The following is a 51,778-nucleotide window of genomic DNA, read 5'->3' on the forward strand; positions in this document are numbered from 1 at the left end:
AACAAATAAATAATCTTTAAAAAAATTAACACATAATATATTACTTGTTTGGGGGTACAAGTCTATGCATCATCAGTCTTACACAATTCGCAGCACTCACCATAGCACACACTCTCCCCAGTGTCCATCACCCGGCCACCCCTCCCTCCCACCCCCATCCACTCCAGCAACCCTCAGTTTCTTGAGATTGAGTCTTTTATGGTTTGTCTCCCTCTCTGATTTCATCTTGTTTCATTTTTCCCTCCCTTCCCCTATGATCCTGTCTTGTTTCTCAAATTCCTCGTATCAGAAAGATTATATGATAATTGTCTTTCTCTGATTGACTTATTTCACTTAGCATAATCTCTAGTTCCATCCACATCATTGCAAGTGGCAAGATTTTGGGGGGTTTTGATGGCTGCATAGTATTCCAAGTATATGTATACCACTTCTTTATCCAATAAATAAATATATGTATATATACGGAAAAGTACAGTATATATACAGAAAATAATTATAAAACAAGCACCACCCAAGAGACAGGACTACCAAGTCCTCAGAAGCCCTCCTGTTCCTTGTGGGCTTAAGGTCACCAAAATCCCCAGCTTTAACGGAAACAATCTTGCTTGTACAGTTCTACTACCTACTTACCTGTTCAGCTGTACGACCTATTTTACTTATTTTTGCCTGCTTTGGAATCGTGCTTGAAGGCATCTGAATTGGGGGAATTTTGCGTGACTTGCTGGTTTGAGTGATCGTGACATCTGTCATTTCTTCCTGCTGCTAGAAGCAACGGTAGTTCCATTTTCTTGTTCTAGGCATCGTTTCCTGAATGTATGACCACGTGTACACTGCCTGTGATTAGGACAGTGAAAGCCTGTGCTGTATGTGCAAGGATGCCGAGGAAGGGCTCTGGCTTGCATTGTTTTCTCAGCTGCTCAGGAGGAGTGTCTTCTCGTGCTTGGCAGTCCGGTAGATTTCCTCTTCTGTGAAGTGTTGAAAGGGCTTTTGCCAACTCTTGTGTTCTTTCCTTATTGATTTGTAAGGACTCTTTATATACTGTGATTAGTCCGTTTTGGTTCTGTGTCTTCCAAGTATCTTCTGTCCCACTGACTTCTCCCTTCTCTAGAGAAACAAGCAGACTTTAAAGTATCTAAAGACGCATCATGGATATAGTTTACACAAAAACACAACTATTTCAAGTTGGAACTTTGACAAATTCATGCAGCCACGTGACCACGAGTACGCTAGATCTGGAGTATGCTTCTCACCCCGAAACGCTCCCGAGGTCTTCTCCGATCCTGGGCCGCCAGGCCCTGCTTCCAGCCCCTAGCGTGACACTGCCTGGTGTGGGGCTTCATCTGCGGGGCACCAGGTATCTGCCACTTTTCTGCAGACAGTGTAGACGGCTTCACTGAGCAGTATTTTTGGTGTTAACATTCTGCTGAATGGTGTTCCCTTCTAGGAACTGTTTTACTCCTCACCTCTCGAGCATTTGGGTGGTTTCCACTTTTTGTCTGTTACTAAGGAAGCAACCGCAAAAGCTCACGGACGAGTCTTTCTTCCTCTTAGTGATCCTTTCTGAGAGGACCACAAAATTTTTGTTAGTGAACAATGAGCCAATTTAAAGCCTCTGTGCCTTCACCAGTTTCTGCCAAGACCCACTCTACTCCTCCCCACTCTACCACTCCAGCTTTGCGGCCTTCAGCCCTGGCCCCTACAGATGTCTGCGACGGACCGGAGCCACCAGTCATGCCGGATGGGACAGCAAGGGCAGCCTGCTGTGTCCACGAAGCTAACTTGCCGCCTGTCTCCTGACCCTCCCCTGGAGTGTGTGCTGACAGGGGGTGCGGGGGAACAGAACCTGTCCCCGTGACAGATTGGTTTCTATGATTAGGTCACTTGGGGTTAAACAGGAGTACCCGGGTGGCCTCACCCAATCCGCTGAGCCTCTGAAGGACCTGGCCCTTAAGTGGGCACCTGAGGCTGAGAGGGGCCCAAGGGGAATAACCCAGGAAGCTCCCAAGAGTGGAGGACAGCCTTGGCCCCCCAGCCAGAGGGCCTGAAACCCGTCAGCTTGAAGAGCTAGGGACACCGACTAGAAGGGGCCGTCACTTGCGAAGCCAGGAGTAACCAGCACGGCCTGCCCAGGCCGCAGAACAGCAGAGGGGGATGCAGGATGCACAAGCACACATGGAACGTGCTCTGTCACCCTGAGCGGGGCCCACACTTGTCACCTGGCTGTCCCAGGCAGGAACCCTGCCAAGCCACACGCCTACTTCAGGAAAGAACAAGGGCAAGTGTGACGGAGTGCAGGCCCGGCTCCCCAGCTCTCAGCAGGGATATGGGGCTCCCTCCTCCCCCGGCACGCCCCACGGCAGCCCTGCACACGCACTTCGAGGCCCGGGGGACCAGTGTGGCAGAGGCAGCGGTCCTGGGGTGTCTGAGGCAGAGCAGCTGCTTTTCCAACTTTATTTAGAAAAACAAATCCAGGTCCCAGTGCCCCATACCCTCCCCCACCCCAGCCATAATTTAAATAACTTAGAGACAGCGTTGGGGGTTGGGGTCTGGGGAGGGGGTAGAGCTGGGAGAAAAACCCACTACAGTCGCCGCAGGGCCCGTTTCTTGTCCGTCTTCTTCTTGGCCGCCAGCTTCCTATCCCGCTCACCAGCATGCTTCTTGGCCATGGGACCGTCGGCCCCTCCTGGGCCCCCGGGGGCCATGGGGTCAGTGGAGGGGGCGGCACCCCCACTGGCCAGTGCCCTGCCAGCCTCGGTGCTCCCGCTGCTGGGCCCACCGGCGCCTCCGTGGATCTCGGTGAGCAGGCGGGCGCGGGCGGCGTACTCCTCGTAGTTCTCCAAGAGCAGACGGCCTGCCTCCTCGTTGAGTGCAGACTCAGGGTTTGGGTGGATCAGCAGGCACTTGATGGTCTGTGGGGAGAGGGCCAAGGTCAGGGCTAGGCCACCCACGGGTCCCCAAGCCTCCAGAGTTGAGCCACTGGCTGGCTGTTCCCTGCTCTCAACACCATCCCCCCAAGCAGACTCTGGCCCTGCTCACGCCGGTGTCCTCACCTTTGCTCAGTGTCACCTGCACAGGCCCACGGGGCGACAGGTACTCGAGGAGCACCCAGAGGGAGGTCCAGGGTGGGAGCCAGTCCCAATACGCCTTCTTGAGCCCCTTTAACGTGGGGCTAGCTGAAGCCGAAAGTGCATGGACTCTGTGCAGGTGTGGCGGGCAGCCCTGCAGGCCTGAGTTGGGTCTGGCTGGACCAGCGGCGGCCCCCGCACCGTGGTGCCTGTCCTACCTCCACGTTCAGCCACAGTGACAGGGAGCCTGCGATGCCCAACACATGCCTGGCCTCCATCAGGCGACACGCTCTTTCTGGCCTGCAAACGGGGCCCGTAAGAGTGGCTCTCTGGCCGCTGAGACGCACAGCGCACCTGGTCTGGCACCCGTCACTGACGCTCATCAGGGACCCCTGACACTGCCGCTCCCGCACAGTTGGGCCCAGACCCCACACTGCAGCTCCTCAGGATCACTGGAGACACAGTCACTCTGTAAGCTCATCTCCAGGGTCCCTGGCAGCTGGGCTGAACACTCCTGGGAGAGGAATAGGATGTTTACCTTGGAACTCAATCCTCCCCGTGTCCCTGCAGGAAACTCCGTGTTTCCTCATCCCCTACCATCTGCCCCAGGGCTTGTCAGCAATTCCATTAAAAAAAAAATCCCCTTTTTTTTTTTTTTAAATAAGTTCTATGCCCAACACGGGGTTTGAACTCAGGCCCCAATATCAAGAGTCCCTGCTCTACTGGTGGAGCCGGCAGGGGACTGACTGCTTTAGCAGCCTGTGGGGATCACGGATGTGTCCTGCTGGCTCAGCCGACAGGGTGCTGTGGGGGCCATCAGGCAGCATCCCTGCTCTGCCCCACTAGATATGACAATGACAAACAAAAACACCCCCGCGGGGCACATCACTGCTGGTGGACAACGGACAGCTCATGAAAATACTCAAGAACCACAGTGGTGATGACAACTAACGGACTGCATACCTGAGAACGCTGGATTTGATGATACCGCAAACTCTACTCGGGAGGGAAACCAGCCCCCTAACCGCATGCTGACTTGTCCCATCAGGAAAGCATCTAGGACACAGGCCCACAGATGGCCCTACAGCAGACACGCCCCATGCACTACGCAGCCTGGACAGCCGCACTGAGTGTCCTGGCTCAAACACTGCCGATCCTTCCAGAATTTTCCAGCTGGACCTGGAGTTTTACACGGAAGCTCCCAACTCCCTCAGAGTTGATTTTCCAACAGACACCATGCACCATGGCTCAGACATCAGTGGGACGTCCGGGAGGGAGGCGCCTGGGCCACCCCAGAACTCACCAGCAGCACGTGCCGGATGCCCAGCTCAGCCGTCCAGTCCCTCTTGAGCACGTTGACACAGATCTCACCGTTGGCGCCCACGTTGGGGTGGAAAATCTTGGTCAGGAAGTAGCCCTTGGGTGGGGAGGCAGGAAAGTCCTTCCCCAGCAGGAGTTTCATACGGAACAGGCCTCCGGCGTAAGGGGTCCCCTCTGGAGTGAGAGAGACGGGGCTTGTTCGGGAAGCTCGGACTCTCTGGCACCGCCTAGTCTCCAGGGCTGGCTGGGAGGCCAGTGTCCTGCTGCCTCCCCCACCACACCGGGGCATCCCTGACAGCGGGATGAAGCCAGGTTCCCAGCAGACCCAATGGCCATCCTGGACGCCTGTCTCTCAAGTGTCTCAGTCATGCACCCTTCCCAAGAAGGGCAGACACTTCCTGGGAGCACTTGTCTTTCTGGAAAACCATCTACTTGGTAGGAAAGCCCGCACACAGATGAGGGGACTGTTCTGTCACCTCGGCAGTCTTCCCATCCGCCCACGCAGTGAATGGTTCTCATCCCCCAACTTGCTCGTGTCACAGAAAAAGGGGGAGTGGTTCTGGACCCATAGTTGTTCCTCATGCCCGGGTCACCAGATCCCTCTGTGGTAGCCTGGGCAGCTGATCTCCTGGTCCCCTCCTAAATTTGGCCCCACCTTCTAGTCCGGCCAAGCCACTTGACCTCTCACCCAACACCAGTAGTCCGTGGTCTCCTGGCCACCCCTTCCCCATCAGCTGAACACTGCAGCCCTCACATCTGCTTGAAACCCACCAATGGCTTCCTTTCCAAACTCTTTCCAGAAACCTACAAGGCCTAAAAGCTTCCTCGGTCTCTTCTTCCTGCTTCTACCAAGTATCCAGGGCACCTGCCTCAGGACTCGGCCTACCGGGGAGCACTGACACCCTCACCACTGTCCCACTCCCGACCAGCTGCTCCACCACACGCTTGTGGGACCTTATCAGCTTTGTAGAAACAGCTCACTCCATCACTGCACGTGTGCTCACTCGGTTATTACTGTTCCCTCCCGCGACACTGGCTCTGGCTCGTCCCGTCCTGGGAACCCCGGGCATAGCAGCAAGGCGTCGGTCTATGGTCATTGAGCCCACCGTCCAGAGAACCCCCATCTGATGAACCCGGTAAGGCACCCCTTAAATGCTCTCTCGGGGATCACTACCTGCTGGAAAAATATCCCCAATGATTTGTTTTTTGTGGAGTCCTGCCCTACAAACTGTGAGCCCCAAGAGGTGTCTCTGTGCAGTCCCTAGTACCTGGCAGAGCCCAAATCATAATGGGGGCTTCCTGTTCTTGTTCTAGTTCTGCTTTTTGGTGTTCGTTTGCATTTCTGACTCCACGTATAGTGAAATCCTATGCTGTTTGTCTTGTACTGAAGGAGTGAACGCTACAAGCGGACTCCGCCTCCTCTCAATCCCGCACTCACCAGGGCCCTCAATGGTGACCTGCAGGTCAGTGAGGTCTTCCTCATTGGGAAAGACCTTGATGCCATCAGGTGGGTCAGCAGTCAGCGTTGTCACCTCCTTATACACCAGGCGAATGATGTGGGGGGGCAGGTTCTCCACATTGGAGTTCTGGACACAGAGAGGAAAGCATGAGTAGCTGGCGGAGTCCGGGCCTCCTGCAGGATCTAAGGACGCAGTGGCCACCCTGGTGTTGACCTGCCGTCCCAGATACCCAACCCGGTATGCCTCAGATGGCCGTCCCAAGCTGACCTCCCACTAGACATGGGGGCGGTTTTCGAGGGGCTTGCGGATGGGTCCACCTTCGTCAGAAGCATCCAAAGCTCGTTCATAGACCAGCATGGTCCCCCATAGTTCCGGGTACGCCCGAGGCCTACCGTGGTCCCCCCATCCCTACCTAACCTTGATGAAACCCTCTTCGAAACCCCAGCTCTCGGCTGGAGACGGAGGCGGAGCGTCCTTGCTCCCGGAACACCCACGGGCGAGCCACAAAGCCCCTGAGCCCTCCCCGGGGCTCATGCGGCCTTCCCCTCCGAGGAACCTGGGGGCCGCCCAGGATCGGCTCCTGCCCCGCCTCCAGGAAGGCCCGTGAGCCCATTCCAGGCCCGGGACCCCAGGCGGGCCCCCCACTCCGCCGGGCAGTCCTCGAGAGGCTCCTGAGACCCCGCCTCCTCCTCCAGGAGGGCCCCTCGGCCGCCCCTCCCAGGCCTGGTCTCCGCGCTCACCATGACTGTGGCCGGCCGGGGGCGGGTCCCCCCGACCCCCTTCCTGCGCTCTCCGGGCCGCCGGCTGGGGCGGGGGGCCCAACTGCTGCCGCTGCGGCCCTGGAGAGGCCCCGGCGGCCCCGCTCCACTCCCCGCTGCCTCCGACGGCCGCCGCGCAGCGCGCCTAGAAGCCCTCCCGCCCCGAGTGCCCGGCAGCACTGAGCCGGTCGCGCGCGCACTGCCGCCCTTTTATAGCTACCCGTAGGCCACACCCCCCCCGCGGCTCCGGAGCGGCGCGCCTTGACCCGTGACGTCACCGCGCACAGTCCGCGGCGTCCGAGGCGCTCGCTCCCTTCCCGTAAGCTGCGGGAAGAAGCCGGAGAAGTTGGGTAGGGGGGCGCGCGGCAGATTGGCCAATGGGGACGGGCGGGGGTCGTAATGGGGTCCCTGGAGAATGGAGGCGCTGAGAAGGGAGGAGAGAGAGGAAAAGACGTTAGGGGTAACGCGACCGCTAATTGGCCCGTTTGAACGAGACGCCGCCTCTGCCCGGCGTACGCGCGCGTGCCCCGACGCCCAGGAACTCGCGCACGCGACTAACGGTCGGCCGCGGAGCCGGGGCAGGGCCAGGATGGGAGGGACTGGGGGGGGGGGGGGGGGGGGGGGGGGGGTTTAAACGGATGATGGAAGGATGACTGGCCAATAAGGGAGGCGCCATCGTAGATTGGCGTCACGAGGCTCGTCGGCGCCAACCCTTGGCAGAGAAGGCGGTGTCAGGGGGCGGGGACGAATGGAGTGGAACCAATAGGGGCTTGCCTAGTGCGGGCCTAGCCCCTCGCAGCCAACGAAATTTGTCGGTTTTGTATATGCAAACGACGTGTGCGCGGCCCCCGCGCCCGCTCCCCAGCCCGCTGTGGGGGTGGGCGCTGGGACTCTGCTGCATTTTTCTGTGAGGCGCCATTTTGTGCGGGCAGTGCCCCGTGACCCGTGTCGTGCGTCGCGGGGGGCGAAGGAGCAGGCCGCACGTCTTAAGGGCTTGGCCGCCTGTGGCCTGCCAGCCTGTCCCGGCGTCGGTCACGCTGTCGGGCTCCTGTCTCCCCACGTGGAAGGTGGACTCTGGGGTCCCTGGCGATGCGCGGGAGGGAGGTCGAGGCAGACGGGCCCCCCAGCCTCCTCCCTGCAGGCCTGCAGTTCGCGGGTGCGGGGGACTCTGCCCAGGGGAGTGCGCAGACACTGAAGGAAGGGAAGGGAGCTTGGCTGCCTCACGCAGCCCCCGCCCAGCCCCGACGCCCCGGCACACCGGCAAGGACAAGGCCGAGGGGGCAGGCCAGGCCCTGTGGCAAGAGCACGTGCCAATGACATCGCCGAGAATGGCGGCGCTCACCGTGTGGCGCACGCCCGAGGCCCGACTCCGCCCTCGGGGTGCCTGGTGGTGGTCGCTCCCGAGCTTGCAGCAGCCGCCTGTGAGGACCGCGGGGAGACTGGGCTCGGGACCGTGGCGCGGGGGCTGCGCACGCGGGCGCTTGCTGGCTAAGCAGAGCAGAAGGCGCGGAGGCCTGCGGCCCGCACTGCTAACCTGGGGCAGCCAGGCCAGACGGCAGGCTGCGGTCGACGGAAGAAGGGTGCCTTGGCCATGGGCGGAAGGGGGCGGTGGGGACCTTCAGCTGCGGGGAGAGCGTGCAGAGAGGGACAGCAGGTACCTCGTCTGGGCCAGGCTGGGTCAGTGAGCTTGGCGGTGGAGGGCGCCCGGGGGAGAGGCAGGGAGGTCCTAAGTCCAGGCCGCAGGAAGCAGGGTGTTCTTTCCTTCATTCCGGGCAGGAGCAGAGAGGTGACGGGGTGGGGTTTGCAGCCGAGTGGGGGAGACAGTGGCATGGCTGCAGCAGTTGTGTGCCCCTGGGGGTTGGGAGAGGGGATGGGCGTCGGTGCCAGACAGCGGGACCTGGTGTCCGGGAGCGGGAAGGGCCGCCTGTGCCCTGAACAGTCATCTTAAAATGGGGGTCATCGACCAACCCAGGACTCGGTGCTGCTGCAGCCCCAGGGCCTCGCCAGTGCACAAACCAAGGCCGGTGGCGTGTGCTGTGTTCCAGTACCGCTTGGTTTACAGAGACTGGTGGTGCCCAAGTGGCCCTCGGGTAGGTGGCTGTTCACTGACGCCTGGAGTTTCACTCCCGACAGGCACCGTACCTGCCAAAAACTTCGCCAGGGTCTTCTGCCCCCCACCCCCCCATGCTTTGACTAAACCCCAGGCCGTCCTAAGCCCACGGGCCCTGGGCCCCTGGGCTGCCTTTCTGTGGGTCCCCAGCACCAGCTGAGCTACACCATCCTGGCTGCTTAGGGTACCCCTTTGTCCTGCAGCGGGGACGGGCAGACGTAAAACAGTCCACAAATAAGTAAGACTTGGGGTGCATGGAAGGGAGCAAGAGCTGTGGAAGAAGAGGAACAGGCAGGGGCTCGGGGCACTAGACGATGCGGGCTGAACTCTAAGCCAGCAACTCTGCGTGGTGCTGTTGCAGGGTCTTGGGATGGAGTAGTGACCAAGACAGGAAACCAAGCGGTGCCTTCCTGGGGTGCTCACTCCAGCGGGGCAGAGAGAGCGAAGCCATAAGTACAAGAGCCGTGTGGTCAGCTGTCCCGGTTTGCCCCAGATGCAGACTTGATTCAGTGCCAAGACTGGGGAGATCGGAGGCTCATTTGTAAGACAACTTGGGAGGATGCAGTGATACTCATCACCGGACAAGTTAGAGCAGGGCAAGGAATATCCGGAATGCCGGGGGAGGGAATTTTAGGCAGGCTGGGCAGGGGAGACTTCCACGGAGAAGAAGGCATTTGAGCAAAGATCGAAAGGAAGCGAGAGAGCACATTTTGTGGGAATCTGGAGGAAACCATTCCAGGCAGGGGCACAATGTCCCGATGCAGGCATGACCTGAGTGTCGGCAGGCTTCACGGTCCATGCCATCACGGGCAGACGCCGCGGTTTTATCTCCGCCCCTGTTTTCGTTTGCAAGCGCCTCCATCTTCCTGTTTGAGGCCGTTTGGCCTCTGCCCTTAGTGGCCTTGCGGTCTCAGCTCAGTGTCCGCAGGCCTATGGTGGCTGATGAAGGAGAACCCAGTTCCTTCGTGTCCAGGAGCAGAAGGCGGCTCACCTGGTTGGGGGTGGCTGTCCTGCACACGCCCTGCAGGGGACCAGTACCCCCCAGTGATGGGCACACTGGCCAGGACACACTGTGGGCTCTGGGCCCGCGCCACAGACCCTAGACACCAGGGCCGACTTCACGCTGGAACAAACGTGCTTTCAGGCGCTAGGGACTTCCTTTGATGCCTGGAAAACTGATCCCTCTGACGCCCTCCCAGATTCAGCCCATCGGTGCCTGCGAGGATGGGAGCAGACTGGCACTGAAGTAGCAAATCTTCATTTAGTTCATTGTTCAGGTTTCATTTATTTACTTGGTTTGAAAGCAGGTAGGGGCAGAAGGAGAAGGGAAGAGAATCCCAAGCAGACCCCCTGCTGAGTGTGGCCCCTGATGTGGGGCTCGATCTCCAGACCCTGAGACCATGACCTGAGCTGCAGCCAAGAGTGGTTGCTTCCCCGACTGAGCCAGCCAGGCAGCCCCACGCCGCTTTGAAACCTTCCAACTCCACCATTCATCTCCTGGGAGCGTGCTGCAGGGAGAAAGATGTGAATGCACCAAGTGCTGTGTGATAGACTACCTTCAGGGTGTTGTTTATAGCAGTGAAAAACAGGAAAAGCCTGAGCATGTGTGGGCAGGGACTGTCGTATGTCTGTCCTGTAGCCATGTCCATGTGTCCCTAGGTTGTGGAAAACTCTGCCACGGTTGGAAACGCTGGTGAATTTGCTGTTGGAATCCCTGGTGCATCTCACAGTCTGATGAAGGGAATGCATCCTCTTTCCGGAGGGAAGTCACACGCAAATGCTAACAAATGCCAGAGGAACCATCAGAGTCGAACATTATCCGTTGACGAACAGCACAGCAGGAACTGATCTGGGCAGGACAGGAGCCATGGAGGCTCCAAGTGGAGCCCAGCCGCCCCGCGGTGTCACCGGACCCTCGGCCGGGGTACTTCTGATTACTGTGGTCCTCGGCTAGCGTCACTGTCATGAAAAAGACAGAGAGACTGTTCAGGAGACCTAAGCAGGTGCAGTGCTGCATCCCCGCATAACAGGGACTTTAAAGAACCGGCTCCAAAGGACAATATGGGGACCGTCGGTGAAACTTGAATGTGGACTTTATCAGCCTGGAGTGCTAAGTTTTAATCATCCTGTGGACGTGTGAGAGAATGTCCTTGTTCTTCAGAAGCATCCTTTTTGGGGGTAAAGGGGTAGGACGTAGGCAGCTTGCTTACTCTCAGTTGTCTCCAGAGGGAAAAAAGGGGGGGAGTGTATTTGTAGGGAAAGAAAATCCTGAAGCGGTGTGTGGAAAAGTTAACCGTTGGTGAACAGGCGAAGGGTATACGGGGTTCGTGGATGTAGTCTTGTCTCTGTTCTGCAAGTTTGAAATTATTTCAAAACACGAAGGTAAAAGAAGCGGGGGGGGGGGGGGGGAATACACACACACACACCACATCTGGTGTGGAACTGAGACGCCGCCAACCTGGCTGGTGAGGTCGAGGAGCCACCAGGGCCGTGCTGACCGAGGCTGCGCTGCTGAAGACTGAGCGTGCGTCAGGCCCGAGCCTTGCCTGGGCCCATGGCGGGGGGAAGCGGAAGGACACAGGCATCTGCCTGCTGCTGGCTCTCAAGCTCTCCCTGGGAAGGTACTTCTCCCATGTCAGGAGAGTCACAAAGGCTCATCTGATCTCAAGGGTGCAGGGCCATAGGGCCCTCCTGTGTCCCTAGGAGGAGAGTCTCTGAGTGCTCAGCAAACCACTGGTCAGATGCACGGCACAGTCCCCCGTGGTCTCTGCCCAGCCCCGTCCACCCTGGTGAAGACACTGGCAGGAGAGGTGATTGCTGAGACCACGCCAACGTTGCCTAAATTCCCCGTGATGGGGGGGCGCTTTCCAAGTGAGCACAACAGTGACGTTCGCAGCCCCTCCTCCCCACTCCCTGTAGCCAAGCAAGTGAGCCTGAGTGGGGGAAATCTGGCCAGTGCTGAACGCTTAGCACTTAGGATGAGGCTTTCTCAGACACAGATCCCCCTTCTTCCTCCTGCAAGCAAACGCCGCACATGCGGTGTGGTGGTGGTTAGATTTCATGTGCCCACTTGTTGGGTCAAACACCAGTCCAGATCTTGCCGGGAGGTATTTCATAGGTGTGATTTTTTTTTTTTTTATCTTTAGAAGATCTGAGAGAAAGTGAAAGAGAGAGCTGGGGACAGGGGCAGAGGGAGAAAATCTCAAGCTGACTCCCCACTGAGTACAGAGCCTGATACAGGGCTTGATCTCAGGACCCATGACATGACATGAGCTGAAATCAAGAATCTGATGTTTGGGTCACCTGGGTGGCTCAGTTGGTTAAGCGTCTGCCTTCAGCTCAGGTCTTGATCCCAGGATCCTGGGATCGAACCCCGTGTTGGGCTCCCTGTTCAGTGGAAAGTTTGCTACTCCCTCTCCCTCTGCTCCTTCCCCCTGCTTGTGCTCTCTCAACTAAAGAAAATCTTTTTTTTTAAGAGTCTGATGCTTAACTGACTGATCTACTCAGGAGCCCCTTGCAGATGTGATTATTTTTATCCGTTGACTTCAGGTAAGGGAGATTATTCTAGATCAGATGGGTGGGCCTCATCCAATCAGTTGAAGGCCTTAAGACTAAAACCTAATGTAACTCAGAAAAGAAGGAATTTTGTCTCAAGGCTGTAACAGAGAAAGCCTGCCTGAATTTTCAGCCTCTCAACCTGCCTTACAGACTTTGGATTTGCCAGCTCTCCCACAATCACGAGATGTTCTTTAAAATGAATCCACCCACACGCACATCCTATTGGTTCTGTTTTTCTGGAGAACTCTGATTGATAGAGTAAAATCTAAAGTTTGGGGAAACACTTAAATGCACCAGAGAGGAAGGGGTTTCCTTTATTTTCTTTTAAAGATTTTATTTTTAAGTAATCTCTACACCCAGTGTGGGGCTTGAACTCACAACTGTAAAATTAGGAATCACATTCTCCACCGACAGCCAGCCAAGCACCCCAGGAAAGGGTTTTCTTAGTGATAAAGTCAATACTGAAATCCACAACCCACACCCAGAGGGATGTGAAAATGAGACCCTCTGTGCAACAGAGCCTACAATTCTCAGCAAACACTTGGATGCCCCCAGGGGAGGGGTGTCCTAAAGTTCATACAGCCAAGCCTTGGAGGCACCTCCTCTCCTGGCTGTGGTTCACAGTCAAGACACTAAGATTGGGGCGGGCAGCTCTTATCATCACTATGTTACTATCTTAGTGCACTGGGGAAAATGCTCCCTGGTTCTCATAAGAGCCGGTATTTGAGTGAACGGTGCCATGCCACACCCCCTTTCTGGTTTGAATCGTGTCCCCTCAAAGAGCTGTGGAAATGCTCGCCTCCAGGACCTGTGAACGTGACCTTACTTGGGAATAGGGTCTTTGCAGATGATTGAGTGTAGAAGTCACTGAGGGCGGGGACTGGTGTCCTCACGAAATGGAGAATTTGTACACAGAGGTAAGGCGCTGTGCATGTGGAGGGGTCCCAGCCAGTGCCAGCCGAGCCCCAGAAGCTGGGGGCGAGCCCCGGTACCAGCCCTCCCGCCAACTTCTCAGGGAAGCAGCAGGTGGCCGGTTGCTGTTGCTTCCGCTGCTTATTAGAGCAACCCCAGCAAATGACCAGAGCATCCCACTTCAATGAGCCTCCGCCAGGGAACTCACCCAGAAGGAGGCACAAACAAGTGCTGAAATGCCCCGAGGGAAGAGGCTTTGTTAGGAAGGTGCCCAGGGCGTAAAGGCACCGTGCTCCCTCCCTGACTCCGGGCTTGGAGGCAGACTCTGGGGCAGCCGTGACCACCTCCTAGATGTCTGCCCCTTCCTCGGCCACACAGGGGACTCCCCAGTGACATAAACGCAGAGGTGGAAACCCATCTCTTCCCCACAGTAAACCTGGAGACCCTGGCTCAGGAAACATCTGTTTATTCCAAAAAAATACCAAGTTGCCACTCGGCCCGCTGTCCTCACCAAGGGACTCCGGGGAAGATTCTGGTGTTGAGCAGAGAGAGGGAGGGATAAAGAAGCTGTGGAGAGTCTTCTGGTCCAGAACTGTTTGTCTTTTCTTGGCATCCCTTCCCCGCCCCTCCCCAGAAAGGGGGTGTGTGTGTGAGTGTGCTCATGCACGCTTGTCTGGGGCCGGAAGACGCAGCTGGCGAGGTCCCAGTGCGGGATGCATGGAGGGATATCAGGCAGGACAAGCCCGCTTCCTCACCTGCTGGAGACCTCTCCCCACTATGGCTTATTTGAGATCAGAGGTCAAGACCCCAAGGTCAGGCAGCCTGTGGCAGTGAGTGGAGGGAAGAGAACAAGATACCTGGACTCCAGACCAGGAGACAGCAAGTCCGGGGATGGGGGGACAGTGTACAAAAGCTGAAAGGCCCCAAGCCCCTATCTTCCAGGGGCGGCAGGGGGAAGCTGAGTGCTCAGTGGCGGTGGAGAGCAGAGGGAAGGGAGTGTGAAAGGAGACAGGCGCTCAAGCTGGCTCCTTTCTGGGGGAAGTCACAGTCTGCCTGAGGGGCGTTGGGCACAGGGAGGCCCCGGATGGGACTGAGGGAACCCACAGGAGCAGCTAGAAGCATGGACATGGGAGCCCAGGTAGATTGGGGTTGCTCCCCAGTTCCCCTGGGTGCTGGGAGCTGAGGGCCAGTTATCTGCTCCAGGCTTCTGATGAGAAGGAACGAGCTGAGGTGCCAATATTTGGGGGGAGACAGAAGAGGGAGGGGGACGGCCCAGAGGAGGGAGAAGCCCCCTCACCTTGCCTTGGGGGCTGGGGAGGGGGTATGTAGCCCTTTAAGAATGGGGGAATGGCCGCCCCCCGCAACATGGCTATATACAAAGAATTGGGGCAAATTGTGCATTGGGTGTTGAGGAATCCCCAAAACCCCTGGAGGCTCCCTGGTGTGTGAGGGGGAATTAGGGAGAGAATGCTGCTTCCCCACCATCTTGAGATGATGCAGAGCACCTCCCCACCCCATGGCCTTGGCAGTGGCCATGGCCCTCCAGATGTGCCTGCTCCAAGACCAGGCCAGCAGAAGACATGAGTGAAGGCCCCAGGGAGGTCAGCAGCTGTCCACCCAGCCCATGGGGTCTCTGAGGAGAGTTTGGCCCAAGCCAGTGGAGTGCTGTTTTGTGTGGGGGTCCAGGTAACAGGCAGGGATGTCACCTGAGGACTATGAAGCCCATCCCCCACTCCCCCCGTGATGATAAAAGTTTTCTGTGTTGACCCTGTCACCGATCAGATGGTTGGGTGAAGGGCTATGAGTTATCAGGAGGGGCCTGGATGCCCTCACTAGGGGATGATGGGGTCTGCCCAAGACCAGGTCGGTGGTGGGGTTGATGCAGGCATCAGCTCAAGTCAGGAGGGAGGCAGTGACATCATTAAGAAGGGGCTGGCTAAGGTTGATGTCATCAGTGGGGACCCCACCCTATTCCATTTTTGAAGGAATGGAAAAATGGTGTGTATTGTGCTAGTTCTCCTTAAAGGAACAGTTATAGGTGCTATGGGACCCCAGAAACAATTGAAATACAGCCATTTCCGTGCCTGACCCTCAAAATGATGGATCCTGGAAGATGATGATGTATGGTTGAAGTGGATCCCAGTAAATGACATATTTTGATGTCATGGATCCTAGGAGATGATGATGCTATGGTTATGGTGGTAGATGATGACACCATGGTTGAAGTGGGTCCTGGGAGATGAGGACCCCACTGGTTCTCATGGTTCCTGGGACATGATGACATCATGGCTGAAGTGGATCCTGGGAAATGATGGCATCATGGTTGAAGTGGATCCTGGGAGATGATGACATCATGGTTGAAGTGGATCCTGGGAAATGATGACACCACAATTATGGGGGACTGTGGGAAGTGGTGGCATCATCAGTACTCGTGGATTCTGGTAGAGGATGTTACCATCAGCCATAGAGGATTCTGGAAGGTAATGACCTAATATGTCATGGTAGATCTTAGGAGATGATGATACAATGGTTGTAGATCCTGGGAGATGAAGACACCATAGGTCATAGGGAATCCTGGGAAGTGATGTCATCATCAGGCATGGTTAGCATTTGACCCCAGGTACAATGCCATCATGAGTGGTGGAAGTCTTACTGTACCGATATCATCAGCAAAATCAATAGTGGGTACACCCCAACCAACCCCATCCCACCTCACCCCCAACAGGAAGCCAGGAGTTTGTTGACAGACGCGATGATGTCTCTAGTTATGGCAGAAAGATGTGACACCGGCCTTTGGGCCACTATGCGTCCCAGGACTCTGGGAGACTGGTGGGCCAGAGTGGCCTCCTTGGGAGCAGAAACCAGTCTGGGAGTCCTGTCCCCCAGGAGTCACATGGGAGGAGCCATCACTGAGCAGGGTGGGTTCTGAGGCCTAACAACCCTTTAGAGGGAGGGTCTTTTGGAGACCCTGCAGGGGGTGTCCCTGGTGTCAGGGAAAGGAGTGACCACGTTAAGTCGTGGCAGGACAAGGCAGAAACTCTGGTAACACCATCACAAGTGACGGCCCTCCAGAGCAGGCAGTGTCTCTGGTGATGACATCACAGCATTGGGACAGAGCCTCAGTGGGGGCCGGCTGCCAACAACCTACAGTCAGATCATTATCTCCGTGGAGACTTCTGCAGTTGGGGTTGCCTCCCCAGTGAGACAATCCCTCAGACAACTCCTCATTTTAGGGCACCTTCTTGGGTGACCCCAGGGTTGCCATGGATCCAGGGCCTGCCCTGCCTTCTCATGACCTGGCATGGAGGCATCTTAGAGCATGACCCCAGAACAGGCAGAGTCCAGAGGTGAGATCGCAGAAGGGCCCTCATCCTGGAGGTGTCCCAAAAGCGGGCAGTCCTCCCTGGTGATGACATTACAGGAAGAGGCACAGTCCTTCTGATCATGTCATAGGGCAAGGCACCTTCTCTGAAGATGGTGTCACAGGAAGGAGGCAGAGTCCCTGTGACAGTGTCCTGGAAAGGTCTTACTTGTAGGGAGGACACAGTTGGCAAGGCCTCTCCCCTGCGATGTGTCCCAGGAAGATGGCTTTGTCTGTAGTGACAACATCATAGACAGAGACATCTTCTCTGGAAGGAAATATTTTTCTGGTGTTGATGATGTCAAAAGAGGCCTTTTGGTGCCAGAGATGACATCATCAGGGTGAGATGTGTCTCTGCAGTGACATTCACAGGAAGGAATCTTTGTTTCTAGGGATGATGTCCTAGGACAAGGCATTGTCTCTGCTGTGACATCACAGGGAGAAAGTCTGTGATAACTTCATGGAACAGAGACATAGCCTCTAGCGATGACCTCAGTGGTGGGCCTGTTCCTGTGATGGATTCATGGGAAGAAGGTGTTGTCCCTGTGATGACATCACAGAACACAGACGTTTTCACTAGTGATGACCTCACGGGCAGGGCTCTTCCTCTGTGATAACGTCATGGGAAAGAGGCCTTGCCTCAAACAGTGACATAGGAGGAGGGATATACCATGACATCCCAGAAGGAGGTTTCATCTCCGGTGACGAGTTCATCCAAAGCAGCGTCCTCGGAGGCAGCCCCCCACCCTCACCCCGCCCCACGCACGGGCTGCTCCCGGGTCCCAGGCCCCTTGAGTGTGTTGGGGGATCCCGGCTGGGGTGGGGGCCTGCGAGGCCACAGCCCTCCAGCCCCCGGGCCTGGCCTCAGACCGTCACCTCGTTCTTGCTGGCAGTGCGCAGGTGTTGCGGCAGGTGGTGGCCCGGGATGAACTGCAGCTGCTCCAGCGTGCCCTGGCGCTGGAAGGGCGGCCTGCGCGCCAACGTGCCCCCTCCCCCGCCGGCGTCCGACATCCAGGCGGGCTGCGGGGAGCCGTGCAGGCCGTGGTGGTGGTGCGCGTGCAGGCTGGGCGGCGGGGGCAGCCCGTGCAGCGGTGTGGGCGGGCCCCCGGGGCCCAGCAGCAGGTTGGAGTGGGACGCGGCCAGGCCGGCGCGAGCGCCGGGCTCCGGGGGCAGCGCGGGGCTTCGTGGCGGCGACAGCAGGTGCTCTCGGCTCTGGCGCAGGGCCTCGGGCGACGACAGGAGCAGGTGCTCCTGCGACACCAGGCGCGCGCGAGGCAGGGTGAATTCGTAGCGCGAGCGGCCTCCGTCGCCCAGCAGGTGCTCCTGGGACATGACCCGGCGTGGGTTGGGCGCGGGCGCCAGGCCCAGCTCCTCCGGGCCGCCCCAGGCGTCCATGCGGTAGCCGCCCCCCGTGCCGGGCCGCCGCAGTGCGTGCAGGGGCAGCGTCCCGCGGGGCATCTCTGTCAGGGGCCGGCGCTTCAGGTAGGCCTCGTCCAGATCCTTCTCAGCTGGGGGAGGGGGGAGAAGCCAGAGGGATGAGTCCTCAGCCAGCCCAGAAGCTCCCCCGTTCCCTGGCTTCGATATGTCCCACCCCCACGAGGGCCCTGGGCATCACCGGAGCGCCCTGGTCATTATTAGCCTGGGCACAGATGGGTGAGTCCCACATTGTAATCAGAACAATCAGGCTGCCTGTGTGACCAGAATGCAGATTCCTAGGCCCCGCACAGGATGGTGGGCCGGTAGATGGGGGGACTTCCTTGCCCCCCCAAACTTGGAGATGTCACCTCTTCGTGGGTTATGAAGTCAGTTTTGTGGATGGTGACTGGTATTTTGAAAATGCAGTAGAATTTTAAAATTATCAGAATGCTTCCACACAGGGGCGCCTGGCTGGCTGGGTTGGTAAAGTGTCCCAGTCTTCATCTCCTGGTCCTGAGTTTGAGCCCTCTATGGGGCACAGATATCACTTAAAAAAATCAATTAAAAAATTAAGGAGAGTGGTGGGGAAAAAGATTTTTTAAAATTATATAAAAAAGAAGGTATCCAGGGGCGCCTGGCGGGCTTATTCAGTTAAGCATCTGCCTTTGGCTCAGGTCATGATCCCAGCGTCCTGGGATCAAGCCCCGCATGGGGCTCCCTGTTCTCCCTCTCCCTCTGCTGCTCCCTCTGCTTGTGATCTCACTCTCTCTGTCAAAGAAATAGATAAAATCTTTTTAAAAAAAATCTACATAATAGGGGGAAAAGGGTGAGTACCCGTTCATAAATTTTTGATTTCAGGTATGTTTGTGTTACTGACATATTAATGGATGCAGTGACAGTACCTACGGTTTGTTTTAGAATAATCCAGCAAAGGGGTGCTGGAGCGGCACAGCGGGTTGAGTGTCCGACTGTTGGTTTCCACTCAGATCCTGATCTCAGGGCTGTGGGACTGAGCCCTGCCCGTGTGGACTCCACACTGAGCTTGGATTCAGCTTAAGATTCTCTCTCCCTCTCCCTCTGCTCCTCCCCACTCCCCCCCAAAAAAGAATCTTAAAAAAAATAAAAGTAAAAAAAAAATGAAATAATCCACCAAAAACTGGGGTAAAGGGAGTATAGATTAACAAAATGGTGCTCATTTTAAGCTGAGTGATGGGAACATGGGGATTCATTTTACAATTTCCTCTAATGCTGGGTATGTTTGAAAATGTTCATAATAACAAATTTCAAATTTTTCCTGTGACTAAAAAATATGCATAGATGGGGCGCCTGGGTGGCTCAGTGGGTTAAAGCCTCTGCCTTCGTCTCAGGTCATGATCTCAGGGTCCTGGGATCGAGCCCTGCATCAGGCTCTCTGCTCCGCAGGGAGCCTGCTTCCTCCTCTCTCTCTGCCTGCCTCTCTACTTAGTTGTGATTTCTCTCTGTCAAATAAATAAAATATTAAAAAAAATATGCATAGATATATGTGTCTCATGGGTCATAACATAAAAAGTATTTCTTAATGGGGCTCTCAGTTTAAAATGTTTGAAGACTACTCCCACTGACCAAAAATGTCCAGAGTCACAGTGATTGGTTCAGGGACAAGCATGTGATCCAGGTTGGGCCAGTAGATTCCAGACCTGGGATTTTTGCTGGAACCATTGGGAAGAAATCTTTTCTGCTGGCAGAATGGCACCCTGAAATTCCTCACGTCAGTCTTTGCCACCACTAAGGAAGAATCTGTCTGAAAATGAAGCCAGCCCATCATTTAGCATGGCTGAGAGATATAGAATCCTGGAGACAGCTTTTGAATTCCTGGATCTAGCCATACCTGAAACTCATAGAGACTTTCCATTATCCAGCTAATGTAGTCTTTTTTTTTTTTTGGCTTAAATTGTATTTCTGTTAATTGTAAGTGCAGGTCCTGATGAATACGGTAGCTCTTAGGAGGGCATGAATCTGCATTTTAAAAAAAACACCTTTAGCATCAGTTGGGCCGCTCCCCACCATTCTGAATCCAGGCCCTGGCTCTTCACCCTGCCCCATTGCCTGTGCCCTTCCCCTTCCTGGCACTCACCCAGTCTCTTGAGGGAGGAGTAGCGGTTGAGTTCGGATTTCACAGCGGCCTCGTAGGACGGGGGCAGATGCGAGAGATTGTGGAAGGACCGTGAGCAGGAGAGTGTGGAGTAGTGCAAGGAGGGGCTGGGTGGCGGAGCGGCGCGCCAGTCTGGGGCAGAGGGGCGTGGCCAGCATCAGTCCAGCCCCTCCTCCCTCAGACCCCGCAGTTCCAGCCCCAGCCCCTTAGGGAGTGGAAACCAGGGATTCCAGCCCCTCAAAGCCCCAGCAGTCCAGCCCTGTACTCATTCTCCCGCCTCAGGAGACAGGCTCATAGCTGGGGAAGCAGGTCAGGGGACAGGAAGAGAGGCAACCAGCACCACTCAGCACGTGCTATGGGCCTGGCCCCAGGCGGGAGGGGCAGTCCACTCCGTGCGTCGTCCCACCAACCCAGGTGGAAGAGACATGACCACTGCTGGTGTCCCAACTGGGAAACCAAGGCTAGCTTGGTTACCTGGCTAGACTGGGAGGTCAAGGCTCACAGGGTCTCACGCCTGCTCTGCTGTGGGCCCCCAGCTCAGGCTCAATTTAAGGCAGGGGAGGAAAGGAGCCTTGTCCTCCCCACAGCCCAGCCCCTGTCCGTACCCATACCCATCGTGGCGGCATGGTGCTTGGGGCTGTTGACGTTGAGGTGCAGGTAATTGTGGTGCAGATTATCTGTGGGGACCAAGAAGGGAAGTGGTGTCACTGCCGTCACCTGCCCCCCTGCTGGCACTGCTGTCCTGGTCTTGTGGAAGGATTTCCACTCATGTCCACTCGGTCCCTGGCTCTGATTCCCTCCCACCTCCTGAATTGTTGCTCTGACCTGCCTTTCCCTCCTGGATCATCAGATCAGCCTTCTGGCCATCTAGCCAACCCCATCTTCAAGATCAGCCCCCCAGGGTTGTAATCCCAACACCCACACCTGCTGCTGCAAACTCTTCCCATGTCTGTCTCGCACCCACAGGGAAGACTGAAGCCAGGAGGGGCACCTGGGTGGCTCAGTGGGTTAAGCCGCTGCCTTCAGCTCTGGTCATGATTCCAGAGTCCTTGGATCGAGTCCCATATCAGGCTTCCCCTGCTCTGCAGGAGCCTGCTTCTCCCTCCTCCTCTGCCTCTCCCCCTGCTTGTGCTCTCTCTCTCTGTGAAATAAATAAATAAAATCTTAAAAAAAAAAACTGAATCAGCTGATGCCTTGTCTGAAGGAGCCTAGCTCAGTCCTGTCACTGGGCCTTTGCACATGCTGTTATGATATTTTCTCTGCCTTGAATTCCTTCCTCTCCTTCTTTGCCTGAAGAACTCCTACTCATACCTCAAGATCCACCTCAAATGTCTTCTCCTTTTTCCTACTGTTCAAACCCACCTCTTCCCCTCCATTTCTGACCCCAGTTCGGGCCTTGTCCTATACAGCCTGGAGTACCATCCAGCCTCTTCCTCTCATCTCTTCCCTTTCACATGGATTCCAGAAAAATCATTCTTCCACTCACTACTCTAAGCTCCACGGCGGGCTCCCACTGCCATCAGGACAAAGGCAGAGCTCTTCTTCCGCCCAGCCTGTGCTCAGGTCCTTCCCGACACCCTCTCCCTGATCTGGCAAACTCTGCTGCACTGGCCCAGGGCTCTGTTGGCCCAAGAAACCCCCTCACCCTCCAGGCTACTACTCAAACAGCATTGCCTGTGAGAAGTCTTCCTCCTCCTCTAACCCGCTACAGCTCCCTGGACTTCTCCACTGATGAGCTCATCATAAAATATAAGAGTAACACACAACTGCTCATATCTATATGGCGCTTTTTCTGTGGGAGGCATTGCTCGGTCATTAGTTCTTTTGACCTTCTCAATAACCCTGTGAGGTGAGTGCTGTCGCGCTCCTGGTTTTATGGGTGAGGACACTGAGGCCCAGACAGGTGAAATGGTTTGCCCCAAGTCAGCAGGGGCAGAGTTAGGATTCAAACCCAGGCTGTCTGGTTCGGGACACATTCTAATTCAGTTATTAGGTACTTTGTGACTTTGGCTGTTGGGAGCTCAGACACGGACTTTCTCAAGTGCAGGGGCTGCGGATGTCGAAATTTAAATCTCTACGGCGTCCATGGCACCCACCCACGATGGTTCTGAGATGGCAGAGGCCGCTGGATGGGGCTGGGGCGGGCCTGGGCCGCGGGAGGCGGGGCTATCGGGAAGGGTGGGGCTACAGTGCTGGAGGCGGGGCCTGGGCCGCGGGAGGCACCGTGGAGGGCGGGGCTACAGGGCTGGTGGGAGCGGCCAGAGGCCCCTGCGACAGCCCGGACTCCCAGGTTCCACTCACCGAGATTGGAGGGCTTCACGGTGTTGTAGAGGTTCTTGGGCGTCCTTGGGGGAATGCTGTCCGGGCCTCCGACCCCTGGGGTCAAGGAGCTGCTTCGTGCCCGGTCTGGGCGGGTCCCGGGCCCCGCCTGATGCCTCAAAATGTCCACCAGAGCCCTAGAGGGGCAGAGCGACGGTTAGCAGCGGCCTGGGGACGGCGGTGGGGCAGGCAGAGGGAGCGCCCAGGCTTCTCATCCCTCCCCGTTCTCCCCTCTGCGGGAGTCAGTCCGGCCGGGCTCCTCGCCGTTAGCCGCACCCATCGCTACTGTAAGTCTGAGCGCCGCCCCAAATGCTTCTCCGACTGCGTTTCTTGCTTGAAGCAGCCCCTGCCTCAATTCATTTGGACCCAACCCCTCTGTGGTGCTTCCCACACCGTGCCGCACCCCCCCCCCCCCCCCCCGTCCCCTGCTCCCCTGAGCCTGGGACTTCACTCCTGTTCCTTTCCAGTTGTCCCATGGCGGTAAAGTGCGCCCCAGCCGTCCAGTTATACGACCGAAAACGTTAAATCATCCCGGACTCCTGTGTTCTTTCTTTCATGCCCCTCAGCAATCCTGCAGATCCGACCTTTAAAATAAATCCCCAGCGGACCACTTCTCACCGCCGGTGCTGCTCCCTGTACTTGCTCTCACCCGGCTCATTGCTAGTGTCGTGACCGGTCTCCCGCGCCCACCCTTGTCCCCTGCAGTCCGGCCGCACACACGCAGCCCAGGGACTCTTGCAATGACCAGACGGCTTCACGCCGCGGAGCTCAGGGCCCCCCCGACAACTCCCCCATCACTCTCAGAATAAACCTGCTCCATGCCCTCTGCTCTGTGGCTTTATGGGCCCCTTCTCTGTCCTGCAAGTGCTCCCACCAGGGCCCTGGCATGCGCTGTTCCGTCCGCCGGGAATGCCCTTCCCACAGACCTCTGGAGGAGTTGCTCCTTCCCTTCACGCCTCTGCTCCAGGGCCTTTCATGACCACTTCGCATAAAGCAACACCCTCGGGCCCACTCTCTACCTGTTATGCTGCTTTCTTTTCTTCACAACGGTTATCAACACCTAAAATTATATTGCATATGTGGTTGCTTGCTTACTCTGTCCGCCACTAACGTTTAATGATAATGGCAGCCAACAGTTACTGAGGGCTCACCATGTGCCAGGACTCGACATGAATCAATTCAGTTAATCCTCGCTACAGTCTGGATGGATGGGGAACAGTTCTTAGGCCCATTGTACAAGCAAACGGAGGGACAGGCCCAGGGTCGCACAGCCTGCAGGCAGCAGACGGAGTTGGAAGTCGGGTTCACCAAGCAGAGCGGGGACCTTGTCTTGATCACTGCTGTATCCCCAGCTCCTGACCCACAGAAAGTCCTCAAAAAATAATCTGTTGGGGCGCCTGGGTGGCTCAGTGGGTTAAAGCCTCTGCCTTCGGCTCGGGTCATGGTCTCAGGGTCCTGGGATCGAGCACCGCATCAGGCTCTCTGCTTGGCAGGGAGCCTGCTTCCTCCTCTCTCTCTGCCTGCCTCTCTGCCTGCTTGTGATCTCTGTCTGTCGAATAAATAAATAAAATCTTAAAAAAAAATAATCTGTTGGATGAATGAAGGCCTGAGCCTCACCTGTCACTCAGCAGCTAGGCCCGTTCTGTTGCACCTATTCTCAGTGCCCGCCCCTCTCCCTAGGCTCCAGTGGCGGCTCCCAGGCTCCCGGTGGCCTCCTGGGTCTCTGAACAGGCCCGCACCCCTGTAGCCACGCCCTCTCCAAGTGGCTCCACCTCTCACGGCCCAGGCCCCGCCCCCAGGCCCCAAGTCGCTAGGGCCCCAGCGCTCACATACCTGGGCACGTTGATCTCCCGATGTGCCCTGGGAGCACGGGACGCCTTGCTGAAGGCCACTTTGGCGCCGACGCCCACCGCCAGGGCGAAGCTGATGACCCCGCACACCACGTAGGCTGTGCTGCCCCCGGGGCCCTCACCCCCACGCCCCGCTGCGCCCCCCGCCCGGCCCCCTTCCAGCCACCCGGCCTGGCCGGGACCGGGCCCCCCTCCCACACCCCCAGCACCCCCGACGCCCCCGGCCAGCGGCGGCGGCGTGGTGGCCCAGCGCGGCGTGTCGTAGTTGGAGCAGGAGGCCTGCGCCAGGCGCATGTGGCGATGCTCGCAGCAGAAGCGGTAGTGGCAGGTGCCGCAGCAGAAGCGGTAGGAGCCCGTGCTGCAGTTGAAGGTGGCGTCGTACTGGCCCATGACGTCGTAATATCCATGGCAGAGCTCGGCGGGAGGGGGCGCCCGCGCCGCCGCGCCTGTCCCGCTCGCGGTGCTGGTCCTGGTGCCGTTGGCGCCCGGGCCCGCAGTGCCCCCGCCGCCGGTCAGCGCCCCGGTCAGGCGCCGCAGGTGCGCCAGCAGGGCGGGCAGCGGGCCCGGCGGCTCGGCGCTTGTGGCGTTGGACGGGCGCGCCCCGGCCTGGCGGGCGGTCGAGGCCAGGAGCAGGAGGGTCCCGAGAAGCAGGAGGGACGGCATGGGGCCGCCAGGCTGGGGGGAGAAGCAAGGCGGGAGCGGGGGCGCGAGAGAGATGGCCAGAGGTGCAGAGATGTGGGGAATGGGTGGCCGGACAGGGTGAGGCAGGCGGGCCGAGGGAAGGTGGAAGGATGGAGGAAGACGAGCATTAGGAGAGCGAACGGATGGATGGACGGAGCGGGCGATGGGCCCAAGGTGAGCAGTCCCACAGGACGGTGGCGGGCATCGGCGGGGGGGACGGGGATATGCCCAGACGCGGCCCGGGGAGGATGGAAACGGTAGCGCGCAAACGGGGAAAGGACCACAGGGAGCAGTGAAGGCAGGAGGAGAGGTTGGGGAGGTGTCGGAGGTATCAGAGGGGTGAGCGGAAATAAAGACGGACGAACACCAGAAGCAAGATGGGATGAGGGGAGAAGCAAGCATGCAGGGGAGTGAAGGAGGGAGGGCAGGGCAGAGGGGGCGGTGAGAGCGGCGGGCGCGGGAGATTGGGGGAGGAGGGGCGGTGAGGGCGGTGGGGTGGGTCGGTGCGGGTGGGGGAGGGCATGCAGACAGATGTGCGGTGGGCCAGGTGGGAGGAGCAGGGGAGGTGGGGAAGGAGATAGGGAGGGGTGGGTGAGGGGGGAGAAAGAGAGATCGGAGTTGAGAATCTGAGTTTAGAGACCAGGCTCGTGGCGCCAGGTGGTGCAGCCACTAGGTGCCAGGAGAATTCGCATTCTCCACTGCGGACAGCGTAAGATGCCTCCGGGCATTGCCAAATGTCCCCCTGGGGCCATAACTGAGCCCGGCTGAGAGTGGCTGGCTTAGACCCGGGCGCTCCTCAGCCGCGCCAAAGGCTGATTTCTCTTCCATTTAGGTCGGGTAATCCAGGGGTCTCAAGCGTCTGTCTCTCTGCCTTTTCCTTCCTCCCTCATCTGCCCTGTCTCTGTGACTCTCTCACACAGAGACACACACACAGAGACACACAGAGACACACACATATGCGCACACCGACACACACGCACACTCTCCCAGTTGCAGGCCCGAAGCGTCGCAGCCACAGCGGGAGAGGCAGGGTGGCAGAGCGCCACCGTGTGCCGGCTGCCTGGCACTGCAAGGTTCTTACCTAAAATTCCCGCGCCTTAGTTTTCCAATGTGTAAAATGGGGGTAAGGATGGTTCTCAGGGGGGCGGTAACGAGGATGAGCAGGGTTAACCTGTGGAAGGAGCCCGGAGCAGCCGGGCCTGTTGCCAGACGGCGGACTGTGCACGCGGGCGCGCCGGTGTTTGCCGCCGCCGCCGCAGGCGGAGCGCAGGACGGAACAGGGAGGCGGAGCGGACGGCGGATGGCGGGTCTGCCCCCACCCGGCCCGCCAAGAAGCCGCCGGCCGCGCCGGCCGCGCCTCTGGGCTGAGCCCGGAGGGGACTGAGCCCCGAGGAGACCGCGGTGACTGATCCACGGGGTCCCCGCCTCTACGGGGCTTAGGGTCCAGCGGCGGGGGAGGGCCAGTGCACAGACAGAAGCCAGTGTGAGGCACATGGGACACTGCCGTGAAGAGTATTAAGAAATCCTGAAGAAGTCATGGCTAAAGGAAAGCAGCGCAAGGGGATGGAAAGGTGCGTAGGACTAATCCAGTAAGCGTCGCTGGGTAGTACTGTCCTGTGCTGCTTTCCATTGAGCGCCTCTGGATCTGGGGACCACACCATTACCCCCACAAGTCGCAGGGACTGGCGTGGAGAGAGAGTCCTGGGAGCTCAGGCTCCCCAAGCCGCAGCTGGCTCCCCTCCCGCCTGGGGCCTCACCTCTCCCTTTAGCCCTGGCTCGGCCCCTCCCCTTGCACTCTGGCTTAGAACCCCTCACTCCAGGTGTTTCATAGGCATCTTAGAAGCGGCTTAGCCCACACTGCGGCAGCCGTCTGGCGGTTCCTCAAAAGTCATACAGTTATCACATGACCCGGCAATTCCCTCCTAAGAACTGGAAACGTGCGTTCGCACAAAAACTTCCGCACGAACGTTCATAGCAACATGGTTCATAATATCCCCAAAGGCCACCCAAATGACCTTCAACGGAGGAACACATAAGCCAATGTGGTCTGTCCAGAGAACGAAACGTTACTCAGCCTTAAAGGAGCACTGGTATTCTGCCTCGTGGGGGAGCCCCTAAACATCAGGGGAAGGAAGCCAGACGCAAGAGGTCACGTACTGTATGATCCCGTGTATCTCAAGTGTCCACAGTAGGAAAAGCCATAAAGTCAGACAGCGGATTAGTGGCTGCCTGGGGCTGGGGGTCGGGAAGAGTGGGGAGGGACTGCTTTGGGGTGATGAAGATATTCTGCGTGAGATAGTGGTGATGAATGTCCTAAGTATCATTGAACTGTACCCTTAAAACAGTTTAAAATAGCTAAAACGGTAAATTTTAAGTTAGGTGTATTTTACCACAATTTTAGGAAACAAACAAAAAACATCAACATAGGTCAGATGACATCAAGCCCTCCCCTGCTGAAACCGCCCACTGCCTTCCTGTCACGCCTGCAATAACACGGGAAGCCTTTCCCCTTTCCTGTCCCTTCATGCCTTTCCCAAGCCCAAGGGAGTCCCTTCTTCCTGACTTTGCACCTGCGGCTCCTTTTGCCTGGGACCTCCCTTTGCTGCACATACGAGCCTATGCTCCCCTCCTTCCTTCAGGTGTCCCTCACAGGTCATCTCACTGAGCCTTCCCTGTCCTGTCTAAAGCAGGACTTCCAGGGGTGCCTGGGTGGCTCAGTCATTAAGCGTCTGCCTTTGGCTCAGGTTGTGATCCTAGGGTCCTGGGATTGAGCCCTGCATTGGGCTCTACACTTGGCGGGAAGCCTGCTTCTCCCTCTCCCACTCACCCTGCTTGTGTTCCCTCTCTCACTGTGTCTCTCTCTGTCAAATAAATAAATAAATAAATAAATAAAATCTTAAAAAAAAAGAAATGCAAGCTGAAAATTAAAAAAATAAATAAATAAAGCAAGACTTCCAGCCGCTCTGGTCCCCACGCCTATTTTCTGTCTTGTCAGAGCTCGCATCTCTACTTCCCACGTTATACGTGTCGGGACTTATTGTCTGTCTCTCCCACCAGACCATCAACCCCACAACGGTGGACTGTTTTGTCTGCTTGTTCCCCGTAGTGCCCACAGCACCCAGCACTGGTGCCCGACCCAGGAGGTGTTCCGTAAACATTTACTGCACGGATGAATGTTGAAAGGATGTGTGAGAGGTGGGAGTGCTCTCTCTCCCTCTCTGTATTTCTCTCTCTCTCATACACACACACTTCAGATGAAAACACCGAGGTTCCAAGAGGTCCCATCATTTGCCCAAGGCCTGCAGCACCCAAGCATTGGAGCCGGGCTCTAAGCTCAGGTCTCAGGGCACTGCCACCTGTAGAACCTTTATCCCATGCAGAGAAACGTGGGTTGACATGCATACAGACACACACCTTTCATCAGTGAATCCACATGCATGCAGTGATGTGGATTTCTTCATTCACTGCGGGCTGCCACATACAGTTGGGCAGGTTGGGCACTGCGCAAGGAGATCTGGTTGAGAGGCTGGAATCCAGCCAGGCTCTCCTCCTTAGGGCGTACTGGTGGGACTGCATCCATCTGGGGGAAGGGGCACCCTTTAGAACTTACACAAGGTTGCCATCTGCCTGCCAAACCACAGACGCAGGGGAGCTACGTTGGGCCAGGGGGTACCTTTGTGTCATTGGCATAAAGGCACTGTATGGGCTAGCAGTTTGCCCACTCAGTCCCCATTCTGTGCCAAGCCTCCAGCTGAGCTCCATGGACACAGTTTTTCCCCCTGCTAACAGAGTCCCATTGTCCCCTCCAACTGCACGTGCACGCACATGCCCAGGGAGACACAACTCCACACCATTGACAACTCTGGGGAGTGGGGGCCATGGCATCCATCCCCTCAGACCCAGCGATGCACCCAGACACAGTACACACAGCACATTGACAGTGGGGGGAGCCGTGGCCTCCTGTCCCTGCCTTACACCTCCTGGAGGGAGGAGGACACACACCCGGGGACACAGTGACCTGTCTGGACACAAGGATACAGGGGGACCGATTCCTACCTTGCCTCACACAAAACAACACATAGACACACAACATTGTATACACACAATGACAGAGGACACCCGCATGGTGTGCAGACACAACACACAAGGACACCCAATGTCATCCTGGTGGGTGCATCTGTAGCCTCCTCCCAACACATGCACACAGCTCCACGTGGACATACGGCTGTGCACTTCTGGGTATTTCCACCCACAGTACACAAGACCCGGACACAATCTCAGACACTACGACACATGGGGACCACACACAACTCCGGAATACAACGAGGGACCTGCCCAAGTCACCTCTATGCGGACACACAACCATACACATGCCAGCCCACAGTCAGGCAGCCCTGTGGGTGCACACAGGGGCCAGCACACTCTCACCCAGCGGTGGGGTCCGGAAGCATGCATGTGACACCCCCCCCCAGACACAGCCCTCCCGCAACCCCCCCCCCCGCAGGCACTCTCCTCCCCCACAGCTGGAGAGGAAGGGGGCCCTTCACCCCAATGTCCTTCCTTCCTCATGCATCCCCAGCAGCCAAGGGCCAGGGCTATGGACCCCAGCACTAGCCTGGGACCTGAGAGGCGGACAGAGGTCAGGGGAGTGGACTCGAGAAGGATTTCCAGAGCAGGCCCTGCTTGGTCCCTGGGCTCCTGGAGACCTCACAGTGCCTGCATAGTCCTGTGCCCCACACTCCACACCCTGCCCGCTGGGGATGGGGGCCGGGGCTGGGTGGGGCCAGGTGAGTAGCCTCCCTTCTGAGATGTGTGGCTGCAAAGAATGAGAGATGGAGAGGATGGGGGTAGGGACAGGGACAGGGAGAGAGTCTTGGGAGGTTGGTGGGGGGAGAGGCAGAGAAAGGAGGAGAGAGACCCAGGGAGAGGGGGACAGAGACAGGGGGCAGAGATCCAGAGGGGAAGCAGGCTGGGGGGAGACAGATACTCACAGGAGGGGCACAGACACTTGGGAAGTGGGATGCAGAGATTGAGAAGCCAAGAGAGAACCAGAAAGAGAGAGGAGAGAGAGAATGGGGGAGGACAGAAACCCACAGAAGAGTAAGACCCAGAAAGAGAAGACCTGGCCTAGGGAAACTGGGGGCTGGAGGGGTTTGCAGGTGGTGGCAGAGGGGGGCTGAGGGCACACGGTGGGCATTGAGAGAGAGACAGAGGGTCTGGACACATGCGGGGTCTGGGTGGCATGCAAAGGGAGGGGACCCGAGGCATATCCAGGGTTGAGGGTCGGTTTGAGGTAGGGATGTGGAAAGCAGGCAAGAGGAGGAGAGGATGTGGGTTCACCGGCCGCTGCAGCAGAACAGAGGGAGAAGGGGAGGGGTCCAGATGGGCGGCAGGGATCCCACAACTGGACACCCAGGCAGCGGGGACTCAGGGAGGAGGACCCTCCACCAGGTGCATCCAGCGGCCCGCCCAGCCTTGGTCCCCGCGCCCCCTCCCCATCCCCAGGTCTTCCTGTGTCCTGTGCCTCTCTGACTCTGGCTGTCCCTGCATCTCCCTGCCCCCCCCCCACCGCGCCTCCCACCGGCCCGCAGGCCCCTCGCCTCTCTAACAGGATCTGCCCTGGGGCACGGTCTTCTGAGCCTGTGTCTCTCTACATATCTCATCGCTTCTCTGCGTCCCTGAGTCTCTGCCCACCTCCCCAGCCCCCATGCGCTGTCCCGTTCTCTGAGTCTCAGTTTTCTGGGTCCCTTCTTCCCTTTGCCCCGTCTATCTCTGTCTCTCCACATCCTGTCTCTGTGTCTCCCCCCACCCCCAACCCCCACAGCCCTCTTTGCCTCTGTCTCTGTGTGTCTCTTTCCCAGGTTTGCTATCTACAGATCTCTGCCCCTCTGAGTATCTCTGTGCCCCCCCCACCCGGGCCCCAGTCTTCCTCCCTGGTCCCCCTACTCTCACTCGGGCCGGGGTTGGAGGGGCGGGGTGGGGGGGGGGGCGCTGCAGCGGGAGCTGTGTGTTCCCAGCGCAAAATAGACTCCCGTTGCCATGGCGACGCGAGCGCGGCCTCCGAGACGCGAAGCATCAGGCTGGGGGGTGAGGAGGGGGGACACCTGGATCCGGAAGGCGGGGGCCGGGGGCGCCGATGCTTGTCCCGGGGGCTCCTGGAGGAGGGGGTAGGATGGGACTCCTAGGTTCCTGGGGAGGGGGGTGCTGGGCGCTCTGACGCCGGGTTCCGGGGACCCGGACTCCTGGGAGGGGTCTGGGATCCCAGGATTGGCGGGGGTGGGGGGGGGGACTCAGATTCCCCAGCGGGGGGCGGGCTAGTTGGGAGCTCTGACGCCTGGGTCTATGGGGGATTCAGAGGTTGCCTTCTCAGGTCTCCAAGGTTGGGGGGCGGGGAGGAAGGACTGCAAACCTCAAAGGGCTGAGGGGCCTTGCCTGGGGGCTCCGTAGAGCCCGGGCCTCCAGGTCTCCGTGCGGGCTGCAGAATTCTGAAAGCCCCCATGTGGATCCCAGGCTGCTGCGTCTTAGGGGAGCAGGAAGCACTCAGGTGAAGCCGTCTGTCCTTCCTGGCCATCCATCCATCCATCCATCCGCATGCCGGTCTCTTCCTCCCGTCCCCTCGTCCCCAATGCCTCAGTTTCCCCCTCCGCACCGGGGTGCGGTCGCGCTCACCTCACTTTCCGGATTCGGGACCCTTGGGGAGTCGGCGGCGTTGGGGGCCGGCCGGGGAGGTAGAGCGAGCGCGTGTCTGCGAGCCAAGCTGCTGGGCGTGTGCGCGTGCTGGTGGGGGGCGGCCGGCGGCGTGTGGGGAGTGCGACCCAGCCGGCTGTTCCCGTCGGTGCAGATACGCGCCAGTTCCCGTGCAGATGCGGCCGTGGCCAGCCTGCCTTCGCCTGGCGCCGGCTGGGAGCGGAGAAGAGGCACCTCCCCCTCCCCACCTGCTGGGACCCCTCTTCCCCCCACCCGCGGCCCCCACTCGCCCCCGGGACACCCCCCAAGTCCACGAATGGTTCGGTCCACAGCCACATCAGTGTTTATTCTGCAAGTCCGGGTTCCACAGCCTGTGACACTCCCTCCCCCGCCCCTCCCCACCCCGTGAAGTGGCCCGGGGCCGAGCCCCACCCCCAGCTCGGCTCAGCCAACCGCCACCCAGCTTCCAGGAGTCTTATTTGCATTTCCGGCGCTTTGGCCCAATGGCAAGGTAGCGCTCCACCTCCCCTCCCGAGGGGGTGGTACTCCCGGTGGACTGCACCACTCTTGGGAGCCAAGGATGGGGGCGAAAGGATTCCACTGAGGTCCCGTTGACAGGAGGGTGGTCTTTGGGGTGAGGAGTTCAGCGGAAGAGGGGGTTGGGGCCTTGGAAGACGCCCAGCAGCCCGCTGTCCTGGGCAGGCTCCTTGATGATCTTCTGGATCTGTAGGGGGAAGAGGAGGGTTCAGAGACGTCAAGAGTCCCCATCTCTGTGACCAATGTGGAGGGTCACATCTCCATTTCATCTGCCTTGCCCGCTTGGCAGCAACTGGCCAAGCCAACCACTCGCTCTTCTCGAAACTTCTCCTTGGGCGCCCCTCCACCATGGCTGCCTGGGTGAGCTCCTGATCACCCGCCATTTTGGTCTGCTTTGCTGGCTTGCACCAAGGCCCTGTCCTGGAGCTTCTTGTCTATACCAGCTCCTACTTAAATAATCTCGCCTCTCCCATCCCTCTCAACCTCCAAATCCAGCCCATGCCTTGCCCCTCAACTCCGGACTCATTGATCCAACTGCCTCTTAGATGTGGGTCCCCACCTGACCTCTCAAACTGACAATGGTCTCCTCCAACCTGTCGACCACAGGGGCACAGATGCTCAGCCCCCTCTCTAGGGCTGCCTTCCCCAAAGCCCCACACTGCACCCCACCAGCAGGCTCCATGGCGCTTGCCTCCAGAAAAATCAGCACAAATGCACCCCCACTGCCCCCACTCTGGTCTCCCTCCTTCCTGCCACCGGCCCACATCCATGGGCCACCCAGAACCAAACTTCAGATCTGACCATGGCCAGCTCCCTCAGGCAAAACCCTCAAATCTGTGAGAAGAGATGGCTCGGGCTCTTCTCTGCCTCCCCTCCTCCCACGCTCACCATGCCCTGCTCAGTTCTCTGGATAAGGCCAAGTTCAGCCCCACCTCCAGACCTCTGCCCTAGCTGTTTCTTCTGCCAGGAACACACTTTGGATGACTGGTTGCTCGTCCGACTTCAGGACTCTGCTTCAAGGCCACCCCAGCAAAGGACCTCCCTGCGGCCAGCCCCCACCTTATTTCTCACACATTCTGAACATGCCCTTCTAGCTTCTGGCCACAATGTGTAACTGGCGACAGACGGGCTCTGGCTGTCGCCCCAGGACCTGCCACAGAGGCTGGCTCATAGTAGGTGCTTGACAAATGCTCAACAGAACTGAACTAGGAGGAGGGAAAGGGCAGACCTCGGAGGGCTGGGCGCCTCCTGCCACCCTGAGGGCCAGCGGTGACAGCTGCGGGGGCTGGAGGAAGGGACGGAGAAGAGGGTCACAGGGCTCCCCCATCGGCGGCGCCTCTGCGAGACTCTTCATGCTTGTCTGCCTCCTGTACCTCTCTTCATGGGAGGCCTCCCACTCCACCCCGTGCAACCCCCCTCTTTTGCACCCTAGCCCTCCCAGTCCCCTCGCTTGCTTTCTTGCTCTACTGTCCTCCTGGCCCCCCGAACAGCTTCCCTCAAGGAACTTAGAACTTTGCTCGCCTGGAGGCGGCTGCCTGCCATGTTCCCAGATGTATTCTGTCAACTGATAGGTGGTGGGTGCTGGAAAGGGAGGCAAGGGAGATCGGGGTGCGGGGCTAGTACCTCCTTAAACCGGGGGTGGACAGCATCACCCACGAGCTGCAGAATCAGCCCTTCGCTGGTGGAGAGGAAGGCCCCACTCTGCCGCATCCGGGCCAGTGCCACCAGCCTGTCCACCTGGCTGGGAGGGGCAGAAGGGCTGTCGGTGCCTCGGTCGGGCCACCCGGACCCCTGGCACGCTAAGCAGGGACCCCACTCCCCGGTTCTTCCTGGGCACCCCATCTGTACCCCATGTGCACCCCCCCCAGCAGGATCCGCTCACTTGCGAGAGGAGCAGGCGTCCACCACCACGTGGACCTGCAGCCCGCGGTCCAGGAGGTCCAAGGCTGTGTTCTGGGGGCACAGGCAAGAACAGGGATGACGGAGGGTCCGATCAGGGCAGGATGGGAGCAGCAGGCAGAGAGGGGTCCTGAGTAAGAATGAAGGTCCCAGGTCCTGCAGCGATGGGGTCCTGCCAGGACAGAGGAGGGTTCTGGGCCAGGGAGGATGCAGTTAGTGGGAGGAGGGGTCTCACCAGGATGCAGGCGTGTGTCTCGATGCCACAGAGGAGCACAGAACACAGCTGGGGCCGGGTGTCCAGCTCCTGCTGCACTGCAGGGACCATGCTGAAGCAAGTTTTGGCCACGGGCCGCAGGCCTCCAGCCCCCAGCTCAGGCACCGTGGGGCCCAGGCCTGCTGGATACTGCTCTGTCAATACAGCAGGCACCTCCAGGAGCCTGGCCACCTGTGCCAGAAAAAGGGACAAAGGCCTGAGCCTGAGGGAGGGGTCTGTGGGGTCAGACTCTGGGGTTTGAGGGAGGAGGGGGTTGGGGGTCTGGACTCCTGGATTTGAGGAAGGAGGGGCTGGGGGCCGGGACTCCTCCGTCTGAGGGAGGAGAGGCAGGGGGCCTGGACTCCTGGTCTGAGGGAGGAGGGGCTGTACCTTGAGCATGCGGGCAGCCACAGAGACAATCTGGGGGAAGTATGCAATATGGCGGAACTTCTCCTGCATGTCGCACAGGAATAGGATGGATGATCCGGGGAGGACGCGGCCCAGGCTGGGCCCCACAGCTGCCATGTCCTGGGGATGGGCAGAGGTGCTGAGGGGGCAGGGTCAGGTGGGCCAGGGGCTTCTCTGCACACCCAGCGTCCATGTACATAGACCCTTGAGGGTCCCACACGGGGCTTTGGAAACCATCGTCCTCCCACCCGCAGGCCACTGTATCTGGGGTTCCTGGTGCCTGGAATCCACTTCTTTCTTAGCGGGTCCTACTCAGCCGGGAGATCACATTCCGAAAAACCTTCTCTGACCTTGCCCGCCCTGGTGCTCCCAGCCTCACTGTCCAGGGCCCTGGGAAGACTTCTCCTTCCTCAAGGTCACCCTCTCTCCTGCCACACTGCAGGCTCCAATTGCGATCCTTGCCCAGCACTCGGGGGAGAAACTGAGGCCTGAAGGGACCCATCCAAAGGCCCACAGCAGCTAACAGCGAGCTGATTTGATTCCTGAGGACAAAAGAGCCTGGTGCCGAGTTCCTTCAGGTTGGACTCCTCCCACTCAGCCTCTGAAACTCAGTTTACCCCTATGTGCAATGCCCAGGCTGCACAACCCCTACGGGTCCTAGACACAAAGGTGGGGTCCCTCACAGAGGAATATTATCCCCCCATAGAAAGGAACGGAGTGGTGCTCTGTGGGACATCACGCGTGAACCTCGGAATTGCTGTGCTCAGGGAGAGGGGCCAGTCACTGAAGGCCCCACGCTGTGCGAGCCGGTGTATATCAACTGTCCAAAGGGATCAAGCCCAGAGGCAGGAAGCAGACTGGTGGCTGCCAGGGGCTGGGGCGGGGAGCGACCAGGACGGACCCCCTGAGGTGTTCAGTTTCTCTCCGGGGTGATGAACACATTCTGGAACTAGGTGCTGGCCACAGTTACACAATGTCATCAGGGTTTGTAACCGCCACTTCGTGCTGCACTTAAAAATGGTGGAAATGGTAAATTTCATTACATGAACTTTAGAGAGAGAGAGAGAAGGAAGAGGGGGGCTGCTGGAGCCTTCTGCCCAGCAGCCCTTCTGGGGGGGGGGTCCACGGAGACCCAGAGGGGTCCCCGATTTGCCTGAGGTCTTGCAGGACTAGAGGACAGCGAGTCTCCCAGTCAGAGTGGCTCCTCTCTAGCACCTGGGGCCCTGCCTCCACAAGTCTCAGCATTTCCCAGCCATGTCCCCAGGAGGCTTGAGTCCTTGGGTCCCCAAGTTGCTGTACAACTAGCGGGCTCTGGCCAGGTTTCCGCGCACAGCTCTCATCCCCTCTGCGTTCTCACTGGTTTGCTCTCCTTAATTTATCGGGGACGCAGGAGACCCCGCCCGCCCAGAGGAAGGACAAAGGGTTAACACGGGGGAGGTGCGGGGGAGGTGCGAAGGCAGGGTGGTGAGCACACACAGGTGTGTATGCGGGTTCTCTCAAATAAACACATCTACCGCAGAAAATGTTTTCTACGCGCAACTATCTAAAACGTAAAAACCCATGGATGCTTACAACAGGGAGTTTTATGCTATGTGAATTTTCTCTAAGAACAAAATGGCACGGCATCTCCCACAAAAACAGTATCACACTGAATGAGCTAATCACCTAATTACAACCGTGATCAGTGCTGGGATTTCTAGGGAACCAGATCTATCTTGGCGGAGTGCAGAATTCTCACCAAGGAAGCGGCCAGAGAGAGGGAGAGAAAACAATAGGGAAACACAAAGTGCATTCTGCTGCTCCGTCTCAGCCCGCACCCTCCCGCGTGGCTGCTTCTGTCCTCAGGACTAAAAGGTGACCCCCTGCTCCCACAAGGCGCTGAGAACCCCTCCAGCCTCGTCCGGGTCGTGTTGCCCCTCCAGGACTTTTCCCTGTGGTTCCCTCCCACTGCGGCGCTTAGTCTCACTTCCACTCCCTTGAGTCTTCAGGAGGCAGGAGGGTCAAAGTCCGATCAGGGTTCTCTGGAGCAAGAAGGATCTCCCCAGCACACTGGGAGGGGTGTGGATTGCGACAACCCCAAGGGAAGCACGTGGGGCCACATTTCTCAAAACCGGAGTTATATGAACCCTGCGACCCAGAAAACTTGTTCCTGAGTGTTGGCCCCGCAGACACACACGGGAGATGACACCAGGTTATTCACCACCAGACCTAGGTTACACATCATGGGACTCTTCCCCGGAGCAAAGGAACAGAAGTCAGTGTAAACGTCTACGGCTGGGGTCCTGCCCACCTAAGTCACGGCCCGTGCACAGCCAGGAAGAACGCCAAGGAAGCTCTTTAAGTAACAGCGTAGAAAAGTGTTCAGAAGAGGTTAGCAGTGCAATGAAGCAGTACAGGACATCTGTGCCCCAATCCGGGGAGAACAAGCCAGCGGAGCCCTCCTCTCTACACCGACCACATACTTCAGGTCCCGGAGCAGGTGTCCACTGGGTGTGAAGATTTTATTTGCACTGTTCTGTTTCTTTTGAATTTTGGACAATGTGTGATTGGTTGTCTGGTCTGTAACAACTAAAATACAATACAATCTTCAGGTAAGGTGAGAACCCAGCAAAACCAGTCTGTGGTGGTAAAGTTATGAATGAATGGTTATCCTTGGGTGGCAGTGAAGAAGGGAGTTCGGGGGGGGGGGCGGATTCTGGGCTGGGGGGGGGATGTTCTACTTCTGGCTGGGTTCAAATGCTGTTTACACCAGAGTGTTGGCTATGTATTTGTAATTTGGGGGGTTTCCCTGCATATGCAGCATACCTCCATAAAAAGTTTTCAAAATATCAGATAAAACAGGGGAGGCCTCACTGGCCTCTGTGAGGCTGGACTGGAGCAGGAGGCCAGGAAGGAAAAACCAGGGCTGCAGTCCAGGTGGGCAAGGGGGAGGCCTGGGCTCTAGTTCAAGGAGAGAACAGAGGGATTCAGGGTCAGGTGCAAATGGCTGTGGGGTAAGGGGGAAGGAGGAAGATCCTCAGGTTTCTGGTTCATGGGTGGCAGGTTCCAGGGACTAACGGGGGACCTGGAGAGGGGAATTGGTTTGGGGAAGAAGATGGACAATTGAGAGCGGGGAATCTATGTGTGTGCGGGGAATCTATGTGGGGTGGTCTGGGCTGGAGACGGATCTGGGGGTGCCGTTGGGGAGTGGTGAGAAGGGACAGAACTGAGCTCTGGGTGGAGGGAGTCCGAGGCTGGAGGAGGAGGGGCAGCAGCAGGGGAGGGGTGCTGCTCAGATCCCCACGTGGCCTGGGGGGTGGGTAGCCCTGCAGCCAGGACTTCCTGGCTGTGTGACCCTTCTCAAATTTCACGCTCTGTCTGAGCCTGCAAACAGGGGTCAAAGCCACCCACCCCACGGCGATGATGCAAACCTCGGCCAGCGATGCAGACAGGGCGGGCACGACCCGTGGAGGGCTCGAGTCCCTGGCCAGCCAGTTCGGCAGGGCCTTGGCAGGCGTCCTCCCCTCCCAAGGGGAGGCCTAGCAAAGCCTCAGTTTCCCCACCTGCAAGGCGGGAAGATCGGTCCCCCTGCAGCGCTCGGGGCCAGGGGCCTTACCCGGAAGGCGCCGGGTCCCAGGGTGGCCCGGCCCTCTGCTGCAGAGGCCCGGGGGACACTCACCTCTTGGAGCCCGAACTAACGCTGCTCAGCCCCCACTCGACCCGTTCCAAGACTGGGTTACCGTTTCGTAGGTCGCCACACGTGGCCCGCCCCCGCGCCCGCCCATCCGGGCCGAGCCGCCCAATCGGCGTTCGCCAAGCTCGGTCCCGCCCCTGCAGCCGGCCAATCCACTGGCGAGGCCGTTTCGCCCTCCGTGGAGGGGCGGTGCCGGGCACGCTGGCAACGTTGAGAGCGTGACTGGCCCGCTTGCGAGAGGGGGCGGGAAGGCAGCTCCTCCGACCAATGGGGAGCCACAAAGGCCGTGAGTGGCGGGCCCGGGGCGGAACAGCGCCGTTGGGATGCAGAGAGAGCGAACTCCAGCTGGACAGGTGGGTAGCGGCCACCCGCATTGTCCATACAAGACCTGGGAGGCGAGAAACAGGGAGGGAGGAGCGTAGCCAGGGCAGAGGCAGGCCCGGGGTTCGAACGCTGGCGCTTGTGGGTGGCTGGAGACAGGAACTTATCAAGAGACCCGAGCACTTTCCAGGAAAGTGGACTTAAGCCCTCCCAACCCTGCTCAGCCTCAGTTTCTCCATCCGTACGGCACCTGCCTCCTAGGGTGATGTTTGGTCGTTTGTTTGTTTTGCGTGGTTGTCTGTAATATTTAGACTCTGTGCTTGGAAATGGGCCTGAGGAAGAGTTGGGGAGAGAATTTCCCCATCAGCCTTGGACTAAAATCCAAACTCTTCCCAATTCTTGTTTGCCTTTGTGAACCTCTCTGACCTCATCTCTTACCACTTGCCCTGCTCACACTGCTCCAGCCACCTCAGGGCCTTTGCATATGCTGTTTCCTCAGCCTGGAGCCCCAGACCTTTGCTTAAACCCCTCCTTGTCATTCAAGGCTTTCCCTGACCACCTGATGTCACACAGCCACTCACCCAACTTTCTCTTTTATTTTCTTTCTTTTTTTTTCTCTTTTATTTTCTTCGCAGCACTAATTCCAATCTGAAATCGGAAATTTATCTTGCATTTAAAAAAATGTACAAATGTCCTCATTGTCAGTTCCCCCCTACCCGTACCCGTGCCCCACCCCCTTAGATGCAGACATCTTGTCTGTTTACTCACTGCTGAATCCTCAGCACCTAGATGGGGCCTGACACATGGTGGGTGCTCGGTACATATTTGGGAATAAATGAGACAAGACCAGACATTAGGCAGAAATGAGCCAAGGTGAGGAGGCTGGAGCAGCAGGCACTGCAGAGATGGGGCTGGGAAGAAAGAAGGGAGAAGGTGGGGGAGGGAGAGTGTAAGGGGGCACCCTGGCAGAGGCAGAGTTGGGGGACCTGGACTAGTCAAAGATGTGGTCTGAGGTGGGAGGAGTCCGGGGGTGGCTCATGCTCCCAGGAGTTGCCAGGGGGGGAGTGGTCAGGGCAGGGGGCTCCTGGGGGCAGCTGTTGAGCTATCGTAAGGGTGGCCTCTGATTTTTCTGGGGGCGGTGGGCCTGGGTTGGGTCGTGGTTGAACATCATGGGGAGCAGGTCCCCCAGCCCTCAGGGATTCCCTGACAATGGCAGGCACAGGGCACCTCCCACCTGCCCACCCAATCCCCCTCAGGAGCCCAGGGCCCGTCCACACCCTCTAGGGCATTTGAGGGAGGGGGTGGGGGATTATAGAAATGTGAAGCCTGCCTCAGGTCTGGCTGGCCCCAAGTGCAGCAGGACAACTCAGATGGCACTGAGGGACACTCTGGTGTGAGAGCAATATCATCAAAGAGGTCGAGGGTGGAGGCGTCCAGGGCCGCGAGGCTCAGGCTGGGGCTGGCATAGGGTGCCTCGGTGGGAGCCACAGCACAGGCCACCCCCAGGAAGGGGGACGGAGGCGGCGGGGGCGGTCTTCGGGGCGGAGGTCTCTGCGGAGGTGGCTCCTGGGACAGGACAGACAGGGCCAGCTTCTGGGTGGCAGCTTCAATCTTGGCAAACTGCCTGCGGGGAGACAAGCATTACTGGATAGCCATGAAGCATCCCCTCCACCCCCGTCTGCCATCCCAGGACCATTTTTTCCCTTCTCCTCCTCTCCATGTTTCTACTCTGGGCTACCTGGTTTCACTTTCTTGAGTCTGACGATTCAGTTTTTCTAACCCCGTTCACAGGGGAGCTCTGAACAGCTGTGGGGGTTGTGTACTACACAAGGCGGCACCTCTGGTTCAGCACAGTGCACATTTTTGACATTTAGACTTACTATGGCCACATCCCAGCGTATAAAAGTAAAAAACATCTGAAGGAAAGGGTGCCTTAAAAAGTGCCTTCCACACAAGGCGTGCCGTGGACTGGGGGGCATGTGTAACAGTGATGCCCTGTGGATTCTGCTCCCTACAGAGCTCTTGAATCTGCCCACCTCCGCATCTCCACCAATCCTTGGTGAAGTCCTCCTCATTTCCCATCTGGATGACAGCAATAGCCACTGCACTGGCCTCCCATTAGCGTTCCTACCCCTCAAGAACTGTGTGGACGGATCTCACAAACCGTGATGGGCTCAGTTACGTCTCCCTGAAATTCATAGGCTGGAGGTTGAGCCCTCAGTACCTTAGAACATGAGAAATCAGGAGGGCAGCTTACGGGAAGGAGACCCCATGAACACCTTTTGGGGCACAAAGGGCCCTGTTCCTGGATCTGAGTGTTGTTTACACTAGTGGGTTCCCTTTGGGGAAATTCGTCAAGCTCTACACTGGTACCGTGTGCGTTTCTTGTAGTTGCTAAACTTCCAGCAGAGGATTTATTTAAACAGGTAGCTGACATTGTATGCTTCTGTTGATGTGAAATGTCCAGAATAGACTAGTCCCTGGAGACAGGAAATGGACTGGTGGCTCTAGGTGCTGGGGGAGGGGGCATGGGAATGACTAGCAACGGGTATGTGATCTCCTTTGGGGGGGATGAAAAATGTTCTGGAACCTAATAGAGGTAGTTGCTTGCAAAACATTATGAATATACAAAACACCAATGAACTGTACACTCTAAGACATTCAAAATGGTGAATTTTATGTTACGTCTATTTTACCCCAAGAAAAAAGGCTCATAAATAAATTAGTGCAAGCTGCCACTCCAGAACTCTCTTTGATGCCAGGGAGAATAGCTTCGCTCTGAGTCCCCAGGGAAGATGTTCAGAAATGGGAGGTCAGGTTAAATGGCACAGGATGGGGGTGGGAAGAGAGAGAGGAGGAGGAGGTGACTTGAACAGACTCGGTATAAATGACATTTAGGGCTGAAGAGTCATGACATTTGTGATTTGCTTGAGCTATTTTAAGAAGATAGAGGAAGGGAATAGGCTAAGATGTTATGGGCAGTGAAGTCTGATTGATGGTACGTGAGTGATCTTTAGACCAGCAGTTCTCAAACTTGAGTGCACAGTGGAACACCTGGAGGGCTTTGGCAACACAGGCCCTTGGGCCCCCAAGCTTTGGGTTCTGCAGGCCTGGGGTGGCGTCCACGGATCTGTGTCTCTAGCACACGCCCACGCCGTGCTGAGGGGCTGATGCTGCGGGTCTGGGGACCACTTTTTGAGAACTGCTGTGTCAGACCGCTGTCTTGACTTTTCCGTAGGTTGGAAGTTCTTCACAATAAAAAGTCAAAAATCAGGGGCACCTGGGTGGCTCAGTGGATTAACCGCTGCCTTTGGCTCAGGTCATGATCTCAGGGTCCTGGGATCGAGCCCTGCATCGGGCTCTCTGCTCCACAGGGAGCCTGCTTCCTCCTCTCTCTCTGCCTGCCTCTCTGCCTACTTGTGATCTCTCTCTCTGTCAAATAAATAAATAAAATCTTTAAAAAAAAAAGTAAAAAATCCACATGCATGGATGGGAGGGGGCCCTTGAGGGAGCAGGGCCTGAGGGGAGCAGGAGGGAGGAGGAGGACGTGGGTGGGAAGGTGCTGAGGATAGTTTGGCTCTGACCTGGATTTTCTCAGGTCAAGGCTGGGTGCCCAGGGGGATATGCTGCAGAGCTTCCCCGGGCTGCCCATGAGGCAACTTGTGGGTGGTCTGGGTCTCCAGGGAGCGTGTGGCAGAGCCAGGCATGAGGCTGGGAATGTCTGGGATGCTACACGGGAGAAGTTGGTCCTGGAGGAGCGGGGAGGCTGATGGGGAGGGGTAGACGGGGAACCTGGGAAGTGAGAGGCTGGCATCAGCCCCGGGTCCAGACTGGAGGTGGGCAGGGAACCCAGATGGGTTTGGAGATGGGGAGGGGTGCTGGAGTGGTTGATGAGGGGGCTGAAGTGCAGTGAGAAGGCTCTGGGATGTAGGACTGGACCCTCTTTGAAGAGATGCGTGTTTTCCTCTTCAATAATGGGTGTGGAGGGTGGTGGCCTGGACCATTCTGGGCGTGGCCGGGGCTGGGCATCCTGGAGGAAGGCGGCTCGTATTGCGGAGGCTGGAGTTAGGCGGGACCAGGCTCCTATTTACTCAGATTGGATTCCAAGACCTCTCGGAGCAAGGTTCTAGGCTGGTGGGGAGAAAAACCTGCTTTGAGAAAAGCAGGTCCTTGGGCAAGTCACTTTACCTCTCTGTGCCTCAGTCTCCTCATCTGAAAAACGAGGATTATAATAGCATCTACCTCCTAGGGTTATTATGGGGGATTAATGTTCATTGTGAGTGAGTATGAGTTTGTATTAAAGTGCCACCATCATCGTCACCGTCACCATAACGTCACCATCGTCATTCCCACCGTCACCACCTTCACCATCATCACGTCGTTGTCATTGTCGTGTGATCATCATCATCATCATCCCAAGTCCCAGAGAGGCTGGATCCAGGCAGCACAGCAAAGTGGTACAGAGCATGGGCTCTGGACTCAGTGCCTGGGTTGAATCCATTCTTCAACTATGTAGTTTGGGTGAGTTGTTGAATCTCTCTGAGCCTCCTGTCTGTAATGCAGGCACAAAGACAACCTACTGTGCAGATTTACTGGGAGTGTTAAGTGACATATTGTATGTCAAACCCTTCCTATCGTGGACCTGGCCCACAGCAAGTGCTCTTAAGCAGGTTACTGTCACAGCGGGAGGGGAGAGCACAGGGCGAGGTGGGATGGGGCTGGGTGGAGCGTGAAAGGGACAAGCGTGAGCACAGACCTGAAGGAGTTCAGGCCCCCATCTACATTCCCAGAGACAGGGAAAGACATTGCCCCACAAAGGGTACAGATGTGCAAAGGCCCACAGGCTGAATGGTGTGGTGCTAAGTGGGGATCTCCTGTTTCCTTAGAACCTAGTTCGCTCCAGCCACACTTGTTCTCAGACATTCCAGGGATGTTCCTGCCTCAGGGCCTTTGCACTGGGCTGTCCCTTGCCTGGAATGCTCTTCCCTCAGACATCCACAGTCTTGTTCCCTGGCTTCACTCAGGTCTTGGCTCAGTTGTCACCTTCTTCACAGAGCCTTACCCACTTTACCTAAAAGGCCAGTCCTCCCCCAGCATGCCGTCCGTAGCCCTTACCACTTCATAGCATGCCATATAATTTTTAAAAATGGAGGTAAAATTCACAGAACTTAAAATGGGCCACTTTAAAGTGTGCAATTCAGTGGCATTTCGTACCTTCACAATGTGCAACTACCACCTCTAATTGTTCCAGAACTTTCTGTCACCCCCGAAAGCAGCCTGAGCCCCTCCCCCAGCACCACTGCCCGGCTTTCTGGCCCAGCCTGTTCGGGACGTTTCACATGAATGGCATCAGGTGATATGTGGCCTTCCGTGTCGGGCTTCTTTCACTCGGCATCATGTTCTCGAGGTCCATCCACGTATCTCTTACTTTATCCACTGTCCCTGACCAGCCGCCTTCCTGCTGGAGCCCAAGCTCTATGAAGTCAGGGGCTTCCTTCTGCCTTGCGTGATGGATCTCGCGGGCCCGGGATACATTTAGTGCTCAATAGATGCATCTTGAGTGTTGATTGCCTCTGGGGGTCCCCTTCTCTCTGTTCTGTCTGGCCCCCATCTCCCCCACTCTGAGCGGTCTGGCCCTTCCCCACCCCACTCTGCCCACCTCCCCTCTCCCATCCCCTCACCTGCAGATCTGGTTGTGCAGAAACCTCCTGTGGTTGGGCCTCCTTTTGGGGGGCCGGGTCCGCCGGGGGTGCAGGGCACGCAGCATGTGGGTAGTGGCCCCGCTCAGGAAGGCACACAGTTCCCGGGGGCTGGGCTCAGAGACTGCAAGGGCTGCAGGCACCCCGGGGTGCATGGCCGGAGGACACAGTCGCTTCTCCACAATGTTCCCGCAGCTCAGGAGGAGAGAGGAGCAGCCAGGGCTGGGGAGGGAGGCAGACAGCACACGGGTGGAGAGGGGGCCTTTGGGAGGGGCAGGCCACCTCTGGAGGGGAGGCAGGGCTCTGGTTGGAGGAGGCACAGCCCAGGGAATTAGGACCCGTCCTCCTTCCTAAGCCCCATTCCTACCTCCTGGAGGCTAGATGCTGAGCTTCGAGGAACTCATGGGTGGGGGCTGATACAGGAAGGGAAGGGGGGGCTTTATGTGCGCCCCTCCCCAGAGACCCAATTAGCACATAGTTGGACCTGGGATATGGGACAGGGCAGCATGGTGGGGGGCAGAGAAAAGCGCCGAGATAGCCAATTACAGGCACAAAGGCCTCATTAGGAGGCGAGGCCAGGGGCTGAGTCAACCGCATCGATTAGCGTTGAGGACCCTTAATGGGAATTGAGGGGGGGCGGCAGGAGGCTGGGGTGCAGGCTGGGAGGGAGGGGGCGCGGCTCCCTGGGAGGGTGCTGGGAGCCTCCGGCTGCGCCACCAGGGACATCTGCCCACCCACCTGCAGCTGTGCCCACCCCCCGCCCCGTGCCTTCCTGGGCTCCGGCCAGGCATCCTGGAGAAACTGGCTCTGAGAGGGGGCTCGCCTGTGCCCCAGGCCTCCAGCCAGCAGGAAGGGTTGGCTTCTGTGTGGGGGTTGAACCCCAAACCCTACATTTTGGCTGGAGCAGGAGTGAGCAAGGGAGGGGGCGGGGCACACATGCTTGCTGGCCTGGTTGCTTAGGTGGGTGACAGGAGGGATTGTTCCTGGCACAGCCTGGCTGCCGCCATGGGAGGGGAAGAGAAAACACGGGTGTGGTTTCCCTGAAGGCATTTTACTGAGGGACTAGGGGGCCCTTGGTATTTGGGGGAAGCAGAGAGTAGGCTGGGACGTGGTGGGCGGAGAGGCTGGCTCCTGGGCTTCGGGAGTGGGGTCCTCTAGTTTCTGGGAGGGCGTTGGCCACAGTGTGGGACCCTGGTCTGGGCTGGGGTGGGAGAGCAGCGTCTCCGTGTTTGCTCTGGGGGGTTGTGTTGCAGGTTTGCATTGGGGGTGGGTGGGAGTGTCCTTGGGGTACGATTTACCACAAACCTGGTGCCTTAAAACCGCCTACATTTATTCTCCTGCAGTTCTGGGGGTCACAGGTCTAAGATGGGTCTTCTGAGCTGAAGCGCCGTGTTCCTTCTGGAGGCTCCAGGAGAGAAGCCTTCCCCCACGCCTTTTCCCGCCTCCAGAGCCGCCCAGACGTCTCCAAGCTCACGCTGCAAGTAAGTGGCCAAGCTGGGATTTGAACTCGAGGCAGCAGAGGCCCCGACAGGACACCCTTGTGGGCAGGGTCAGTTGGGGGGCAACGGTAACAGAGGCCGGGCCTGGCTGGGGATGGGACAGCAGCGGGCACTGAGCGTCCGCCTTGGGCGCCTCCAAGGGTCTCCAGCCCCCTCCTTGGGTGTCTCCTGTCCTCTCCTCCTCACTGTCTCTGACCACAGCGCTCAGCTTGGCTGTGCTTCTCAGCATCTCTGACCGTCTCTGTCTCTACAGGGTCTCTCAGAGTCTGCGTCCCCGTCCGTTGGCCTGCGCGAGCCGTGCATGCGCATGTGTGTGTGTTCACGTGTGTGCACATCCTGGGCATGCGTGTGATGTTGTGGGACAGCCTGGAAGTTTTCCTGTCCTGTGACTTTCAGGCCCAGAGAGGACTGCACAGGGTCCCTTGGCAAGGGGCCGTGGGGGAGGAGACCCTCTGGAGGTCAGAGCTCAGGCTCAAGGACAGCCGCTGCATGGCTGGGGCGTGACCTTGCCTGGCCTGGCTCCACGCCACCAGGACCCAAGGACAGCATCTGCTAGCCGGCTCTGTCCCTCCGCCCCGTGGAGTCGGACCGCAGCGAGGGCCGCCCGCCCTTCCAACTGTGGCCTAGGGATGCTCCACCAGGGGGCGCCCACACCCAGGGCAGTGCTGCGAGGCCAGGAGGGAGCGGCAGCATCCTCACCTTCCGGCCCTCTCCTCCTGCCTCGTCCTGGGTAAGCGGGGAGGGGGTCGTTTAGTCGTTTTATCAACATGGATTGAAAACCTGCAGTGAGCAGGACAAGCACAGTCTGTCCCTGGAGGAGTCTGGGAGGGAGACGCCACACAACAAACAAGAAAAGACCAGTCTGGGGTGTTGGAGCTTGGATGGGGAAAGGGTAGAGAGGGAGGGAGGGAGAAGGTCTGAGAAGGTGACAACTGTCCTGCAGCCTGAGTGGAAGAGGGGGCAGCCAGGAGCTTCACAGGCAAAGGGAGCAAGAGGAAGAGGTGAAGTCAGAGAAGTGGACAGAAGCCCCAGGGTTCTGTAAGCCAGGTAGGAGTTGGCTTATGAAGGCAAGAATGAGGAGGAGCTACGCGGGGTTTGAAGCTGACGTTCTGCCTGGACCTCAGGGCCCTGCCCCAAACCTCCTCTCCCAGCCTCGCTGCACCTGGAATGCAGAGACCCCACTCCCGAATCCCCCTCTAATATGCGGAGGGGGGGGACTGAGGTGTCAGGATCAGGTCAGGAACCCAGACAAAACTTGTCTCTCAGGGGCGCCTGGGTGGCTCAGTGGATTAAGCCTCTGCCTTCAGCTCAGGTCATGGTCTCAGGGTCCTGGGATCGAGCCCCACATCGGGCTCTCTGCTCAGCAGGGAGCTTGCTTTCCCCTCTCTCACTGCCTGCCTCTCTGCCTACTTGTGACCTCTGTCTGTCAAATAAATAAATAAAGTCTTAAAAAAAAATCCACAAAAAAAACCTTTGTCTGTCCCTGCCTCCATCCTGCTCATTGGCAAGCTCTCTACCTAATCTCAGAGGGACTTTGTTTGCCTTAAAATTTATTGTGAAAATGTACAGGTGGCAGGTTCCTGGTGTTCCCAACCAAGAACTCAGTGGCCAACCAACCCTGTCATATATGTTTCACACCATGGTATGGGCTAAGTTGTGTCTCCCCAGACTCATCCACTGACATCCTAACCCGCATACGTCAAAATGTATCTATTCAGAAATAAGGTCTTTATTATTTTTTTAAAGATTTTATTTATTTGACAGAGATCACAAGTAGGCAGAGAGGCAGGTCGGGGGGGGGGGGGGGCGGGAAGCAGTCCTTCCTGTGGCTCGGTCAGGTGGACACAAAAATGCAGGGCTCAATCCCAGGACCCTGAGATCATGACCTGAGCTGAAGGCAGAGGCTTAACCCACTGAGCCACCCAGGCCCCTCCTAATAAGGTCTTTAAAGGGGTAATTAAGCTAAACTCAAGTCATGTGTCTGTGCCCAATCCAATATGCCTGGTATCCAATCCAATCCAATATGCCTCCTCATAAGAGGAGGAAATTTGGACACGGACAGGTACAGGGAAGACCATGTGAAGACACAGGGAGAAGACAAGCTGCGGAGGCAGGCCTCAGAAGAAGCCAACCCTGCTGACACCTTGATCTTGGACTTCTGGTCTCAAATATAAGAAAATAAATTTCTGTTGATTGAGCCACCCAGCCTGTGGGACCTTGTTAGGACAGCCCCAGCAAATGAACACAAGAAGTATATTAATTATCTATGTTGTGTCACAAAGAACCACATTACCATGGCTTAAAATGATGTACTGTGATTTTCTCACAGTTCCCATGGGTCAGGAGTCCAGGCACCACAGCTTACCAGGTCCTTTGGTCAGGGCTTCATGAGGCTGTGTTCAAGGCGTGGGCTGGGGCTGCAGTCTCATCCAAGGTTGGGGTCCTCTTCTGGGCTCACACGGAAGAACTCATTTCCTTTCATCTGTAGAACTCATGGAAGCAGGTGGCTTCAAGGACAGAATCACTGACATTTCACATCTCTCACCTCTAGCCCGTTTCAAAGACCTCACCTGATAATATCAGGCCCACCCAGGACAACCTTTCTGTATTAGGGTTCTTCAGGGAAACAGAACCAATAGGATCTATATCTGTGTCTATTCTATCTCTATATCGAGAGACAGACAGAGATGTTATGTATCTTACACTTTATATATAAAGAGATCTACCGTATGGTGCTGGCTCGTGCAATTATGGGGGAGGTCCCATGATCTGCTATCTGCATGTTGGAGGCCAGGAAAGCCAGTGTGTATTTCCAAGGCCTAAGAACCAGAGAGCCAATGGTGTGGATTCCAGGCTGGGTCTGAAGGCCTGAGAACAGGAGCACTGAGGGCAGGCACAGATCAGCTTTCCTGCTCAGTCAGGTAGAGAGAGAATCGAGCCTTCCTGCATCTTTTTGTTCTAGCCAGCCAGGGGATTGGGTGGTGGCCACCCACAGTGGGGAGGGCCATTGGCTTTACTCAGTCTCCTGATGCAAATGCTTCTCTCTTCCAGAAACACCTTCACAGGCACGCTCAGAAATTGAGTTTAACCAGATACCTGGGCTTCCTGTGGCTCAGTCAGGTGGACACATAAAATTAACCGTTACATTTCCTTTCAATTAACATCAAATGACAGGGAGCCTTGACTGCTCCTGCCCAGATCCCTTCACTTTCACCATATCACATAACCTATCACGGGAGTGACGTCCGACATGTCCACTGGCCACCTGAAGAAAAGGCATTTGGTGTACAAGGGCGTGGGTCACTGGGGATTGGCATGGAAAGTGGTGGACACTCCTGGGGAGGCCATTTGGTGCGTATCTGTCCCTGTCCACATTTTTTTACTGAAAACAGAAGGATGTGTTTTCCCTGTACGGAAGGGACTGTGTGACCCAGGGTGACTGCCGGGGAGTCTCCTTTGGCCCCCGTGCTGGGATGTGACCATGCACATGGGGAACTGCTAGATGGGCCTTGGATGGGGGTGGACTCCGGGGCTGGAGGCACTCCTGGTTACATCACTTCCGGATTACAGGAATCACTCCCTGGTTCAGGATGTCACGTCACTTCCTGGTTCTGTGCCTGACCAAGAGACTTCAGAGGACCTCTACTTACCCCTCAGTCAAGTGAGGATAACACTCCTTCCCGGAGACAGGCCCATTCAGGCAGGGCTGGCTGGGCACCCATGGGAGCCCCAAGAGATGTCAGAAAGGAGCATCTTCAGTCTGTGGGAGGCATAGGCCACCGCCTGGGCTCCTGCCCACCCCTCACCTTGCTTAAAGTGCATCTCTGCTCTCTTTCCTGCACTCAGATGAAAAAAGCCATTTTGTTTTTAGCCTCTGGCTCAGGGAGTCCTGTCTTTGGTCCCGATGCCTCCTGCTGTGTGTAGGGGGAGCAGGTGCTCCAGGGACATCTGTCACCCCAGCCCCTAATCGTCTCCTCTCTAGGGAGCACAGGTGGTCATCACGAAGACGGAGTGATGGGCAGGGTGGCCCAAACCAGAATCTAATTCCGCATAGCCTGACATCACAGGCCCCCTCCTTCCAGAGGGAAGGGATGTGGATTGGAGGGCTCCAGCATGTGGGGGCGCCACCCTGTGATCAAAGAGGGCAGGCCCAGACTCTCATCCTGGCTGGGCCACCTTGGAGCTGGACTGTTCCAGAAACCCAGGACACGTTTCCCAGCCCCCACAGTGTGGCTGTCAGGGAAGGGAGTGGGGAGTGTGAGGAAGAGGGAAAGGTTCAGGCTCCCCAGTTCCTCCCAGGGTCTCTCTTCTTCCTTGACCACCTGTGAGAGTGGGGCTGCCTTTCTCTGGAATCGGGGGTGGGTGGAGTGCAGATCCTTGCCAACCCTTTCTTGGCTGGCAGCTTTGAGATGCTGGTGGACAGAGAGGGACACAGGGGCCTTTGGGGCAAGAGTAACAGCCGAGGTCCCTGGGAAGATTCAGGTAGGTCTCGGGTACCTTCAAAGCCTGCAGTCCCCATTCCCAGCTCTGTCCTCCAGCATGAATGGTTCATTGGCTGGTAAGGTGGGGGGCAGGGGCTCAGAGGGCCTGGGGCTGGATTAGATGCCTGATCTAGTTGAGGGGGTTAATCTCCCCCAAAAGCACAGGGGGCAGGGTGTGGCTGGCCAGAAACAAGAACACCAGGGGCCTGCAGTGGTGTGTGCTAGGTTCCACGTTTAAACTCCTAGAGGTCTTCACTCACCCATACCCACCTCTCCTGTTTTATTTTTCTTAGCAGCATGTAGAATACATACATTATCACTTGTTTATTCCTTATTTATTGCCATCCCTCACCCCCTGTAGATTTTATATAAACCCACTGGGACAAGACTTCTGTGGCCCTCACACCCTATTGCTCTGTCCCCAGCAATAAGGACAAGACCCAGGAGGGGCCTGGATCAGGACAGAGGGTCTGGATACCACAAGACCTGATCTGAGCCCCTCTGGTGATTTCCTGTGATCTCATCTGTGTGTGTCTCAGACGCCTGGACTTCCAGTTTGCTTGTCCGTAGGAGGCCCCATGAGGCCCCTCGCAGAGGGTTCTACATGGTGTCTAGCTACTACTGTTTGAAAAAAGCAGTTAAATCTGCACAGCCAGTTGCTTGAGCCATTGGATTCAAAACCTTTGCTTACTTTCTGGCTCCAGAGTAGGGGATGGCGGATGAGGGCAGGTGCTGGGACTCTGCCCTCTCACCTCTCTTATTGTACCTGCTGGCTGGCAGGTAGAGGGGGGCTGGTTGGGGCTCTGTTGGCACGGAGAGCTCCTTTCACTATTGCAGGGACCCCAGTGCCTGAGATGAAGCAGCTGGGCCTGGGTTCTCCCCACAGCGAGCTGGGCCATACATTCCACATCTACACCTTGACCCAGTGTGGAGTCCTCCATCTGGAAGCAACCTTAGGGAGTTGAGCTGTAGAAGCAGGTGGTGACCAACCCCCCCCCCCCCGGCAGCCCGGGCCTCCTAACTCTACCCTGGTGCCTGCAACTCTCGCCTTCCCCTCTGTATTCCTCAGTAGCTCAGAGCTCTGCTCCTGTGTCCCTGCCAGTCCCTGGGCAGCTTCCTTTCTGGCAGAGGAGGTAAAAGCTGAAGTGAAAGGGATGTTCGGGCTAAGCTGGAATCCTAGGATTTCCGTGCACGAGTTCGCTGGAGACTGCAAAAACCATCCTGCAGGGCTGGGACAGGTCCACATCCGCTTGGATCACAGCTGAGTTTGGGCCTGCCTGGGGGCCATGGGAAACCTCCTGAGAGATTCATTCAGTGATGAGTAGTGCTTGCTTCCGATCAGACCCTTGCTGGTCGCTGCAGATGCTCGGATGACTCGTG

General features: G+C 57.5%; 4 protein-coding genes and 1 long non-coding RNA gene across 7 annotated transcripts; 1 reads left to right on the forward strand and 4 right to left on the reverse strand.

The window, feature by feature from the left end:
- Nucleotides 1-2,427: 2,427 nt before the first annotated feature.
- UBE2S (ubiquitin conjugating enzyme E2 S) lies at nucleotides 2,428-6,803 on the reverse strand. Its single transcript, XM_045987164.1, has 4 exons — nucleotides 6,586-6,803; nucleotides 5,824-5,971; nucleotides 4,369-4,559; nucleotides 2,428-2,909 (listed from the first exon to the last, which is right to left on the reverse strand). Exons 1-4 carry the CDS (start codon nucleotides 6,586-6,588, stop codon nucleotides 2,580-2,582), a joined length of 672 nt encoding a protein of 223 aa, XP_045843120.1. The 5' UTR covers nucleotides 6,589-6,803; the 3' UTR covers nucleotides 2,428-2,579.
- Nucleotides 6,804-13,633: 6,830 nt separating this feature from the next.
- SHISA7 (shisa family member 7) lies at nucleotides 13,634-31,863 on the reverse strand. 3 transcript variants are annotated; one of them, XM_045987086.1, is made up of 6 exons: nucleotides 31,611-31,863; nucleotides 24,244-24,935; nucleotides 22,393-22,547; nucleotides 20,703-20,768; nucleotides 20,074-20,223; nucleotides 13,634-18,052 (listed from the first exon to the last, which is right to left on the reverse strand). In XM_045987086.1, exons 2-6 carry the CDS (start codon nucleotides 24,921-24,923, stop codon nucleotides 17,409-17,411), a joined length of 1,695 nt encoding a protein of 564 aa, XP_045843042.1. In that variant the 5' UTR covers nucleotides 24,924-24,935; nucleotides 31,611-31,863; the 3' UTR covers nucleotides 13,634-17,408. The 3 variants fall into 3 exon arrangements, with proteins under 3 accessions (XP_045843042.1, XP_045843043.1, XP_045843044.1); XM_045987087.1 differs by lacking the exon at nucleotides 31,611-31,863 and adding an exon at nucleotides 28,356-28,988; XM_045987088.1 differs by lacking the exon at nucleotides 20,703-20,768.
- Nucleotides 31,864-31,948: 85 nt separating this feature from the next.
- Nucleotides 31,949-38,465, reverse strand: ISOC2 (isochorismatase domain containing 2). The gene is made up of 6 exons (XM_045987154.1): nucleotides 38,384-38,465; nucleotides 34,708-34,845; nucleotides 34,300-34,509; nucleotides 34,048-34,118; nucleotides 33,789-33,906; nucleotides 31,949-32,352 (listed from the first exon to the last, which is right to left on the reverse strand). The coding sequence occupies exons 2-6, from the start codon at nucleotides 34,840-34,842 to the stop codon at nucleotides 32,272-32,274; spliced, it is 615 nt and encodes a 204-aa protein (XP_045843110.1). The 5' UTR covers nucleotides 34,843-34,845; nucleotides 38,384-38,465; the 3' UTR covers nucleotides 31,949-32,271.
- A 243-nt stretch (nucleotides 38,466-38,708) lies between these two features.
- On the forward strand, nucleotides 38,709-46,798 carry LOC123930817. The gene is made up of 4 exons (XR_006816145.1): nucleotides 38,709-38,751; nucleotides 43,023-43,240; nucleotides 45,762-45,899; nucleotides 46,171-46,798. It is a non-coding gene; the product is annotated as an uncharacterized LOC123930817 (long non-coding RNA).
- C19H19orf85 (chromosome 19 C19orf85 homolog) lies at nucleotides 39,765-44,573 on the reverse strand. The gene is made up of 2 exons (XM_045987156.1): nucleotides 44,401-44,573; nucleotides 39,765-40,343 (listed from the first exon to the last, which is right to left on the reverse strand). The coding sequence occupies exons 1-2, from the start codon at nucleotides 44,571-44,573 to the stop codon at nucleotides 39,887-39,889; spliced, it is 630 nt and encodes a 209-aa protein (XP_045843112.1). The 3' UTR covers nucleotides 39,765-39,886.
- Nucleotides 46,799-51,778: the final 4,980 nt, after the last annotated feature.

The sequence above is a fragment of the Meles meles genome, chromosome 19, assembly GCF_922984935.1.
Source record: "Meles meles chromosome 19, mMelMel3.1 paternal haplotype, whole genome shotgun sequence".
NCBI classification, from domain to species: Eukaryota; Metazoa; Chordata; class Mammalia; order Carnivora; family Mustelidae; genus Meles; species Meles meles.

Excerpts from the sequence above, each read along its gene's own strand:
- SHISA7 (XM_045987086.1), bottom strand. The coding sequence starts at position 24,923 with ATGCCGTCCCTCCTGCTTCTCGGGACCCTCCTGCTCCTGGCCTCGACC. Across the intron at positions 20,769-22,392 it reads CGTGAAGCCCTCCAATCTCG|ATAATCTGCACCACAATTAC; the intron begins GTGAGTGGAACC and ends TGGTCCCCACAG. Across the intron at positions 20,224-20,702 it reads GCACCATGCCGCCACGATGG|ACTGGCGCGCCGCTCCGCCA; the intron begins GTATGGGTACGG and ends CCTCTGCCCCAG.
- UBE2S (XM_045987164.1), bottom strand. Across the intron at positions 4,560-5,823 it reads GGTCACCATTGAGGGCCCTG|AGGGGACCCCTTACGCCGGA; the intron begins GTGAGTGCGGGA and ends CTCTCACTCCAG. Across the intron at positions 2,910-4,368 it reads GCATCCGGCACGTGCTGCTG|ACCATCAAGTGCCTGCTGAT; the intron begins GTGAGTTCTGGG and ends CTCTCCCCACAG.
- ISOC2 (XM_045987154.1), bottom strand. The coding sequence starts at position 34,842 with ATGGCAGCTGTGGGGCCCAGCCTGGGCCGCGTCCTCCCCGGATCATCC. Across the intron at positions 33,907-34,047 it reads GACGCCTGCTCCTCTCGCAA|CCAGGTGGACAGGCTGGTGG; the intron begins GTGAGCGGATCC and ends TGCCCCTCCCAG. Across the intron at positions 32,353-33,788 it reads TCCACCCCCGGTTTAAGGAG|ATCCAGAAGATCATCAAGGA; the intron begins GTACTAGCCCCG and ends TTCCCCCTACAG.
- C19H19orf85 (XM_045987156.1), bottom strand. The coding sequence starts at position 44,573 with ATGCACCCCGGGGTGCCTGCAGCCCTTGCAGTCTCTGAGCCCAGCCCC. Across the intron at positions 40,344-44,400 it reads CTGCACAACCAGATCTGCAG|GCAGTTTGCCAAGATTGAAG; the intron begins GTGAGGGGATGG and ends GTCTCCCCGCAG.